Raw genomic sequence first — 72089 nt, forward strand, 5'->3', positions numbered from 1 at the left:
TTCCTGACCTGGGTTGGCTCCTGATTCCACTAACCATGCTCACTAATGGGGGGTTAACTATGGTCAGCCATGGTCAGAGCCAAAGGATCTACCCAATCAGTATTAGTTCTGAGGATCTTATTAGTCTCTTGCTAATAGTCCCCTCTAGGGGGAGCTAGGTGGTTCAGTGGATAGAGCACTGGGTCTGGAATTAGGAAGATCTGAGATCATATACAGCTTCAGACATTTGCTAGCTGTGTAACCCTAGGCAAGTCACTTAACCCTTATTTGCCTCATTTCCTCATCTGTCTAATGGAGACACACTGGACAAAGAAATGGCAAAACAATCCAGTATCTTTGCAAAGAAAACACCATGAGCAAAGTCCATGGGGTCATGTACAGGGGACAGAACTCAACAACAACAACAATTAGTCCCTTAGCAACCAGACAAACCACCAACCCCTCTGAGTTCCAGTTCCCACTGGATCCCATGCTCCAGCTCTATACCAACAATGAGCTGAGACCCTCAGCCCAGAACTCCTGGAGCTGTACCTGAGAACCAATCCTGAAGGATGTGAATGGAGCATGTCCTGAAGAGACTTTGTTATTACACACCTACTCAAGGGAGGACTCAAACTGGCAATGTCCTAGAATTCCTGAGTCAAGATGGGGCCTTTATGTAAGGGAATTTTGAGGTGTAGAAGAACAGAGAGCTTGCAACACTTTATTAAGCATTGTGTTCTGTTCATGAAGCGCTGTTGATTTCCTTATCGCCCTGAAAGCTGGTCTTGTCTACCCCTCTCCATTTTCTTTAGCTGAACAGAATGAAAATATTTACTTTTATCCCCCCAGAACAGTGAAATATGTCTCATCTCAACAGATTTACACACTGAATAGTAAAATAGCTTCAATGGATGATGCTTCATTATAATTTGAACTTTGTAAAACTTTGCGTAACCACGTGAATGACTTGTTGCTTTTACAAAAAGATTTTAATCCAGAGTAGTGATATTTCTGGAAATGACATCCATAATTTTTTTAGACAAACATTGAAACTGAGTTTCAGTTTCATAGCAGGGGGAAAATGTTTAACAGAATCATTTTCTTAACATTAAAACAATGAACAAAAAGCAAATTTTTACAGTGTAGGAACTATTCAAAGTAACTGTCCTGGATGTACAACATTACACTTTCTGTCACTCAGGTGCCATATACCAAAAAGACCCTAGTTGACAGATAGAAATCAGTTGCTTTCTAATGCCTTTGGGGCAAAAACAAGATGTACAGATGCAAAGGATCCAATAAACACAGAAGATTTATCAAAAAAAAATTAACACAAAAGATACCACATATTCTGAGATGCAATTCCAGGTTACAATTTCAGCATAAAGTACCTGCAGGAGCAAAAAAAAAAAACCTTATGAACTAATGAGCGGTACCAAATATATAACTAGAAAGAAACTTTGTTGTTTTACCTAACTTTTTTTTCTTTTTTTGACTGAGGCAATGGGGGTTAAGTGACTTGCCCAGGGTCACACAGCTAGGAAGTGTCAAGTGTCAGAGGCCAGATTTGAACTGAGGTCCTCCCGACTCCAAGGCCAGAGCTATATCTACTGCACCACCTAGCTGTCTGTTTTACCTAATTTTGATAAGGAGGAAATATTACTCTCCACTCCATTATACTACCTTTATAGGAAAAAAATGTGTGTGTGTGTGTGTGTGTGTGTATACATATACATAAAAAATAGCTTTTCAGAAATTATGAAATTTTTGGACTATAAAGTGTCAAGAAAACAAATATTTTAGGGGACAACTTCGCCCTGCCCCCTCCCCCACACACACCTACACAAAAGCCAGAGTAATTCCTGCTCACAATTGATGAGTTATTGAGTCTTCTGAAGCCTGGCTGTCCTATAACCCAAGCTTAGGTTCGAACCTTCATGTTTGAAAGTTTCCTGGCCTGGAGTTAGGATAGAATAACTGAGGCCTACCTAGGGGAAGAAAGGGGCGGGGCTGACAGGATCCAGATCCAGGTTTTCCCACTACACCCTGTTGGAATTAGCTCCTTTATTGTTCTGTCATTCAGGCTTGTCCGACTCTTCTTGACCCCACGGACTATATCACGCCAGGCCCTCCCATCCTCCACTATTTCTCCCAAATCTGTCCAAGCCCATGTCATGACCTGGGGCCCAATCTTACCTGCCCTTTCTCCCAGGCCGCTTGCGGGCCTTTTGTTTCATTATTGCATAAGAGGCGTGTCTCTGCCAGGCGCCCCACCAACCCGGCCACACTGGCTGGGGGGAGCCGGGGAGGCGGCAGCCCCCGGGGAAGGAGGCGCCCCAGGTGCTTCTAGCTGCCTGTGCCCAGCACCTCCTTAAGGTGGGCACGGACCTGCCCCTGCCCAAGGAGGGGAGCCCGTGCCAACCTTCCCCAGGCCTAAGGGCCGCGTGTGCAGGGAACGGTGCGGTACAACCAAGTCAAGTACGAGGTATGGTGTTACCCAAAAGGGAGGGAGAGCAGCGCAGCCCGGACGGTGCTGTGGTCAACCCCGATGCGCTTGCTGGAGCCTCAGCCCCTCCCCCCCACACCCTTCTCTCGCCAGCCCCGCGGCCTGAACCTGCCCCAGGGGACCACTTGGCCGAGCCCAGCAGCCCCAGGCACAGTTACAGGTATTCAAATAGCCACATCAACAGCCTCAGTCTCCCCAACTGACCCATTCTCTGCCGATTATGCACCAACAGATTCCTCCGCAGCCCGAGTAGCAGCTCCAGGCGCCCCCTAAGTCTCTTGTGCAGCCCCTAGGCACCCCTTCCCCCAACCCCAGCAGCAATCTCAGTCCCAGGCTTCCCGAGAACAGCGGCCCTATCCCCAGTATGTGTTTATTCAAAACATTAAAGGGTTAATTGGAAAGGATTTGAAAGGGCCTCCATTTCTCTTTGTAAACCACTGCATTTTCAGTAAAATACATGAACTCAGAAGACACCAAAGCCTACCATGTCGCAAAAGGGTGAGGCCTTAGAACACGGAATGTCAGGGCTTGTAGAGACCTGAGAACACGCAGAGAATGTCTGGGCTAGGAGTTGCCATGGAGAAGAGAATGTCAGAGCCGGGAGGGCACTTCACTGGAGGGCTATCAGAGGTAGAAGAGCCCTCACAACAGGGCAAGTCAGAGTGACCTCGACTATCTCAAAAAAGGATGTAAAATACTGGCTGCTGTTCTCCTCCTGAGAAAGCTGTCTGTTAGCTGCTAAGATCACTCCTCATTTTAGAGGAGAAGAAGGTGAGGGTCATAAAGCCCCAGAGAACCGCCCAGGGTCACAACCCTAGTCTGTTTCTGAGGGTGGATGTAAATGCAGCTTTTTCTGACCCTAGGCCCAGGGCTTGAAGTCCTGAGCCTCTGATGGTATCTGTCCTGAGTGCTGGGGAGGAGGGGACAGAGGGGACAGTGTCCTCAAAAATTAAAAATAAATGTTCAGAGAATTCTTTTAGTTTCACAAATTTATTTTTTTCTGTTAATTACCCCAGTGTATAGGCAAGGATACAATAATTTTTAAAACAACAATTCAATATAATTAGGGTATGATAAGCAGACTTTATTTCAGAAAAAAAAAATTGCTAACATGGAGTTGATGATGTTAATTAAATCTCAGGAAATCCAAGAGAAAAAGTGAAAGGCCTGGAACATCTATCCATCTTCTAGGAGCAAAATTTGGAATTATGAACAACATTTCCATATAGTGACTTGAAATCAGGTAAGTCCAGTACTATTATTTCTTTTCTAGGCAGGGGATTCAGAGTATTTATTTTATTACAAAATGCTTCATTTGACAAGATTGGAAAAGGCATATCTCTATGCTTTAAATCACAATATTGCTAAGAACCATAAGCAGTGAATTGCCAAAAAAAAAAAAAATGGACTCCAAAGTCCCCAAATCGTAGCCAGTCACAAGAGGGTGGGACCTTAGACCAAGCTGGAAAACAGATTTTATCTAGGATTTTAAGTGCCCAGGAGAAGAGACTGTCAGAGTCCACAAGTATTGAAACAGAGGGATGTCACAACTGTGGAAGATTGGAGTTCATAGTGGCCTTTTAGCCCAGTGAATTTTAAGGATGGAACAAGCCTTATGACATACCTAATAGGTAGCAGTTGTAAAGTGCTTTAAGGTTGGCAAAGCATTTTGCATTGTGAGCTCATTTGATCCTCACTACAACCAGCTGAGCCAGTTGCTGTTATCATTCTTCTTTTTAGAGCAGAGGACAGTGAGGTCCAGAAAGCTAAAAAAAAGAGTGGTCCAGGGTCACAAACCTAGTTAGATGTCTAAGATAAAACTGGAATGCAGCTCTTTCTACCTCTAGGCCCAGGGCTCTAAGTCCAGAGACACAATAGGTCCCAGTGGGAAGATTTGTGAGGGGTCCTAGAAAACCACGATACACTCAGGGGATGCACATTATTTCATGTTTTCTTTATTGGGTCAATTGCAGGAATATATAGGCAAGGATACGATAATTTAAAAAACAATAACCAAACATTTATAATAAGCAGTATTTATTTCAACAAAATATTATATTGACACTGTGATGATCTGAATTAAAACTTGTGTTCAGAAACACAGAAAAAGACCTCTGGATGCATCTGGGATCCATAAATTCACAAAAACATTCCTTAGAGACAGTGAGTCTCTATTGCAGGAGTGTGTAAACCTACTTTCTTTAATGTAACCAATCACGATCCCTTGACCCCATGATATTGCCTGTTCATTAACTAATGATATGATTTCTGTTCTCTTCTTTGTTCTATGCTTATGAAAATGAGTTGCATCTTCATTTTGGCATAAACTGAGGCAAGCCATTGACATTTATTGACAGCTATACACATCACTGTTAATGAATGTTATCTTGCTCAGAGACAACATGCCTTGGTATACCTTTTTGTTCAGTTTTGCTCACAATATAGTTATCCTGGCAGTTTTATCAAATAGGAATTTCATTCCTAAGTAATTTATGTTTTCAGGTTTATTAAATATGGGATATGAAAATCCATTGTTGCTCTGGTCTGTTCCATTGGTCTACTGCTCTGTTTGTTAACTAATGCCAAATAGGTAATGACTGCTGCTTTATAAAAGAATTTGAGTTCCAAACATGTAATTGTCCCTTTGTAACTTTTTTCATTATTTCCTTTGGTATTGCAGCTCCTGACACTTAGTAAGCAATTTTGAAATCCCTCTCCCTCTCTCTCTGTCTCTCTCTCTCTCTCTCTCTCTCTGTCTCTCTGTCTCTCTCTCTGTCTCTCTCTCTATCTCTCTCTCTGTCTCTCTCTGTCTCTCTGCCTTTCTGTCTCTGTCTCTCTCTTCCATGGACTCTTTGACCAGTAAAACGGGCCTCTTTGATGTCCTTGGACAAGACACTCCTCCCAACTCCAGGCATTTTCACTTTGCTGTCCCTTATGCCTGCAACCCTCTCCCTCCCCATCTCCACGTCTCTCTTTCCTGGCTTCCCTCAATTCCCAGTTAAAACCCCATCTTCTATAAGGAACCATTCCTGATCTCCCTAAATGTTAGTGTTTTTTACTCTCTTAATTATCACCAAGTTTCCTAGTTATATCTTGTTCCTGCATAGTTTCTTGGTATGTTGTCTCTGAAATTAGACCGTAAAGTATTTGAGAACAGGGACAATCTTTCACTTTTCTTTGTGCATGGCACATAGTTGGTGCTTTATTGAATTCTTCTTGATTGTTGACTATCTATGTATCTAATACTCCTCATTGTCTCTCTGTCCCCTTATGTAATTAGTTTTGAAACAAAAAGCTCTCTTTCGGATCCATCATCAATGAGTAGACTCAGTGCCACGATGCAGATTTTCATGAAGACTTTGATGGGGAAGACCATCACTCTTGAGGTTGAACCATCCGATACTATTGAAAATGTCAAGACCAAGATACAAAATAAGGAAGGCATTCCCTCTGATCAACAAAGATGGATTTTTGCAGGCAAGCAGCTGGAAGATGGACATACTTTGTCTGACTACAATATTCAGAAAGAGTCTACCCTTCATCTTGCTCTGAGGCTTCATGGTGGTGCCAAGAAGAGAATGAAGAAATGTTATACCACTCCCAAAAAGAACAAGCATGAGAGAAAGCAGGTTAAGCTTGCTGTTCTGAAGCACTATAAGCTTGACGAGAATGGCAAGATTAGCCTCCTTCAATGAGAGTGCCCTTCTGATGAATGTGGTGCTAGAGTCTTTATGGCTAGCCATTTTGACAAACATTATTGTGGCAAGTGTTGTTTAATCCACTTCTTCAACAAGCCAGAAGACAAGTAAATACACCTGTGTTAATAAAAAAAAGTCAACTATTAAAAAAATGTCTTCTCTTCACTCTAGCCTTCCTGTACACCATGCTTCAACTCTTTTTTTTTGTTTGTTTGTTTCTTTTAAGGCAGTTGGGGTTAAGTGACTTGCCCAGGGTCACACAGCTAGTAAGTGTCAAGTATTTGGTCTGAGGCCAGATTTGAACTCAGGTCCTCCTGACTTCAGGGCCTGTGCTATATCCACTGCACCACCTAGCTGTCCCTCATGCTTCAACTCTTCATCCTGAAGTTTCACTCCAGGCCTGGAATGTCTCCCTGGGAGGTACCCTTCCTCTCTGCAGTCTCTCCCTTTGATTGAATGGGTCCTCTCAGAGCCTACAATGAAGAAGGGGCTCAGGCCAGCCATGGATAATTCCTCTCCAGTTTCCTCTCCTGTGACAACCTGGCCCTACATTGCAACTCAGCCCAACCTCTATAGCTTTTCATCTTCCTTTTTTTTTTTTCTTCTGTCTTCTCCCATTAGAAGGTAAGCATCTGGAGGACAGGGGCTGTCTTTTTTTCTTTTTGTATTTATATTCCCCATGCTCAGCACAGTGTTTAGCACATAGGAAGTGTTTGTTGACTGACTGACTCATGCAAATTCATCTTTTGTCATCTGGACAATTACAATAGACTCCAAACTGGTCTCCCTGCCTAATGTGTCTCCCCTCTGCAATCCCTCCTCCACTCAGTTTTACAAAGCATGCTAGATTCCATGTCTGCTCATGTCACTCCCATGTCTAATAAACTACTCCAGTGCTCCCCCCACCCTGGTCTCTAACACCTCTGGGATCAAACACTCCTTTCTTTGAACTGAATGAAATTCATAACCTGGCTAAAATCTACCTTTCTAGCTTTATCATGTAGAATTCCCTTTCATGCATTCTGTGGTCCAAACAAATTTGTCTTCTTGTTCTTCATCCATTACTCTTTATTTCTCACTTCCATGCCTTTGCAAAGGCTATTTCCTATGTGCGGAATGAATTACCTCCTCAGCTCTGAAGTTTAGAACCCCTCCTTTCCTTCAAAGCTCTGATAACATGCCACTTCTTCCTATATGTTAGGTCTTTCCAGATCCCTCCCTGCTTATTAGAAACCCTTCGCCATTACTTTGCTTTTTATTAATGTTTTATATATACAAATATAGATAGATAAGGTAATGTAGTATAATATCATGTGTGTGTGTTTTGAAAATTAGAATGCAAGTTCAAATTCTATCAGGGCAGAGGTCTTTAATTTTTGTCATTGTATCCCCAGCACCTACAACAAACCCTGGAACATAGTAGATGTTTTTTTAAAAATGCTTATTGAACAGTAAATTGTCTTCTAAGATAATGGTGTGGTAATTCACTGTCATCTGGTGTCCAAGATGGATGTTGCAAGTCATTGATAATTTCAAGACAAATTCACCATTTTGTGGTTAATCCAACTATTACAGTTTAAGTCTGACATCCCACATCCAAATCCTTCCATTCCAAAGCCTATCTGTATTAGATCTTCACACATGTAAGGGGCAGCTAGGTGGCGCAGTGGATAGAGCACTGGCCCTGAAGTCAGGAGTACCTGAGTTCAAATCCAGCCTCAGACCAAACATTCGACATGTACTAGCTGTGTGACCCTGGGCAAGTCACTTAACCCCAATAGCCTAAAAAAAAAAAAGTTCAGATCTTGGTACATGTGATAACTCACTTTCTGTTAAGGGAGATAGAACAGACTGAAAAGAAGTCCTCCATTTATAAAGTGAAACAAGTAGTGAAATCCTGCAGCATAAATAGGAATTCAGACTAAATCATTAGAATTAAAATTATCTCTTACACTCTTAATCCTAACACAGATTAAGACTTGATAGTAGTGGAGACATAACCAAGCAGGCCTCACCCTGCAATATGATCCCTGGGCACAGAATTTTTTTTTCTGTAAAATGATTGGTGTCAACCTTGGCTCTTTCTGCCAATACGATTAAAGTTCCTTCAGGGCAGGGGCTTTTTCATTTTATCTGAAGGTGAGATTTCTGCATTTTATTCTGATGGTACTGTTACCCCATGTTGGTAAGAATGTCTGGATGGAATATCCAGGGAATAGTTAGAAAATATCCCTAAAATCATTATTTGGCACTGTTTAAATAAATGAGTGCACTTATTACCTGACAATCTAATATCTGATCAAGTAAGTCGATCTTTTAAAAACATTTCTGAATAGGAGGTATTCTATGTATCACCAATTTAAAAGAAATCAAACCAAATTATAAATATTTGCTGAATAACTTGAAACTATTTGAATTGGGTTCAGTCTTGGGATGGAGAAGGGTGGCATGGAATATAGGAGCTGCTACATGTTTATCCTGGGTTATATACATGCATTTTTCTCATTCTATTACTAATTCTGATTTGGAAAAGGGATTAGCTAACATCAATTTCCAGAAAGATCTTGCTTTAATGATGAACGTTCTTGAAAGTTTTTTATCACTTTTAACTGCATTGTAGTCAAGGTCAACTAACATTCAGAAAACACAAAAAACTAATCAAATGCATCAGAAGGGGCTTTTGAAAATTTAAAAATTGGTACTGAAGAGCATGAATCTGAAATTGGAGGTTTGATTAAGTCAGATAAGTTTAAAGATCATTTCTTTTAAAAATAAATTTAATGTTCTTCCTAAGAATATATTACCAGAAAATATTTTCAGAAGAAATAGTGAAATCATTCTTAATTATTCTGATTTATTAGAACCATGTATTTGGCCTTAGGAAGAATTAACCTCACCCCAGGTAGATGGTGAAAAAAATTGTATCAAATTTGGGAAACTGACAGCCAGTGGCATCTTGGCCAGTGTTTTAGTTATTCTGTTCATAGAGCATGGCAGTGGTTTGAAGAGTAAGTTCTTCTGGGAAGCAGTTGTTCACGTCTTAGACCCAGGTTTTATAGACAGTTTGTCCTTGTGTTCTTTGATCATGTTACTTGTCACATTGATGTGTCCTCCTGTCCTCAGACATTTTGGGACAGAGTCAGAAGGAGATAATACATTTGCCCCAGATGCCGGCAGACAGAATTTGATCCAAGAACATCAGAGCAGTCGGGCTACTGTGTTACTCTAGGCCCCCTCTGATGCATGTGTGAGTATTCTAGACTGTAAGTTGTTTCAGTGACAATATACCTGCAGACCTTTTCCATCATCTTTTCTGGTGCAGAAGTGATGATTTTTATAACCACTTAGTGCTTGTGGAAATCCTTGCCAAAAAAAAAATCTGATTTCAGCAAAAAAGCAAAGGTGGGCTAAAGGAAATCATACATTCAGCAGAGTGTTATTATGTACACAGGAAGCCAAAGAATTCTGTTCAGTCCAACAAGTATCTCTGGAATGTTTAGTAAATGAAACTGTACACTTTGGGGAAATGGTTTCTTTTAAAACATCAAGGAGAGACCAATCCCTTTCCCTTCAGTCTTAGAAGGTCTAAAAAGGTGAGTGTAACCTCTTCAGATGAGAGTATAGGGGGCAGAAGGATGGAGTGGGTACATCTGAGTCACAAAGACCTGAGTTCGAATCTGACCACACTTGCTAGCTGTGTGATCTCAGAGAAGTTTCTTTCACCTTTCTTGGCTTCAGTCTTTTCTTCTGTTAATTGAGGGACTCAGTAGCCTCGGTGGTCACCTTCAGCTAGGATCTTCAGTATGACACTGCACACAACTCACTTCATCCCCTCGACTTTAGTCCCCTCCTCTGGATGATAAGAGGTTGGAATAGATGGCCTCTATGGGTCCTTATAGCTCTAAATCAAAGACTGGGATCCTGTGGATCCATTTAGGGGCTGAAAGCAATGGCCAAATGGAAAGGGAATTGAGGCAGCAGGTGGAGACCACACGTTTGAGAAGATTGGCAGGGACTGAAAGGAGAGAAGGACAGCTTCAGAATGGAGGGCCACAGAGGGAAGCAGATGGACAACATGGTCCAGTGGCAGGAACACATGCCCACATCTCCCTCATTCATGAAGATGCTTCCTCCTCACCCCCATCATCCCATTTCTCTCCTCCCCTTTGTGGCTAATCTCCTTGGGAAGGCTACCTAAAATAGGGGCCTCCATTTCTTTTCTTCTCACTGTCTTCTTAACTCTGTATAATCTGGCTTTTGATCTCATCATTAATAGAAAATGCTTTTTCCGAAGTTACTAATGATCTGTTAATGGCCAAATCTTATGGCCTTTTCTGTCTTCCTCCTCTTTTTTTTTTAAGGCTCTGTACACATTATTTAGTAAAGTGGTCTACAATTTAATTTAACTGAAAATGTGCTTAGTATTTTAAATCTTCATAATTAAAGATATCGAATTCCTATCATTTATGTATAATAAGACAGGAGGAGTCTCTTAAAATACCGTGTTGAACTAATTTTGCACTAATAAGTGTATTTTAAAGATGTTTTGAGCTGAAATATTCACATTATGAACATTCATTCAAGTTTATTTTATTAAAATCAAAGCACCATAGTTTGCCAAAAACAAAACATTCCATATATAACAGTAATAAAGAATACTGTATCAGGTGTCCTTCACAATAAAGTAAGTGATTCTTCCATGAAGAAAGAAATCTATAATCTGATTGGCTAGCAGTACTCAGGAACAAGATCCACCAGTATGTGAATTACGGCCCATTAATTTTGCAATCAGTTTGTAAAAAGACATTAAATATGAATTTATACAATGTTTTAAAATGTTTAAAAAATATTGATATGGTTATTTTAAAGGGGTTAATTTTTAAGCAGGAATTGGGTGGTTGAATTCATGGTGATGCTTGCAATTCAAACAGCCACTCAGATCACTCTCTTTCTCTCATTTATAATGAATGCAGGACACATATAAAAAATGAATAAACCTTCAATTTCAACCTATAAACCTTTTGATCATATGCAGCAACTTATTTTTCTGAATTCATAATATTAATTTGTGGAATAAGCCCTAGAAAAAGGAAGACTCTTCCCCTACTTCCCTGTCCTACTAGCTTTTTCATGGGATTTTGACTTGAAAGTTCAAGCTTGTCTGGTAAAATAAGACTTTGAAATTCAATATCAGAGTAACTAATACTCACCCTTTTGACTGTGGGGACAAGCTCATACTCTGTTTTGAAAGTATTCATAGGTTATACTCTATTGGTTCTGTTGTACAACCTCCACACAGTCTTTAGGTTAGAAGAGAGTCCTCCTCCTCTTGACTTCTCTTCAGCCTCTGGCACTTCCAGTAACTCCCCTCTACTGACATAGCTCTCTCCTGGGTCCCCTCCTACCTGTCTGTCCACTCCTTCTCAAAATCCTTTGCAGGATTTTCATCCATGTCAGCCCCAGCAACCATGAGTGTCCCAGAGGGCTCTGTAGTAGACCCTCTTTTCTTCTCCCTCTATATTATTTATTTCACTTGGTGATCTCATCTGCTCCCATGGATTCACTGATCACCTCTACACTGATGATTCTCAAATCTACTTATGCGGGCCTAATCTCTCTGCTGACCTCCAGTGTCATATTTCCAGCTGCCTATTGGACATCTCAAATTGGATGCCCTGTAGACAGCTAGATGACACAGCTCATAAGAGTCAGAAAGACTTAAGTTCATATCTGGCCTCAGATACTTGCTAGCTATGTGCTCTTGGGTAAGTCATCTAACCTCTGTCTGCATCGGTTCCTAACTCTGCAATGGCAATAATAATAGAACCTATCTCACAGAATTGTTATGAAGATTAAATGAGGAGCTATTTGTAAGATACACAATACTTGGCACACAATAGGCACTTAATAAATGCCCTTCGCCTTCAGACATTTTAAACTTAGCATGCACAGAACTGAACTCATGATCTTTCCCCCTAAACCATCTCCTCTTCCTACTTCCCTTATTACTGTAGAGAGTACCTCCATCTTCCCATGTCACAGTCTGGGACCCAAGGTGTCATCTTCTTCTCTTTTGATGCCCTACCCCCACCCCCCAGATCCAAGCTCTTGCCAAGGCCTATTGAATATACCTTAGAGACATCTCTCACATGTGTCCTCTTCTCTCCTCTGACAGTGCCACCAAGCTGATGCATGCCCTCATAATTTGTAGCCTGGACTATTGCAATAGCTTGCTGGTTGGTTTCCCTTCCTCTAGTGTCTGACAACTCCAGCCCATCTTCCATTCAGCTGCCAAAGTAATCCTCCTATTGTGCAGGTCTGACCAACTCCTCCTTCCTCCCTCAAACACTCAATAAACTCCTGTAGCTCCCTATGACTTCTAATAACAAATATAAAATCCTTTGTTTGACATCCAAGCACCTTACTAATCTGCCCGCCCACCTCTTTTCCAATCTTCTTACACTTTACAGACTCTGCCTGCCCCCCTTTCCCCACCTCTCCTGGAGCTCTTTGATCCAGTAACTCTGGACTCCTTGGTGTTACCAAAAGAAGATACTCTATCTTTTGCCACTGACCATTTTCACTGACTTTCCCCATGCCTGAAATTCTCTCCTGCATCCCTGACTCCTGGCTTCCCTACCTTCCTTCCAGACCCACCTGAAATCCTACCTACTATAGGAAGAGTTTCTCGTTTCCCCTTAATTCTACTGCCTTCTTACAGTTGATTGTTTTATCTTTTATAGTTCTTTGTCTGGACATAGTTATTTGCATGTTGTCTCCCCCATTAGATTGTGATCTCTTGGAGGGTAAGGATTGTCTTTTGCCTTTCACTGTATTCTCAGAGCCTAATACGGCACCTAGGACTTCATAAATGATTATTGACTGACTGGAGGTAGAGGAGCAAGATTTGCATCCCAGCTCCATTACTATAATGACTGCAGTAGGAGCCTCACTTACTTTTTGATTTTTTATAATCCACTCTTAATTGTATTTACTAGCTCTTAAATTAACTGTTAATTTCTCAGTCCCTTGTTGTCCTAATATTTAACAACCAGCTCTCTGAAAACACACACATATATGTGCATATATATAATACATAAATATATACATAAGTTTCCTAATCCACAAATAATAAAATACACAAAACTCTTTGTTGTAAATTCCATATTTCCAAATTATTCTCACAAAATTCTGTCTTTGATTTTCACAGAACTCTTCTATCTACAGATCTGTAGTTGCAATTCCCCTATGATTTGACAATGGAATCACATTTCAGTCCCTTAACTCAAGTCTCAATAAATTTATTGTCATTAAATCTGACAGAAATTATATTCCTTAAACAGAAACCTCTTTTACCGTCAGCTCAACAAAGCGACTCTCTTTTTACCCTTTTGCAAGGATTGAAAAAGATTGGAATATTGCATAATTTTACATCATTACCTACAAATATAAGAAAATCGTTTCAATCAATTTCATGTTTGGACATTTAATTTGAATGGTAATTTTTCCTACCATCTGTCTGGGATGAAGTTAATTCTTCATAATGCCAAATAAAGGTTCTAATAAATCAGAATAATTAAATGTGCTTTCAGTGTTGTTTCTGACCAATAAAAGCCATGTGTTTTGTTATATTTCTTAGTAATATATTCTCAGGAAGAACATTACATTTTTATTTTAATTAATTGGACTGTCTTTACATTTATCTGCTTTAACCAAATCATCAACATGAGACTCATGCTTTCCAGTACTTGTCCTTAACTCTTCCAAAGCACTTATAATGCATTTGATTAATGTTTGTGCTTTCTGATTGTTAGTTGATCTAAGATGCAGTTTAAAGTAACAAAAATTTTTCAAGAATGTCAATCATTAAAACAAGATCTTTCAAGAAATTAATGTTAGATAATCACTTTGTCAAACCAGAATTAGGAGAATGGATAAAAGGCATATAGAATCCAAGATAAGCATGATATACAGCAGTAGCAGCTTCTAACTGGCATGATGCCTTTCTCTCTTCGTCCCTGGATTCAACCAATTCAGAAAAGTTCAATTTCAAGTTCTTTAGCAACTGTTTCTAACTCAGTTGGACTTTTATTAGATTGGTGATAAAGAGAATATCTTTTATTCAGTAATATTTTAAAATTATTAACATCTTTTATTTGTTATATCAAATTGTCAACTAATAACTGCTATCAATAATTTTAAAATTGCCAGGACATGATTTTAGGAATATTTTCTGACAATATTGTAGGTATTCCAGACATTTTTCCAAGTGTGAGGGAATAGCACCATCAGAACAAAATGCAAAAAAAAAGAAATTCACCTTCACATATTCATTATTAAAGCCACAATCACTTAAAGTCAATAACAATGCATTGAAAAATTACTCTTCTATGGTTAAAATCAATTCTGGTAAAGCAACAGATAATGTTACAGATGCAAGAACTGACTGAACTAGATGCTGTCTATGCTTAACATTAGATTGTGAGCTCCTCAAGGGCAGGGACTTCCTTTTGCCTTTTTTTTTGCATACCCAGTGCTTAGCATGAGCCTGGCACATAGTAGACAATTAATACATGCTGATTAACTGACTGACTTCAAACCAGCTATCAGAAATTCCTGAAAAATTAACTATCAGCTTTTGGAAGCCTGTGACAGTCTGTGACAGGCTTTAAAGGACCACTGTCTCAGTCATACTTTGAAATTTATTACATAAATTATCTTCCAGGTTGAGGTTGGCCATTTTCTTGTATTTATTTCCTCCCAAGTTTTGCTCTTTTGAATGGACAATGTTACTACTTCACCCAGGGACCAGGTACTCTGTAGGGTGAAGCCTGCTCAGTGCTGTCTCCACTGCTGTGAAGTCTTTGCCTGTATCATATCTCCTGTATTAGGATTAAGAGTGTAAGAGGCAATTTTAACGGTGATGATTTAGTTTGAATTCTTATTTACACTTCAAAATTCATTACTTGCTTTGCTTCATAAATGGAGGCTTTTCTTTAGGTCTGTTCTGCCTCCCTTAACAAGTAAGTTATTGCATGTCCTAAAATACAGTGCAAATAGGGTTGAAAAGGCCAGAAAGAAATAAAAGGATTTGGACACACAGAGGTCAACTAAAACTAATCACTGGATTGGACCACAAGAAGGCCTAGAAATTTTCAGTGACCTGCAATATCCATATTGGACACTAGATGGCAATGAAAGACAGTGTCATTTTCCTCAAAGATAATTTACTGTTGAATAAGCATTTTTTAACTACTTACAAGGCACAGCAAGTTGCCCTAGGTGCTGGGGATACAAAGACAAAAATATAACAGTCCTGTCTGATGGAAATTGAACTTCCATATATATACAAAACATCGACAAAGGCAGTGGGGTTTCTAATAAGCAGGGAAAGAGCTGGAAAGGCCTCAAGTATAAGAAGAGGTGGTATGGTAACTGAGCTATGAAGGAAAGGAGGGATTCTAAGCTGTAGAGCTGAGGAGGTAATTCATTCCAGGCATAGGGAACAGCCTTTGCAAAGGCATGGAAGTGGGAAATAAAGTGTCATGTGTGAAGAACAAGGAGAAGATAAATTTGCTTGGACCATAGACTCCCTGAAGGGGAATCATACATGATGAAGCTAGAAAGGTAGATTATAGATGGGTTACAAATGGCATTCAATGACAAAGAGAAGAGTTCCTATTTGATACCAAAATTTCGAGAGGGAGGAGCAGATGGACTGGAATTTGTTGGACATGGGATTGACATGAGCAGACATGGGATCTAGCATGGTTTGTAGAGCTGAATGGAGGATGGACTGCAGAGGGTGGACATCTTAGACAGGGAGACCAGCTGGGAGACTATTGCAATTACCCAGGTGGAAAGATGAGGTTGTATGAGTCAGTCAGTCAACAAAGTACTTATTAAGTGCTTCCTATTGTGCCAGAAGTTGTTTTGAGCATGGGGAATATAAATACAAGTAGAAAGAAAAAAAACAGTGCCTTCTAAAGTTAAAAGACAGCACATAAAAGGAAGTTGAAAAGCTATAGAGGTGGGGAAGATAGGCAGAGATAGTTTGTCATGGAAGAGGAAATCTGGAAAGGAATGGTCCATGGCTAGTCTGGGTTCCTCCTTCAGTGTAGGTTCTGGAAGAACTCATTCAAGTGGAGGGGGAGGGTACTTTCAAGGTAGGAATTCAGGATGAAGAGCTGAATGAAGCATGGTAGAAGAAGCCCAGAGTGAAGAGAAGACTGGGCAACCAATTACATAACATATACGGGCTGAGAGAGAGTCAGGAACATTAGACAGACAAAAAGACAGTCAAGAGTCACCAAGCATTCATTAAGCACCAACTATGTGCACAAGTGCTTGGGGTACAAAGAAAGGTAAAAGACAGTCCCAGCTCTCAAGTACCTTATAGCCTAATTTCATAGACAACGTATTAATAACTATGCACAATTTAGAAGACAACTATTGATAATTCAGGGAGTAAAAGACAGTAACATGTATGTGGATCAGGAATGGTTCCTTATAGATGATGGGATTTTAACTGGGACTTGAAGGAAGCCAGGAAAGCTGTGAGGTGGAGATGAGGAGGGAGAGAGTTCCAGGCATAAGGCACAGCAAATGAAAATGCCTGGAGTTACAACAGTATGGCACAAGCTAGGTATGGACAAACATCTCACAATGTATATCAAGATAAGATCAAAATGGGTACATGACTTACACATAAAGGGGGATACCATAAGCAAATTAGGAGAGTATGATATAGTGTATCTGTCAGATCTATGGATAAGGGAAGAATTTAGGACCAAAGAGAATATAGAGAGCATTACAAAATGTAAAATAGATAATTTTGATTATATAAAATTAAAAACTTTTTTTCACAAACAAAACCAATGCAACCAAGATTATAAGGAAAGCAGAAAATTGGGGAAGGGGAGGATTTGCAACAAGTCTCTCTTATAAAAGCCTCATTTCCCAACTATAAAGAGAACAAAAATCAAATTTATAAAAACACAATTCATTCCTCAATTCTTAAATGGTCCAAGGATATGAGCTAACAGTTTTCAGAAGAAGAAATCAGAGCTACATATAGTTATACAAAAAATGCTCTAAATCACTATTGATTAAAGAAATACAAATTAAAACAACTCTGAGGTACCACTTCACACCTATCAGATTGGATAATATGACAAAAAAGAAAATGATACATGCAGGGGGGGATATAGGAAAACTGAGACACCACTGCACTTTTGGTGGAGTGGTAAACTGATCCAGTCATTCTGGAGAGCCATTTGGAACTATGCCCAAAGGGCTATAAAACTGTGCATACCCTTTGATCCAGCAATACCACTGCTAGGGCTATATACCAAAGGTATATAAAAGAGGGAAAAGGATCTACTTGTACAAAAGTATTTTAAAAAAAGTATTTATAGCAGCTGTCTTGGTGGTAGCTAAGAATTGGAAATTGAGAGAATACCCATCAATTGGGAAACGGCTAAATAAGTTGTGGTGTATGATTGGGTTGGAGTATTATTGTGCTATGAGAAATGACAAGCAGGATTATTTCAGAAAAAACCTGGAAAGACTTACATGAGCTGATACAAAGTGAAGTGAACAGAACCAGAAGTACATTGTACACAGTAACAGCAATTTTGTTTGATGAAGAATTGTGAATAGCTTAGCTATTCTCTACAATGCAATGATCTAAGACAATAGCAAAGGACTAATGATGGAGCATACTATCCTCCTCCAGAGAAAGAACTGATATTGTTTGAATACAGACTGAAGCATGCTATTTTCACTTTCTTCCTTTCATTCCTTTTCTTTTATTCAAATCTTCTTGTACAAAATGACTAATATGGAAATGTTTTACACGAATGCACATGTGTAACCTATATCTGATTGCTTATTGTCTCAGGGAGGGGGAAGGGAAGGGAGAGAGGGATATAATTTGGAACTCAAAACTTTAAAAAATAAATAAAGGAATAGATTAAGTAAAAAAGAAAGAAAGAAAATGCCTGGATCTGGGAGATGGACTGTCTCGTCCAAGGACATCAAGAAGGCCAGTTTAACTGGGTTAAAGAGTTTGTGGGGGTAGAGAGAAGGGAGAGAGAGAGAAAGAGAGAGAGAGAGAGAGAGAGAGAGAGAGAGAGAGAGAGAGAGAGAGAGAGAGAGAGAGAGAGAGAAAGAAAGAGAGAAACAATTCCTGCCTTCAATGACCTTACATTCTAGTGGGGGAGAAGAGATCACAAAAATGGAAACTGGAAGAAGTGAGGAAGTTGAGGTTTAGAGGTGATTCCCATTAGGAATAATGAAAAGGTATATAAAATATATAGGGATCACTCTGTCAAAGACCACCACATAACTGCAAATATTCAATTACAAAATTGCCCTTAAAGGAATCAAAAATGACTGTAATAACTAGAAGGTTATTCAGTGCTCATGGCTAGGCCATGCCAATACAATAAAAAAGATGATATTCCTGGAGTTAATTAATGAATTGAAAGCTATAGCAATGATATAATCAGTGGAATACTTTACAGAACTCTTTAAAAAATAACAAAACAAATTTAGAGTAACAAAAGATCTAGAATATCAAAAGAAATGATGAAAAAATTAGGAATGAGGGAAGACTTGCATGTTTGGAATTAATATTTTATCATAAAGCAGCAGTCATCAAATATTTGGCATTATTTTAAAAAATAGAGCAGTGGATCAATGGAATAGATCCGATAAGGGTGAACAAGCAAAAATGGATTTTCATATCCCATGTTTGATAAACTTGAAAACATATATTACTTAGGAATTAAATTCCTATTTGATTGAAAAAAACCTGCTAGAATAACTAGAAAGCAGTGTGGTAGAAATTCAGCTTAGAATAACAGATTACGCCACATCCCATAATAAATTCTAAATAAATATATGGAGATGTGAGTCTCCAGTTGGAGGAAAGATTTTTATCCCATTTCTTGTAGACAAGAACAACACTAGAGAGCTTCTCCCTCTATGGGATATAGTCAAATTTATGTTTGTGTCAAAAATAGTCTATAAAATATGCTTCCCTGAATCAATCACTTTCCATACATGGTTCCCAATGCCATCTGGTTTGGGAGTTACGTTATTGCAATGCCTCATGTGAGCCCACATCTTAATATGAGTGAATGGGTACAAAAATGGATTCTCTACACCAGCTGGAGTGTTGTAGCTTAACACGAGTTGATATAAAAATTGTGGGAAAAGTGGTGTTAGGTACAAACACTTATTTAAAATACTCAAATAAAATTGATGTTGGGACCTGAAATAATGATGAAGTCTCAGTTATTTTTTGAAAATCATGAGGGCCATTGGTCCTATACACCTTCTGCAACCAGGCTACTTTTTCCTTTGATTTAATGCTTTATTCTTAAATTTATTCAAAGAACAATGATGTTGAGAATCTTCCTATGTATTCTTTTAAAAAATAAATTTGATATTCTTCTTTGAAAATCCAGTTTGATTTGAGAGATCTTAAATTTTATAACCTGTTCTCTTTAGAAATCAGATAACTGTGGATTGCTAAGATTGTATGCTCTGTTATTTAAACATTTCTTATTATTGGCTTCCCTGCTTGATGGTGCTTCTGCAGTCTCAGTTACAAATGCCTGAGGGAGCATCCAAACTAATGGGTTCAGTGTTCATTTGATTAGGTCCTCCTCCTTCCTGAGGGACCTGTACTGTGCTGAATGCCTTTGTCTACTGCAGAGGTTCCCAAACTTATTTGGCCTATAGCCCCCTTTTTAAAAAAATTACTCAGAATCTTATTCTCATAGTATTTGGCTTAAGGAGGGAATAACATACACATTCAATTGGGTATGGAAATCTGTCTTACCCTACAGGAAAATAGGGGGAGAAGGGGACAAGAGATCAGGGGGATGATAGAGAGGAGGGCAGATTGGGAAAGGGGGTAATCAGAAGCAAATACTTCTCAGGAGGGACAGGGTCAAAAGAAAGAATAGAATAAATGGGAAGGCAGGATAAGATTAAGGGAAATAGAGTTAGTTTTTCACAACATGTAACTGCACATGTACAACTTATATTGAGTTGCTTGCCTTTTTAATGAGGGTGGGTGGGGAGGGAGGAAGAGAGAAAATCTGAAACCTGAAGTTTTAAAAACATGTTTAAAAAAAATGTTTTCACATGCTACTGGGAAATAAGAAATACAGGAAATGGGGTACAGAAGTCTATCCTGCCCTACAGGAAAATAGAAGGGGAAGGGAATAAGAGAAGGAGGGGGGAAGAGATAGAAGAGAGGACAGACTAGGGGAAGGGATATTCAGAATGCATGCCATCTGGGGGTGGGGGTGGGGTGAGATGGGGTGAAAATTTGGAGCTCAAAAACTTGTGGAAGTGAATGTTGAAAACTAAAAATAAATTTATATTTAAAAAAATAACTAAATAAAATAAGAAATAAAAATAAAAAAAATTAAAAATTACTCAGTGCCCCCCTACCCTGGAAATCGTTAACCCTTTAACAGTTTTTTTCTTTGTAATTTGCATCATTTCAAAAATATATAAAGTATTTTTAAATGTCACATCTTAAATTTAATAATTTATTGTAAATTTGTGGATTTTTTTCTGCATTGAAATTTTAATTATGCAATATTGCGTCATGTAACCATATAGTATCATATTGTAAACAAGTCATTACATGCACATATTCCTGCTGATGCATGCTAGACTTCGAAACAATGCATGCCATGCTCGCCTGCCAATACTTGCTTGCTGAGACCTGTTGGGGGACTTGACCACTGATTAGTTATAACTTGTATTTTTTTGTGTTTATTTGGAAAATAATGTAATCACTATGACTTTAAATCTGTTACACAACAGATGAAACATATACAAACAGTGTTTCAAAATGTTCTTATGTTTTCTTTCCTTATGGGTCCACCACCCCCTTATTTTTATTCGATGTCCCCAATTCCACCTGAGGCTACTACTGCTTCCCTGGTTTATCCTAGAACCCCGCAGAGGGGCGGTATCGCCCACTTTGGGAACCTCTGGTCTACTGGTTTATTCCAATTTTCTCTTGGCCTGAACCACCGCTGAGAAGGAGCTCAGTGATATCACTTTCTGCCTTTTCAGAGGGCAGTAATAAACCAAGGGCTCTTGGCTGCTGGGACCATCCTTCACTGTGTGGTGGTCCTCTCTAAGAGGGAGAGAGGATAATAAAGCACATGCTTCACATAGTGGAGATGCAACAAAGTCACTATATGGAACCCTCTCAGCTCACAAGATAGGCAGTGGCACATGGCTTAGAACCCTGAAAAGGATTCAGAAAGACCTGAATTCAAATTCAGCCACAGACAATAATTAGTTATGCGACTCTGAGCTGTTTTGAGGTTAAAGTGGGATTCTATTTGTCAAGTATTTCGACAATCTTGTTGTTGAGTTGTTTCAGTCATGTTAAAAACACTGTGACCCCATTTGGGGTTTTCCTAGCAAAGTTACTGGAGTGGTTTGCCATTGCTTTCTCCAGCTCATTTGACAGATGAGGAAACTGTAGCAAACAGGGTTAAGTGAATTGCCCAGCATCACACAGCTAGCAAGTGCCTTAGGCCAAATTTGAACTCAAGTCTTCCTGACTCCAGGCCTGGCCCTCTAACCACTGGGCCACTTAGCTGCCAAAAATCTTAGGGTGCTTTATAAATAACGTTGTCTATTATCTAGAATCTGATGGTCCTTCTATCTCTGACATTCTGGGGTCTTAACACTCCTGATTCTCCCATTCCCTGCAGGAAGGGCTCTTCTATGTCTCTTATCTCTTCTTATCAGTGCCTTCCCAGCTCTAACATTCTCTTCTCTATGGCAACTCCCTGCCCAGCCATTCTACATTTGAAGGTCTTATCATTCTATGTTCTAAGGTCCCACTGTCTTTTTACTGACTAGGATTTTGTTTCTTTTGGTCCTTTTTAAATTCACTGTTTATGTGTCTTAGCAACAAGGTGATTTAAAAGCAAAAGTTGCTCCCTTTCAAATCCTATCAAAATCCACTTATTTCCAAAAATAGTTATATCAATACTGCACTTACCTGATCACTTTGCTGTATGGAAATATTTTATTCATCTCATTTTTTAAAGAATCTTTTCATGCAATATCTTTTCATCTTTTCTCCAGGGTTTATGGTTAAAGACCTTCACCAAGGTGTTGCCTTCAATATTGGTGAAATAAAAGTTGTGTCCCAAGTAGTAAATATGTTTTATATTTGTTTTTCTTAAACCATCACGTCTGTCTTTAAATTAACTCATTGAACACAGAAAATGATTTTTCTTTCCGTCTATATTTTTGAGCCTGTGCTAGATGACCACTCTTAGTTCCAAAATCCGCAATTTCAAAAAACAAAGCCTACATCCTTGGAAAGGGATTAAGAAGGACATGAATTCAAACAGCCTCAGATACTAAAAAGGGCTGTGATACTGGACTGTGCACTCAACCTCTCTTTGTCTCACTTTCTTCATATGTAAAATGGCGATTCCAAAAGAAATGAGTTCACATGATTCTTTTAAGGCTAATAAGAGATAATAGTTGCCAAGGATTTTAACAGTCTTGACAGACATTATAAATGTGAGCTATTTTCTATATTCTGAGAGTCCTTCCATCTTTGACAATGCGGCATCTTAAGGACCCTCCCATTTCTCCCCTTCTATGCAGTAAGAGCTCTCCTTTGTCTGAAATCCCTGCTTCTCAGTGCCCTCCCTGCCCTCTCATTCTCTTCTCCATGGCAACTCACAGTTCAGCCATTTTCTGTTTTAGTCTCCAGCAGTCCAGACATTCAATATTCTAAAGCTACTCCCACTCCCATCTTTTAAAAGGCCAGGCTTCGGTTTATTTGTTGTTGTTGTTGTTGTTGAAATTCACTGCATGTATGCATCAACAATACAGTGATTAAAAACGAAAAGGTTAGTCCACATAAAATCATTTCAAGTTTGCAATAATTTCTGAAATATGAAAAGATTCCATTTATTGCCAAGGTGATCATATGGAATTAGTTTTATTTGGCTTCATCCCCTTTCATTTTTCTCCTGGGTTTCACAGTTAAGAGCTTGAATATTTTCAGAATTTGTTTTTTAGTATCATGTCTCTCTTTAAGCCACTGAATACAGAAAAACAGCAAATTGACATGCAATTGCTTTTCATCTATTGTGGAGGTGGGGGAGTGGTGACAGCCTTTGTGAGCTCCCAATGTAAGCAGCTGGGTAGTGAATGGCTTTAGAGGTCTGGAAAGGGATTGAGAAAGATCTGAATTAAAAACCAGACTCAGACAGTAAAGAGGTTTGTGACCCTCACTTATTCACTGGACTTTGACTCATTTTCCTCCTGTATCAAAACAGGATGATAAGAACCCCTAGCTGGCAAAGGCGCTTTAAAGTTCAAATCAGATTATATTTGCCAAGGTTTGGACAATGTAAGGCATGATATAAATGGAGTTATTACATGTGTATGTGTATATGTGTGTGTGTGTGTACGTGTGTGTGTGTGTGTGTGTGTGTGTGTGTGTGTGTGTATGTATTCTCAGGGTCCTTCCACCTCTGACATGCTGGGCTTTAACAATAATACTCCTAGGTCTTCCCTTACCTATAGGAAGGGCTCACCTGTGTCTCTTAGCTCTTCTCAGTGCCCTTCCACATCTAACACCCTCTTCTCTATGGCATCTCTCAGCCCAACCATTACATATAGGAAGGTCTCTAAGAGTTTTATCATTCCAAGTTCAAAGGTCTCACTCACCTTATTCTAACAGCCTAGGCTTTGGTTTCTTTGAGTCATTTTCTTTAAATTTGCTATATATTTGTGTTAGTGATCCAATGATTAAAAACTGAAAAGTTGGTCCGTTTGAAACTGCAGTCTGCAATCATTTTTTGAATATGAATTCATTCCATTTAATGCACCGAATGGACTTATTTGGTCACCAGCTTGTATGGAATTATTTTTATTTTAGCTCATTTTTAAAGAAACATTCCAGGCACTCTCATCTTTTCTCCTGGGCTTCATGGTTAAGGACTCAAGTATGAATTTAGATCATCATAACAGTGCTGATTTCTATACTGCTGCAATTAAAGTCATGTTTCATATTGTAAGCATATTTCCTGTTTATTCTTTTCACATTATCTTGTCGCTTGTATTTTAAACTACTGAACACAGAAAACACAAATTATAAAGCAAAAACAATTTCCCGTCTAGTTTATTTTGTGAGTGTGGGTTAGATGGCCCCTCTCAGCTCACAAGACAGGCAGCTAGGTGGCACAGGGCCTAGGACCCTGGGAAGGGATTCAGAAAGACTTCAGTTCAAATCCAGACTCAGATCGTTATACCGAAAATTAGCGAGTTAACCACCTAGGCTAATTTAAATTGTGGACTTTATTAGCGCGCGGCTGCCAGGGATATTCACATCCAAATCAAGCAGCCCCCATCAGGGGTCGAGCTAGGGTTTATATAGAAAAAAGCATGGGAAAGAAATGCGAGGAACATTGATGAGGTAATCCAAAGATGCAGGTGTCTTTGGGGCTATGGATGGGAAAGTACAGGGAGTATACAGGACAGGGAGGGGGATGGATCTTTGAAGTCTGGCAAGAGGAAGAGTTCTTGGGCTGGTCAAGGACACCCCTCTCCCTCTGTCTTGATGAGAGAATGCTCTGCAACAAGGGAAAGCTTTCTCACAACACAGGAGCTTACTGAGGAATTGGGAGGCTTCCAGAGACATGATCTGGGGGCTGCAGCCTGAGCAGCCCAGCTCTGTGTAGCTGTACCAGGGAGACAGATAAGGGTCATGCTGAGGCCCATGCATGAATAACTGCTAGGCACAGTGTCCTTGGGCTGGGGAGTGGTTGTTAGAGACAATGTTTCTGAGACTAGGGAGAAATTGGGGCACAAGTACAAGCACAAGCACCCAAGCACCCCATCATTACAGGTCAGGGATCACACAAACCACACCAGGTGTCCTGGTCTCTGGTGTAAACATAATTATCTAAAGCAATTATATTGCAAGCTTTCTTATCCATTTGCATTGGAGATATGGGCTATGCTGAGCTATGCGAGAGTACATTTCACTATTGTTTAGATTTAGGAGGAAAGAGGTCTGGGGCAAGATTAAGCACCAACTTTTGCTTTCCATGGCTTAAAGGGCCCTACTACCTAAATGGCAAAATAATGTTCTGTATTACAAGATACTAATTAAATCAGTGACCCTGGGCTCTCATTCACTAAAACCCTCTTTGCCTCAGTTTTCTCTTAAGTAAAATGGGGATGATGGGAGCACCTAGCTAATGAGGTAGTTTTAAGGGTCAAATGAGATAATATTTCTCCAGGATTTTCACAGTCTGAAGGTGCCTTGAGCTTTTATATTCTGAGGGTCCTTCTATCTCTGACAATCTAGGGGATCAGGACATCCTAGTGAAGAGGTCTAGGGGTTTTGGGGTGCTGGGACCCCAAGATCGCGGTACTGGGCCCTGCTGAATGAATTCAACTCAAATCTTCTTCAGCCAGAGGAAAATTTATTAGTGATAAATCACATTGACCAGGTGACGCCCGTAAAGACAAGCTGGCATGAGAGGTTCTCAGCCTTGTGGGCCTGGGATTCTCAGCATCTGAATGAGGGCCAAGGTGGATCTTAAATACTAAAGTAACTTTGGGTGGCCAGAGAAGGGGGTTGGGAAATGGGTCTAGGTAAGAATTCTAATTGGGGAGGTCAGAGAGATTGAATAGACAATGGGAATAGATAATGGAGGGAACAGGAAGGCAGAAGTTTGAAAGGCATCTACACAAAATCAAGGTGGGGCTAGGACTCTCAAAAGGAGATAAAGGAAGTCGATAAGGAACAGTTTGAGACCAGAGAAGGCCTTTCTGGGGCCTATAGACAAAAGGGAGCCTAAGGCTTTCAAAGGGAGATGAGGGTCTGGGGCCTGTGAGTCAGATTCCCTTTGGGACAAAGGGTGAAGATCTTGGTTTGGGACCCGCCCCCATCACTAGTTCTTCCCTTCTCTATAATAAGGGCTCTCCTATGTCTTCCTGCTTCCTGCTTCCCAATGCCTTTCCAGATCCACAATTCTCTATTGCAGCTCCCACCACCTACAATCTAGCTTTGGAGATTCTAAAAGTCTGGTCATTCTGTGCTCTAAGGCACTACCCCTGACTAATAATCTCAGCCTTGGTGTCTTTTTGTCCTTCTGTTTAAATTCTCTGCATATCTGCTAGCAATACAGTGGTTGAAAAGCAAAAAAAAAGTTGATCCCTTGAAACCTTGAGAAAGTTACTATAATATTTTGAAAAATAAATAAACTATTTATTGCCAAAATGGGGATATTAATACTGGATTTATTTGATCAAGTCCCTGTAGGAAATTGTTTTGTTCATCCTCATTTTTAAGAACCATTGCAGATACTTTCTATTCATTTTTTCCTTTAAGCTTCATCGTCAAGGACTGGAGTTTTAGTTCAGAATATCAAAACAGTGTTTGTTGATTTCAATATTTGTAAACGAAAGCTATTTATCAAATCATGAGTATATTCTGTAATTTGTTTTTTTAATGATCATGCCTGTAATTAGCTTAATCCAATGAATACAGAAAAAATACATTTTAAAAAACAATGCTTCTCATTGATTTTGTGTGTGCCTGTGTAAGTGTGTGTATGTGTGTGTGCATGTGGGTGCTCGCACGTTGCTGAAATAAAATCTGATCACCAAACCATAATTATGCTTATTTTTGTTTTGAAAATTATACTATCCTGGATCATACATTGTGGTAATTAATAGAAAAAAAAATAAATTTGTGAAAAAGACAGAATGCCCTGAGTGTTTTCTGATTTTTTTAGAATCTCTGCCAGCACTGAGGACAGAGATATCAGTGGCTCAGGACTTCAAGCCCTAGGGTCAGAAACGGCTGCATTTACATCCACCCTCAGACACAGACTAGGTTTGTGACCCTAGGCCATCCCTGGAGCTTTATGACTGTCACTGTCCTCTCCTCTAAAATAAGGGGTGATATTGGCAGCTAGCTGACTGCTTTCTGATGAGGACAACAGGAGCTAGTATTGGAAAGAGCTTTTCCATCCTTTTCTGGGATGTTCGAGGTCATTCTGAAAGGGTCTTCTGCCTCTGATAGCCCTCCAGTGAGGTGCCTTCCCAGCTCTGACTTTCTCTTCTCCATGGCAACTCCTAGCCCAGACACTCTCTGTGTGGTCTCAGGTCTTTACAAGCCCTACATTCCATGTTCTAAGGCCTCACCCTCTTGTGACATGCTAGGCTTTGGTGTCTTTTGAGTAGATGTATTTTAATGATAATTACCTGCTTCTGCATTTTAACAATGCAGAGGTTTACAAAGACAAATAAATGGAGGCCCTTTCAAATCCTCTCCAATTAACCCTTTAGTGTTATGAATAAAACACTGTGGCTGGGACTGCTGCTAGGACTGCTGGAGCAGCTGTGGCTGCTTATTCAATAGAAGAGGTCACAGAGTCTGGGTCTGTTGAGAGGGGGACAGAGGCTGAGGCTGCTGATGAGGTTATTGGGGTGCCTCGAGCTACTGTTGGGGCTGCAGCTGGGGCTGATCCTGAGGCTACTGCAGGAGCTGCTGGGCTTGGCCCTCGGGCCATTTGGGCAGGTTCAGGTCCCGGGGCTAAGGGAAGGAGGGACTCTCAGGGAGGTGCCTCCAGGTTGGTCACAGCACCTATCCAGGCTGCATTGCTCTCCCTCCCTCTTGGGTAATATACCAAGGACTTGACTTGTTTTTAACCCACTGTCATAGGGACACATGGGCCCTTGGGCGTCTTGGGTCCATGGAAAGTAAGCACGGGCTCCCCTCCTTGGACACGGGGCAGGTCCATGACCAGCTTCCATAGCTGCTCAGCACAGGCTGTTGGTCAGAGAGCAGCACCAGGGACACCTCCTTCACTGGTCTCTGGCTGGGGCACTCAGACAGCCCTGGGCTGGCTGGATGGCAGGCAGGGTTCTTTGGATGGGAGGCTGGGCTGGCTGTACAATACTCCTGCCTCTCCTGTCTCTACAGCACACATGCAACCCCAGACTGGCCGTATGTCAGAACAGTCACTGCCTGACATCGGGCTCCTATCTTCTCTGGTCTCTGACTGGAGTATTATGGGATGCCAAGGCAGTAGGGAAAGTCAGTGACCAGTAGTCTAGACTCAGGATGAAAGGGAAAGTTAACTCTCAGCTCCCAACAAGCTACTGCTTCCTTGGCTCTCCCCAGAAATGTGGCTGTGTTTGCAGGGGCACCTGGTAGAGACAAACCTCTTATGCAACAATTAAACAAAGGAGCCCTCCTAACAGCAAAGGGTCTGAAACTAGCCTGAGAGAAAGGGCAGGAAAGATTTGGTTCTCAAGTCATGGCTAATTCATGAACAGAGTGTAATGGAAAAGCCTAGATGTGGATTCTAATGTCAGACCTGTGGCTTTTCTTCCCCTACCTAAGCTTCAGTGACCTTACTATCTGCAAAATGGAAAGTGTGGTTAGCAAGAATGTGAAAAAAGACACCCCAATAACCTCATCAGCAGCCTCAGCCCCCACATCCCCAACAGACCCAGACTCTGTGACCTCTTCTATAGACTAAGCAGCCACAGCTGCTCCAGCAGTCCTAGCAGCAGCCCCAGCCACAGTGTTTTATTCATAACACTAAAGGGTTAATTGCAGAGGATTTGAAAGGGACTCCATTTATTTATCTTTGTAAACTTCTGCATCATTAAAATGCAGAAGCAGGTAATTATCATTAAAATACATCTACTCAAAAGACACCACAGCCTAGCTGGTCACAAGAGAGTGAGGCCTTAGAACATGGAATGTCTGGGCTTGTAAAGACCTGAGACCACACAGAGAGGGGATGTGGAAAAAAATAGGTACACTCATGCATTGTTGGTGGAGTTGTGAACAGGTCCATCCATTCTGGAGGACAATTAGGAACTATGAGCAAAGGGATATAAAACTGCGCATGCCCTTTGACACAGCAAAAAAAAAATTCGGGTTTGTATCCCAAAGAGATTGAAGAAAAAGGGAAAAGATGTCTATGTACAAAAATATTTATAGTAGCTTTTTTGTGGAGGCAAAGCATTGGAAATTCAGGAGATGCCCATCAATGGAGAAATAGCCAAACTAGCTCTAGTACATTGTTGTGATGGAATACTATTGTGCTATAGGAAATGATGAACAGGATGCTTTCAGAAAGACCTGTGAAGACTTATATAAACTGATGAACAGGATGCTTTCAGAAAGACCTGTGAAGACTTATATAAACTGATGCAAAGCAAACATTGTACGCAGTGACAGCAATACTGTAACAATAATCAGCTTTGAAAGACTTATCTACTCTTGTGGATACCATGATCCACAACAATTTTAAAGGACTCATGATGAAAAATTCTATCCACATTCAGAGAGAAAATTCATGAACTCTGAGTGAAGATAGAAGGATTTTTAAACTTAATTTTTCTTGTTTTTTTTTTTTTTGCAACATGCCTCAGAGGAAAATCTATTTTGCAACACCTCATTTGTATAATTGTTATCATATTGTTTGCCTTCTCAGTGACTAGCGGAGAGGCCTGAGGGGGGGAGAGAATTTGGAAGTGAAAACAAAAAATATAAATGTTAAAAATCAAATTTTTTTATTCCTAGTTTTTCTAATTTGGTTATGTTGTGATCTTTTATACTTAGATCATGTATCCATGTGGAGTTTATTATGGTCTTTAGTGTGAGGCATTGGTCCAAACATAATTTCTGACAGACTAGTGCCAATTTTCCTAGAAGGTTCTGTCAAATACTGAGTCCTTTCCCCAGTAACTAGGGGCTTTAGGTTTATCAGTCACGTTGTTACTGTGGTTTCTTTTTGCTGCATATTATATATCTGATCTGTTTCACTGAGCAACCTCTCAAATGCTTAACCTGTAACAGATCATTTTTATGATTACTACTTTGTAGTAAAGTACTAACAGACTCCCTTCCTTTCCACACTCTTTTCATTATTAGCTTTCAGATTTTTGACCATCATATAAAATTGGTTATTATTTTTCTCGCTCTATACAATACATTTTTGTATTTTATTGGGATAGCACTGAATAAGTAAATTAATTTAGGTAGTATTGCCCTTTTTATTATATTGGATCTATCTACCTATTAGCAATTAATGTTTCTCCCATTAATCAAAACTCTATTTCTGCAATAAGGGTTTTATACTTGGATCCCTAGAGTTCCTGGTTGCATCTTGGAAGCTACATTTCCAAATATTTTATACTTCCTAGAATTATTTTGAATGCAATTCCTCTTTCTAGCTCCTCCTATTGAGTTTTGTTGGTGACATATAAGGATGCTGATGACTTAGGTGAATTTATTTTATATCTTACAACTCTGCTAAATTTGTTTCAATTAATTTTTTTGTTTTACTCTTTATGGTTTTCTAAGTAAATCATCATATCATCTACAAAAAGTGGCTCTTTTCTTTCCTATTTGTCTATATTCATTTTCTTTATTTTTCTTTTCTTATTGCAAGAGCTAGCTTTTCTAGCACCATGTTAAATAGTAATAATGATAATGGGCATCCTTAGTTTACACATAATTTGTTTTGGAAAAGTTTCTAACTGTTTTTACTATGTATATATTTTACTCTTAGATTTAGATATTGTCAACTTTATTAAATAAAAGTCAATTGATTACTCTGTTTTCTAGAGTAACAAAAATGAGTGTTGAATTTTGTCAAGAGCTTTTTTGTCATCTATTGACATAATCAGATGGATTTAATTATTTATATGATTAATATGATTTATTATTTTCATAGTTTTCCTGATATTGAACTAGCTCTATGTTCCTAGCTTAAACCCAACCTTGTCATGTTAATCATTTATATATGTTGTAGTAACTTACTAATATTTTATTTAAACATTTTGTGTCCATGTTTATCAGGAATATTGTCCTACTATTTTCTTTCTTAAGATTGTTTTCTCCTGGCTTAAGGATAAATATTTTAATGACACATATCTGTATCACTGAAAGATGGGAAGGATGCCCATTTTTAATATTATGGCAAATAGCATGTACAACATCAAAATACTTGGAACGCCCTTGTTACTTCTGCATATTTACTTCCTTAGCTTTCATTAAGCCTCCAATCAAACCTCACCTTCTACAGATCCCTGCTTATTCCACCTAACTGAGCCTTCCCCTTTCTTCTATTCTTATATATCATGTATTTACCTACTTAATTACAGGTCATCTCCAGTATTAGATCTTAAGCTCCTTGAAAGCAATGATTGTTTTTGTACTTTCGCTTTACTTTGACAGAGATAAAGAAAAAGAGATAGACAGACGGACAGACACACACACACACACACACACACACACACACACACAAAGAGAATTATTCAAAGGGGTGCCAGTAAAAATAATTGAAACAGTGACTATGTGCATTACTTAATTTATCCCTCAGTTATGAACTTGAATAGAGAAGATATCATTAAAGTATAACTCTTCTTCCTAGGTTCCCTGTCCTTACAGTATTGCCATGGAGATGGGAGGCTCAAGGAGATGTAAACTCAGAATGTTTTCTTTGATATAGTCAATTGTTTATCTTTGTTCTTTCACCCACTCATTATTTGGGATTTCAGTGTTGAGTCTTCATTTCAGTCTCTGTCTTTTGTTTGTGGTCCCTGGCCCAATGACCGTTTTTATTGCATTATGCAAATTCTGTAAAGGATATATTTACCATTTCTGTCTTTTTATATTGCTTTCCAATATTTCTGTTCCCAAATACATGATCAATTTTATTTATTTATTTCTTCTTAGTTTTCAGCATTCACTTCCACAAAATTTTGAGTTCCAAATTTTCTCCCCATCTCTCCCCTCCCCCCACCCCAAGATGGCCTGCATTTTGACTACCCCCCTCCCCCAATCTGCCCTCACTTCTGTCACCTCCCCTTCTCTCATCCCCTTCCCTTTCTATTTTCCTGTAGGGTAAGATAGATTTCTATACCCAGTTGCCTTTGTATCTTATTTACCAGTTACATGTAAAAACAACTTTTAACATTCATTTTTAAAACTTTGCATTCTAAATTCTCTCCCTTCCTTCCTCCCCACCCCATGGTCAATTTTTTTAGAAGGACAATGAGATGTTTTGATATATGTGTGATCTTTTTTGTCACATTTAGATAATATCATAAGTTCTTTAGCTCTAAATTCTTATCAGTTTGTTGTTCTGTATTGTCCATTTTGTTTATTTTCTGTTAAACTTATCCATAACTGAGAAGGATATTGCTCTCCTGTCCCAGTTGTGTTACCATGTATGTGATCTTGTAGCTCAATTAATGTTTGCTTTGTAAATTCAAATACTAAGTTATCTGAAGCATATAACTTTATTACTAATATTATTTTGTCTATGGCTCATTTCATGATAATATAATATTCTTATTTATCCTTTTTAAATTTTGAATCTGTTTTAGCTTTGTCAGACAGCAGGATTGAAACTTCTCCTTTTTTGGATTCACTTGATGCATAGTAAATTTTTTTCCATCTCGTCAGTTTTATTTTGTGCATGTTTTTGGTTTTTTAAATGTGTTTCTCCTAAGCCACCGGTTGTAGGGTCTTGTTTTATTATCCAATATGTCCCCCTTTTTTTCTGTTTTGTTTTATTGGATTGTTTAATGCATTCACATTTAAAACTATGAATGTTAAGATCATATTTTTTCCAGTTTCTTCCAATTGTTTTTTTTTTCCAAGCTGAGATTTTTTTTTCTCTCTTCTGCTATAAACACAGTCCTATATCTCTCCAGTTACTTTAGCTTAATATTTTGTAAAGTGACTCTGTTCCTACTGGCAATCTTCCCCTTACCCCAGTCTCCTATTTGTTACCCTTTTCCCTTTTTTAATTATAAATTCAATTTTCTTTCCTGCTTTTATCTAATTATTTAATTCTTCCCCTCTTTTTCGCTCTTAGTCAAGTTGATTTTCTGCTCCTCTATTCCCTTTCAAATAGTCCTGTTCATTATTTTTTTTAATTCATCATTTTGCACCCTTTTCCAGAGAGGATTTCTCTCACTCTCTTATCCATTCTCTTTCTCTATCCTAATCCTCCATTCTCTGGTTCATGAACACTATAATTATCTAGTCTCTCTCTATTCCTCGTGGAATGAAAATTTTTGAGGTATCCAATCTGGGCTCTCCCATGTAGGCATTTTCTGCCACTGCCTTGTAGAGCTTGCCTAGGGCATTCTACTTTTCCAATTTGCCTCACTTTCAGAATAATATAAATTCCTGCAGATAACAGAGAAGACAATGTCCTATTCAAAGGAAAATTCTTTGTTTGGCCTTTTACCTTAAATAATGAGGCAAAAGCCAGGAAAAGAGAGAATCAAGTGGAGTTTATTAAAAGTACATCTTGGTAGCAACATGTTGACTAGCTGATCACTAAGACACCAGCCAGGGATTCAAGATGGAGCCAACTTTTATTGATAACTTTCATAACAAAAGAAAGACATTTCAGATAGGTCCACATTAGCAAAAGGGGATGGGACATTGCATCTCAGCTCCTCTCTAATTGCCAGTACATTCAGAGTAACAGGTAGTAGATGACCTGATATGTGAGTGATAGAAGGTAGAAATACAAAAGCTGCAGATTGGATGATGCCTCCCCCAACAGTGATTCACAAGCAGGACTGGGAACAATGGTTCACCAAGTCAGCATAACTCCTTATAATTCCCCCATTTGGTGCTAACCATATAGAGGGTGCAGCAGCACAACTGGTTTCATCTCACTCTTTTATCTTCAACTGCATCATCCTACTACTCATGCCACAACAGTTTGAGCAAGCATTTTTGGTTATAAGCTAGGGGACTTAAACTTACAACAGGAAATAAATGTACTGGGGCCATGAGCATCACAAATCACAATCTCATGTTTCCATCAATGTCATCAAGTCTAATAAACTTAGGTACACAATCATAATCTCATGTATCCTCCAAAAAGACAAACCTTGTTAAATAAGCTCTATATGTAAACTGAGGCAAGTTAAACCATTTAGAGGGCTCACCATGTATTAATTTTAGAGGAAGATTTACATATTAGCAAGGTCATGAAGAAAATTCAGTAAATGAAAATATCATGAAACAAAAAGCCAAAGTAATACATTAATGATCATCAATATTAAATAACATCAATTCTCCTTCTACCCCACTCCCAATGTTCCATTAATTAGCACATTTCTTCTTGAGTCCCAGATGTCCCATGTAGTTGTCTGTTCCTTGGCAGTGTCTTTCCTTGGACCTTCAAGAATAGGCTTCATTTCCAGGGCAGCTCTGAAGCGGCATCATTCCAGTGGATTTGCTTCTCTGGTTCCAAGGCACTTGCAGAGATTCCTAGGTAATTCTACTCAAATCTGTCAGTAACCATGCTCAATACAATTTAGTATTACCTATTAAATGTGTTTTTTCCAATAACTAATTCACGTGATGAAAAAACTGCTAATGTCTTATGATTCTGGTCTTATTGACAATAGAGCTATGAGAACATAAAATTGGGAACATATAATTCACCTGAAACTTTAGAAACTTTCAGCTATTACAGACCACTTGTTGTTTCTATCTTTCTTCTTCATAATTATCAATGCAATTTTATATGTAAAGTCCTAAACCCAAGTTTTAGAACTTATTATTATAATACTTTTAAGGTCTGTATATATAATCATCTGATCTTGTTGCTTTCTAAAAATTGTCCATGACTAGTAATTCCCTTGTAGGAGTAAGAGATACTTTGAGCATCTTATCCTATACATGAATATGAAGCTATCAGCATTCATTTTAAGTACATGATTTTTATCCCCAGGCTCAACATTTACACAAATGAATTTGCTGAAAAGATACTTATTTAGTATCTTGATGGCAAAGGTCCACTTTTCAGCCTACCCTGATAAGTGAGATTTGCTAAGAGAGGAAGAAGGAGGGCCATAGGTTTAACAGCATAATCTTCACACATTGTTTCTTTTTTCAGCCCAAAAATTGGTTTATAACCTTTCATTCCTTTCATCGTGTAACCATCACATGGTATAATTCTGTCTGTCATGCCACTTAAAAGGTAAATAGAGCAGCAATGTATTCACCAATGGCATATTGATACACATTTATCTCTCCTGCATTGAGAGCTGCGAGCCTAGAATTCTCAGTGCCTGCACATTGTCAGTATTCAATTTTAATGTATATTAACAAGTATTCTGTGCATCCTAATCTTGCACCAAAGACAGTTTAGTAATAAATGATTTTTAACTAATAATGGCACAATTTTTTGAAGCTTCGCATAATGGTCACGCCTCACATTTTTGCCAAAAAAAAAAAATTGGCATGAAATCTGCAACATTTATGTGGTGAGATACAGTAATCCACCAGGCTTAAGCCTAAGGGCAGAGAATGACTCTAGAAAGGCATACCAAGATATCCTTCACTCTGTTTGATTTCAGGTAAGTCATAGTTAATTTTTAAGAAAAACCAATTGTGCAATGAAGTTCACCTCTTTCACAGGGCTAACCAGTCAGGCTCAGGATTAACCAGATGTGAAACATACCTATTCAAAAAGTAATAATACCATGGGAAAACTGAGTCAAGAGACTCCTCACTTTAGCCATGCCAAGGTCATTCCCTCAGCCTTTCTCAGGTCCAGATATCTACCCGTAGCAGTTCCCAGGCTTTATTCCCTTTGGGCAGCACATTGCATCCCCCTTGAATGATGAACTATTGGCCTCATGACAATGCAGACAATCATATCTGATATTTAAATTTAGGATAATATCAGATTATAGTCCCATGAGATTTTATCTCAAACAGCAAGTTTCATTAATCAAAGCTTAGGGCTAGATACAGTTGTTATTATTTCTTTCAACATCCCTTCCTTCATTTTCTTTTTTCCTGCTCCTTGAGTTTAAACTCATCTTGGTATAAAAATCAATGCTTAGAAATTAAGAAAATAATTACATTCTGGAAATTCATAAAGACAGCGACAGTTTACTCAAAAACCCAGAAGCACTGGTAAATTGCTGTCAACCTCAAGACTAACAGATATCCATTTCTTAAGTTATTCTATATTTGCCCCTTAAGGCAAAAATAAATCTTTAAGATTGGATTTGTTGAGGTTAAGTTGGGTAAAGATGTAACTTCAATGTGCACTATTCCATTTATAATTCCATAATCTTCACAAGTGATAGGCAACTAATCTTAGATGAAAACCATTCTTTCTTATAAGCAAGCTTGGAAGTTCTCCCCCAGAGGTAGAGCCAAGATGGTGGAGTGAAAGCAGTGACTTGCTTCAGCTCTCCCCCAGACCCCTTCAAATACCCATTAAAAAATGGCTCTAAACAAATTCTAAAGCAGCAGAACCCACAAAAAGACAGAGTGAAGCAAATTTCCAGCCCAAGACAACCTGGATGAATAACCAGAAAGGGAAATTGCGCTGGGCGGGTACAAGAGTGCAGTGTGGCATGGGCGCTCAGGCCACAGCAAACCTGGAGCAGGCCTCAGAGGACTGAATCTCAGGCAACTGTGGCAGCTTCCAGACCTCTGAACACACAAACACCAAAGACAACTTAGAAGGTCGGTAAGGAAAAGTCTGTTTCTGCAGTGAGAGAGGAGCTAGGTCAGAGCCAGCTCCAGAGCTCAGAGCATGGGCGCTGCGGTGGTGGCTGCATCCTGAGCTTCCGGCCCACAAATTGACAGGGAATCAAGTGGCTGATCAGAGGGGGATTTCAGGGATCTATTTGTCAGTGCTGAGGCAGGAATCTCTTGCTTTGCCAGGGCTTGGATCTGGGTCACAGCTCTGGGCGGCAGTCCTGGAGTGAGGAGGCGTGCTGGTGTGGTGGAGCTTGTAGTGCTGGCGGAGAGGAAAACTTCTTCACAGTTCCAGGACAGAAAGGAATGCTTGTGGTCACTAATAGACCAGAGCACAGGCCAGGAAAGGAGTAAACACCTCGCCCCTTATCATACCACCTTGCAAGAACTGAAAATTTACAAGTCCCTAGAAGTATCTCTGAAAACAGCTGATAAAACCAAGCTTGGGACAGTACATTCTCCACATTGGAAGCAGTTTCATACCTTAACAAAGAGTTTAAAACTCAAGTAATTGGCTGGGATCATGAGCAAGCAGCACAAAAAGAGTCAGACTATATTATCTTACTTTGGTGACAAAGAAGATCAAAATATACAACCAGAAGAAGACAACAAAGTCAAAGCTCCTACATCCAAAGCCTCCAAGAAAAATATGAATCAGTCCCAGGCCTTGGAAGAGCTCAAAAGGGATTTTGAGAAGCAAGTAAGGGAAGCAGAGGAAAAACTGGGAAGAGAAATGAGAGTGATGCAAGAAAATCATGACAAACAAGTCAACAGCTTGCTAAAGGAGACCCAAAAAAATACTGAAGAAAATAACACCTTAAAAAATAGCCTAACCCAAATGGCAAAAGAGGTCCAAAAAGTCAATGAGGAGAAGAATGCCCTAAAAAGAAAATTGGCCAAATGGAAAAGGAAGTCCAAAAGATTACTGAAGAAAATACTTCCTTAAAAATTAGAATAGAGCAATTGGAAGCTAGTGACTTTATGAGAAATCAAGACACTGTAAAACAAATCCAAAAGAATGAAAAATTAGAAAACAATGTGAAATATCTCATTGGAAAAACAACTGACCTGGAAAATAGATCCAGGAGAGAGAATTTAAAAATTATTGGACTATCTGAAAGCCATGATCAAAAAAAGAGCCTAGACATCATCTTTCAAGAAATTATCAAGGAAAACTGCCCTGAATATTAGAACCAGAGGGCAAAATAGAAATTGAAAGAATCCACAGATCTCCTCCTGAAAGAGATCCCCAAAGGAAAACTCCTAGGAATATTGTAGCCAAATTCCAGAGTTCCCAGGTCAAGGAGAAAATATTACAAGCTGCCAGAAAGAAACAATTCAAGTATGTGGAAACACAATCAGGATAACACAAGATTTAGCAGCTTCTACATTAAAGGACCCAGGGCATGGAATATAATATTCCGGAGGGCAAAGGAGATAGGATTACAACCAAGAATCACCTACCCAGCAAAACTGAGTATAATCCTTCAGGGGAAAAAATGGTCATTCAGTGAAATAGAGGACTTTCAAGCATTCTTGATGAAAAAACCAGAGCTGAATAGAAAATTTGACTTTCAAATACAGACTCAAGTGGAACATGAAGAGGTAAACAGGAAAGAGAAATCATAAGAGACTTATTAAGGTTGAACTGTTTACATTCCTGCATGGAAAGGTGGTATTTGTAACTCATGAGACCTTTGTCAGTATTAGGGTAGTTGGAGGAAAATCATTATATGTATGTATAGATAGATAGATAGATAGATAGATAGATAGATAGATAGATAGAGGGCACAGGGTGAGTTGAAGATTAAGGGGTCATATCTGGAGAATAAAATTAAGGGATGAGAGAGGATTATACTAGGAGAAGAAGAAAGGGAGAGGTAGAATGGGTAAATTATCTCACAAAAAAAACAGAAAAGAAAAGGCTCTTACAGTGGAGGGGAAACGGGGAAGGTGAGAGGGAATGAGTGAATCTTATTCTCATAGGATTTGGCTTAAGGAGGGAATAACATACACATTCAATTGGGTATGGAAATCTGTCTTACCCTACAGGAAAATAGGGGGAAGGGGACAAGAGAGCAGGGGATGATAGAGAGAGGGCAGATTGGGAAAGGGGTAATCAGAAGCAAATACTTCTGAGGAGGGACAGGGTCAAAAGAAAGAATAGAATAAATGGGGGGCAGGATAGGATTAAGGGAAACAGAGTTAGTTTTTCACAGCATGTCTACTATGGAAGTGTTTTGCATAACTGCACATGTATAACCCATACTGAGTTGCTTGCCTTTTCAATGAGGGTGGGTGGGGAGGGAGGAAGGGAGAAAATTTGGAACCCAAAGTTTTAAAAATACATGTTTTTAAAAGAAAGTTTTCACATGCAACTGGGAAATAAGAAATACAGGAATTGGGGTATAGAAGTCTATCTTGCCCTACAGGAAAATAGAAGGGGAAGGGGATAAGAGAAGGTGGGGGGATAGATAGAAGAGAGGGCAGACTAGGGGAAGGGGTATTCAGAATGCATGCCATTGGGGTTGGGGGAGGGGCGAGATGGGGTGAAAATTTGGAACTCAAAATCTTGTGGAAGTAAATGTTGGAAACTAAAAATAAATTTATATCAAAATAAAGGGGAAAAAAAGAAAGAAAAGCTGTCCCCCATTTTTGCAAGGAGTGGAAGAAGGGATCACATTTACTTAGAAAACCAATTCATCATTTAGGAATTTCACAGCACAAGCAAGTTCTTTTACAGGGCTGATATGATTTTATGACCTTGACCAAGCAGATGATATCAAGAACTATTAGGAGATTACAAATAAGATTTTATGAAGTCTTTTCCTTGTACCTTTTCCCATACAGTAAGTAATTATCAATTTTCCCTTTCAAAATATACCCAATTAAATACTTAATAGGTTTTTACATTATGAAAATAACTGCTAATGACTTAATAATTTCAAAGTAATCAGGTCAATGGTCTCATACAATGGTTTCCCAGTATCCACAATACAAGAAAATTTAGTAACATAGTAACAACATAAAAATATTATGGATTTTTAAAACATAACAGACTTTGGAAGTACATTTAACTGGAAGCCAACTAACATCAATTTATCTGAATGCCTCTCTGAATTATTTTACGTAGAAATCCCTTTATTTTATCACTTTTGGTATTTTACATTGATCATATCTAAAACCTGGTGTAAAGTTATCAAATATGGAGCAATGCAGCTAATTAAAGAAATAATAATATTAATAATAGTTAACATTCAAATAGTGCTTGCCCTATGCCAGGTATTGTGTTAAGTACTTCACAATCATGTGATCCTCATAAGAACCCTGGGAGGTGAGTGCTATTATTATCTCCTTACAGATTAGTAAACTGAGGTGAGCAGATATGAGGGTAACTTGCGTAAGGTCACCCAGTTAACAAAACTTCGGATCCATGCATTTTCCTAATTTGTCTTAATGCCAAATAGTATAATAAATCCTGATGCATGATAAATGTCATACTAGGAGACACATTTTACTTAAGATCAGAATAAATTCAATTACACCTGGTTTTATTTTCCAAATGGTAATGAAACTGAATTCATAATTTTAATTTAGTAGCATTATATTTTATGCAAGGGCTTTTTATTCTAATCATTTCATATTTGGGATCCTCTATTTCCAATCAATTCACTGGCAAAGATGGTAAAAGTGGCAGTTTGTTATTAGGTTTTAATCTATCCCAAACATCACACTTAAGAGCACATTTTAATTTAGTTCAAAATGGGTTCTTCCATCTCAGAAAGAACCTCTTACTTATCAATTTACTCTTAGCCCTCTATTACTTTTTTTCTATATACTTCCAAATGAAAAAAACAACCAATTATTAGGATAGTTTCCAACAAGATAAACACATGAGGTTTCACACAATCTTCTCAGTTAAACAAAGTCAACATTTTTCAACCCTTTCCAATTTATTAATCAAAACCTAGTAGAAATGTTTTTTTAAAAACTCTTTATTTTAACTTTGATATTCATTATGTCAGTCATCCCCGGAAATCTCAATATTACTTAATTTTGATAGAAAGCTTTCATTTACAGTTTTAATTTTTTTCAGTCTGTAACCATTTTTCTACAATACCAAATTTTAAGTGTTGTTTTGCATCAAAATCTATTTTACTCATAAAGGGTCAAATATCACAGTTACCCAAAGAGAAAAAAAAAAACACATCTCACTTTAAATAAGACTGTATTACATTCTGTTTAGCACTAATACAATAAATTCCAACTTGGAGTTATTGTTATAAATGGAATTCTACAGAATCCTCAAATTTCACAGGGGTCATTCATTTCCAGAACTTCAAATTATAGACACCATTACTTTCAGTAAGCCAAAGATTGAGTTTGCAGTTTTGCTTTTTCAACTCTGTCTCTTTGAGTAGATTCTAAGTTCTTCTGAAATATGGAAGTTGAAAAAATGACCTTTGCTACATAGTAATGAAATTGTTAATGTGTATTTCCCACATAAGTATTAAAATGTGTGCTTCTATTGGTCCATCAAGGACAGAATTTTGGTATATTACCCACAAATGATTCCATGATGCTGGTGGGAAATGAAAAGTTGGAAATACTGAGCCCTCTTTAAAGGGAGAAAATGGAAGGAATGCTTGATCTACTGTGCAGGCCTCCAATCAAAGAAGAAAAATAACAGAGTAAGATGGAGATGGGGGGGAGATTGAGTATGAAAGCTCAAAGATTCAACAAAATGCAAGATGGTGAGATTTCTGGTGGCTAATATAACCCAGAGGAAAAATTATGGAGATTCCTGGAGAGGGAACCAAACAGTAGAGGTTATCAGAAATAAGCAGATAAGAATTCTGAGCCCTCCCTAGAGGGACACTTTGGCAGGAGCTGTTTTTCTTGACCTTTCAGCCCTCTAGTTCTGATTAACACCAAGGAAAGAAAGAGGCAACCAGGGCACTTAGGAATTGTTTCAGACTAAATTTCCATGATGATGAGATTTCTGGTGATGCGGATATCTGCAAAGAAGAATAACATTCCTAAATGTGGAACCCAAGCAGAGAAAGTGGTGGTACAGAAAGAGAGGGGAATTTAAAAATAGTAAAAGAAAACTCTAGAAAATAAGAAGAACTATAGACTGATTTCCCCAATGAATCCTGATGCAAAAATTGTAAATAAAATGCTAGCAAGAAGAGTACAACAATATATCAAGCAAAGATAATCAGTAAGAGAGGTGATATTTACCCCAGGAATTTATATGAGAGATTAAATACCAGGTGGGAATCCTGTCATGGTGAGTTCAATATGGGGAAAACTATAAATCAAATTGACAATATCAACAACAAAAACAAAAACAAAAATCACATGATTATTTCAATAGATGCAGAGAAAGCTTTGGACAACATTTATTCCTATTAAAAATGGTAGAAAGCATAGGAAGAAATGGATCTTCTCTTAAACCAATAAGATAATATCTCATGCCTGTCTATGTAAAAAGCTGCTAGAGTAAGCATTATCTGTAATGAAGATAAACTAGAAGCATTCCTAGTAAGACCAAGGCTGACAGGATGTCCTTTATCACCATTATTGCTCAATAGTGGTATAGCAATAAGACAAGACAAAGAAATTGAAGGAATTAAGCATCAGGCATTGAGGAAACAAAACATCACTTTTTGAAGGGTCTATGGCTGTTTACTTACACAAAGTCAAATACTAAACTAGTGAAAATAATTAACAACTTCAGCAAAGTTTCAGGATACGAAATAAACCCACAGAAATCATAAGCATTTCTCCATATTACCATAAAAACAAAGCAAGAAGAGAAAGAAAATGGCCATTCAAAATAACTACAGATGGTAAAAAAGATATTGGAGTATACCTGCCAAGAGACACACAGGAACTATATGAATACAAGTACAAAACCCTATTTACAGAAATACAGATCTAAGCAGTAAGGGGAATATTAATTGTCCCCAGTTTGGCCACAGCACTATAACAGAGATGACAAAACTACCTAAATTAAATTATTTATTCTTTGTCAATTGAACTACCAAAGAATTTCCTTACAGAGCTAGAAAAAATAACAACCAACTTCACCTGGAGGAGTAAAAACTCAAGAAGAGGCAGCTAGGTGGCTCAGTGGATAGAGCTCTGGCCTTGGAGTCAAGAGGTCTAAAGTTGTCCAAAGCTTTCTCTGCATCTATTGAAATAATCATGTGATTTTTTTTGTTTGTTTTTGTTGTTGACATGGTCGATTTGGTTTATAGTTTTCCCCATATTAAACCCACCATGACAGAATTCCCACCTGGTATTTAATCTGTCATATAAATTCCTGGGGTAAATATCACCTCTCTTACCAGATTATCTTTGTGTGATATATTGCTGTACTCTTCTTCCTAGTGTTTTATTTACAATTTTTGCATCAGGATTCATTGGGGAAATCAGTCTATAGCTTTTCTTATTTTCTAGATAAGTTCAAATCTGACCTCAGACACTTGACATTACTAGTGGTGTGACCTTGGGCAAGTCACTTAACCTCCATTGCCTAAGCAAGAAGAAGAAGAAGAAGAAGAAGAAGAAGATTAAGAGAGTCAATAAAAAAATATGAATGATAGAGTCGAGCAGGAATAGACCTCAGACTATATTACAAAGCTATATTCATTAGAACAATTTGGTACTGGATTCAAAAGATAAGTGGCTGGAGTTCCACTTCTGGGAGCCACGATGGCAGAGTAAAAGAGTAGTCACTCTCACCCTCCCCTATCAACCTCTGAAAACCCAGAAAATATCACCCCAGGGGAAAAAAAAAACCTGGAACAGCAGAACTAGAAGAAAGATGGGGAACAGGAGTGCAGCAGCCCAGCAAAAGGGTCTCCCAGTGCCTCAGGAAAAATAAGGGAAGCAGCACTACGAAGGGCCCCAGGCGGATAAGCACCCTGCAGCATTCATCTGAAAGGAGCTTAAGAAAGCAACCTAGAGTCTTCCTAAAGTCCCAGCCTTGCTGATTTCAACCCAACACCAGGTAAGCTGTTGGAACACCACAGCCTCCAACTGTCAACCAGGTAGAGATCCTGAAGCCCCGGTGGTAGAGCAGGCAAACACCAAAACCTGGACCTCCAAGTGCCTCAGTGAGGGTGGGGGAACCAGTGGAAACCAGCCTCGGCACTCTACCAGAAAGGAATCTCCCAGTGCATTAGCAGAAACGAGGGAGGCAGTATTGCAAGGGGACCCAGGCAGATAAACACCCTCCAGCACCCATCTAAAAGGAGCTGAAGAAAGCTAAAAGAAAGGAAAAGCAGGCAACCTAGAATTGCCTTAAAGTTCTAGCCTTACTGATTCCAGCCCAACAAGAGGTAAGCTGCCAAAACCCTACAGCTGCCAATTGTCAACATTGGAGGGCCCAGCACACAAAGCCAGTGACCAAGACCTAGGCTTCCAATACAAGAAGTTTGGGTCAGTGCCCTCTGTGCCTCAGCAGGAGAAATCAATCTCTTTAAAGGCCAGGGAATAAAGAAACTATGAGTAAAAAGAAACGTACCATAGATTCATATTATGAGAAGAGTGAAGATCAAGACAGAAATTCTGAAGAGGACAACATTGTCAACAAACCCACATCTGCAACATCAAAAGGGAATGTGACCTGGTCTGAAGCCCAAAAAGACCTTCTTAGAAGAGCTCAAGAAGGATTTTAAAAGTCTAATGAGAGAGGTAGAAGAGTCCTTAAAAAATACAATTGTACAATTGGAAAAACAGCACACTGAAGAGAACAAGTCCCTAAAAAATACAATTGGCCAACTGGGAAAAAAAAAGTACACTGAAGAAAACAAATCCCTTAAAAATACAATTGGCCAATTGAAGAAGGAAGTACAAAAACTAACAGAAGAAAACAATCTGTTAAAAACTAGAATTGGACAAATGGAAACTAATGACTCTATGAGAGAGCAAGAATCAGTCAAACAGAAACAAAAAAAAAATGAAAGAATAAGTAAAAACATAAAATACCTCATCAGTAAAACAACCAACCTGGAAAATCGATCCAGGAGAGAAAATTTAAAAATCTTTGGACTACCTGAAAATCGTGATGAAAAAAAGAGCCTGGACAGTATCTTTCAAGAAATCATAAAGGAAAACTGCCCAGAAGTCCTAGAACCAGAAGGTAAAATAACCATAGAAAGTATCCACAGATCACCTCCTGAAAGAGATCCCCAAATGAAAACCCCAAGGAATATAGAAGCTAAATTCCTAAATTATCAGGTCAAGGAGAAATACTGCAAGCAGCCAGAAGGAAACAATTTAAATATCATGGAACCATAGTCAGGATTACGCAGGACCTTGCAGCTTCTACATTAAAAGATCTTGGGTGTGGAATACTATATTCTGTAAGGCAAAGGACCTTGGATTGCAGCCAAGGATCAACTACCCTGCAAAAATGAGCATGATTTTTCAACGGAGGAGATGGATATTCAATGAAATAGGGGACTTCCAAACATTCCTCATAAAAAGACCAGAGCTCAAGAAAAAAATTGATCTTCAAGTACAAGACTCAAGAAAGGCAAAAAGGTAAATGGGACAGAAAGATACAAAATGTTGTTAATTCGGGCAGACTGTTTACATCCCTACAAGGGAAGATGACACTTGCAGCTCTTGAGAACTGTATTGTTATTACAACACATTAAATGAGTATACATAAAAGGGGTGGATGTTAGTTGACTTTGATGTAAAGATAAAAAAACTCTAATCAAGTGTGTTAAATGGATCCAAGTAAGTGGATTAGTCTGATCTTAGAAAATGTACTGAGAAAGGAGGAGGCAGACAAGGGTAAATTACATTACAGGAAAAGACAGAAAATCTTATTACAGCAGAGGGAAAGAAGGGAGGGGGGTGAGCATTGCTTGAACCTTACCCTCATCAGATTTGGCTCAAGAAGGGAATAACATAATCAGTTAGGTATAGAAATCTAACTTGCCCTACAGGCATTAGAAGGGAAAAGGGGGAAGAAAAGGGAGGGGGGATAGAAGGGAGGGAAGAAGCAGTAAGTGCAAAGGGGAAGAAAAGGGAAAGGAATAATAGAAGGGAGAAGAGACTGAAGGAGGTGGTGGTCCAAAGCAAAACACTGGGGGGGGGAAGGAGAAAGGAGAAAGAAAGCATAAACAGGGGGAAAAAAGGATGGAGAAAAAGACACAGATAGTAATCATAACTGTGAAAGTTGAATCGCTATCTTTTTTTTTCTCTTCTGTTGAGTTTTGTTTCTTCTTTCTGATGGTTCCTTCTATTGATCCTAATTTTTACTTACAACTTCACTAATGTGAAAATGTGTTTAATAGGAATGTAAATGTATAGCCTATATCAGATTGTGGGCCATCTTGAGGAGGGTGGGGAGGAAGAAGGGGGAGAAAAATTTTAAACTCAAAAGCATATGGAAGCGATTGTTGATAAATCAAAATAAATTAATTTAAAAAATAAATTTTTTTAAAAAAGGAAAAAAAGGCAAGTGGCTGATCAATGGAACAAATGAGGTACACAAATTATACAGAATACACAGAAGCAAATGAGTACAGTAACCTAGTATTTGATCAACCCCCAAATCCTAACTGTTGGGGCAAGAACTTAACATTTGGTTAAAACTGCTGGGAAAACTGGCAAGCAAGTAGCCTGGAAGAAACTAGGCATAGAGCAAACTCACACTGTACACAAAGATGAGCCAACCTATTTGTTTCTTCTATGACAACTTGTCTCTCTTTTGTGGAGAGTAGATTTAACATTAAATCAGTTACATCTTCCCAAGTAGGTTTGTAATCATTAAATATGTTTTGAAAGTGATCTATCATTGCTCCAGAGTCCTCATCAAATCTAGAATTGTTACTTCTTTTTTTTTTCAGTTAAAGAAAAGGTTTATGACATCCGTCATATTGGGCAGACTTTTAAGGAGTCTGAAAGTCTGTGAGGTATTGGCTAGATTCTAAGAATCTGGGCAATGGCTAGATTTTAAGAATCTAAGCACCTCAATGGTAACAAGATGGACTTTATATACTGAAAGACTGTGAGAGGGATCTAGGAGTGGCCAAGTAGTTTGGGGTGACTGGAGGAGGGGTCTAAAAAGATCTGGATGGGAGTGGCCAGTAAGCTGGGGTTAATAGAACAGCTGGGACCTGGACCTCATAGCAAAGGGAGAATGGAACCTAGCTAGGATTAAGGGTGGAAAATGGCCAGCAGCCAGAATTGAGAGATTGGGCACAGCCACAATGAAAAGCCAGTTGAAGGGATTCTAGCCTCAGGCGAATGCCAAAGATGTGGCCATGTGGAAAAGTCAAGGCTTTTCTCCACTCTGCTTGCTTAATTAGCTTATTGAATATTAACTGACACACCCCAAGGGCAGAGAAGCCACCATTTTTGATCACGGGACGCATGACCTAACATGACAAGAAAGGACATGGACATTGGCTGTGCAGGAAGGGTGTAACTCAGATGAAGTAGACAAATCTTAGCCCTGATGGGTGGAGTATGGATCTTACTAAGGGTTTAAACATCGATTCTACCACTGAACCAGTGCCCATGTGCTACTAAAGTGTGTTGTGCCCGCTTCTCTGGAGAGAAGTGTAATAAAGGCATTCCTTCACTTACTGTGCTAGATTTTTGTTTCAGATTTTTCTAACAATTAACTGTAATAAAGGCTTTTCATTCAAGCACTCACCACAGTAGATTTTTGTTTCAGATTTTTCTTTTCCTTTTTTTTTTTTTGCTAGGCAATAGGATTAAATGACTTGCCCAGGGTTACACAGCTAGTAAGTGTTATGCATCTCACGCCAGATTTCAACTCAAGTCCTCCTGAATTCATGGCTGGTGCTCTATCCACTGCGTCACCTAACTGCCTCTGTTTCAGATTTTTCTAACAATATAACTGATACAAAACGTTCACCAATTTGAAACTTGAAAGAAGCCCGTTACTTCAATTTTGTTAAATTCATTTCCAAATTACTTTACACAGAGAATCAACATCTCATCATTAATAGTTAAAACTACAACTTTAAAAGAGTGTGATTACCCAAGTTCAGAGGGTAGCTTCTTTACCTTGAGCAGGATGTGCTGAACCTGGGTGTGCTTCCAGGCAAAGGTTGCCCTAGGGCCCAAGGTCATTGCCAGGTGGCCCCCACTGTAGCTGCTGCCCCTCCCCCCTTCCTTTCCCAGGTGGAGGAAGTCAAAATCAAAGGTGAGGGGTATATACACACACACACACACACACACACACACACACACACAAAACTTTAAAAGCTTTTAGAACCCAAATTAAAGCAGGCAAGAGGATTGTAGATGAATCATGCTACCCACCTCCTGTCAGAGGTGATGGACTGAAAATACAGAATGACATCTGCCTATTTGGACATGGTCAAGATGGGAATTGGTTTTTCTAGAATATATATATTTATTGTGAGGGTTTTGTCATTGTCATTGTGGTTGTTGTGGGGAAAGGGGTGCCACTGGAAGGAAATGATAATAAATGATTTTTAAAAATATGCTTTAAAAAACTTCAAAATAAAAGAATCACTCTTTACAATCCAATTAAATTGGTTAATGTCCTATATAGGAACCATCTTTTTGTGCATTTTTAAGTATTTAAGATGGGGAGTTATACATACCTGCTGGCCTCACAAAGCTATATTAGCTCTGCATGAAGTTCAGTGAGCCTAAAAGAAGAGAGTTTTGCCCTTGTGAAAGGCTTCACAACTCTGATCAATGCAATGACCAATTAAGATCCTAGAAGACTGATGATGAAGCAGCACATCTTGACAGGTGAGGGAATAATAGATGTAGAATAAGACATTTTCTGACACAGATAAAAGAGGGATTTGTTTTGTTTGACTATGCATATTTATTACAAAGGCTATCTTTTTCTTTTTCTTTTTTTAATGAGGTGGGGTATGGGAGTTAGAGAAGATAAAGCTGGGGGAAATGGAAAAACAAAAACAATAAGAAAAAAATGCTCAATGAGGCATAAGAAAGAAAGAAAGAAAGAAAGAAAGAAAGAAAAAAAGAAAGAAAGGAAGAAAGGAAGAAAGGAAGAAAGAAAGAAAGGAAGGAAGAAAGAAAGAAAGAAAGAAAGAAAGAAAGAAAGAAAGAAAGAAAGAAAGAAAGAAAGAAAGAAAGAAAGAAAGAAAGAAAGAAAGAAAAAACTGTACAGATAAGAACAGGAGGAAGGCCAAAAAGAAGCACTGGCGGCTTTAAAAAATAAGATTGAATTTATTATATATTAAAAAATACAACCACCAAGCTATAAATGACAGATCAACAGGTACACGGATAATCCCCTTTTTCTGTTGTATGATGTACATGGAAATGTTTGTTTGATCCGGCGTTTGTTGAGTCCAAAATGATAATAAATGCGCCGTGCTCCAGAGAGGGACTAGGAGGTGGGGGCTGGGCGGGCATTTTGGAGAGGCGGAGGGGCTAGGGCCGCGAAGGTGTCGGGGGCTGGGGGAGGAGAATCACCCGACGCGTTCCCAGGGGGCCTCCATCCTTCGGGACACACAGACAGAGGCCTGGGCACGTCCAGCTGCAGATCCGTACATGGGTGAAGTACAAAAGGCTCTGAAGGGAAGTCTGGGGAGTGGGGGGGCACACAAATCCCTTAGGGGTTCTGGAGAGAGAGTAAAAGGGACATCCCGTGGAACCTTACCTCCTGCACACAGAGTACTCCCACCGGGGATCAAGGGGTGGGGCAGGGGAGAAAGGGATGGAGTTTGAGGGGCTGGCAACCGCTTTTCACAGAATGCCGAACCCCTTAGCCAGACCTAGCAGTGGTGACACTAAAAGATGGCAGGTCTTGGAACACTGCATATAGAAGAACAAAATAACTGGGCTTCTGGCTGAAAATATCATACCCAGCAAAGCTAAGCATAATTCTGAATGAAAAAAAAGGGGGGGGGCATTTGATCAATTGTCAGACATTCAAGTCTTTGTTTAAAAAAACAAAAAACAAAAAACCCTGAACTCAATAGAAGATTTAACATACAAGTACCAAGAGAAAATATAAGGTACATACCAATGACCAATTACAAGGGACTAAATAAGGATAGAATGTTTACCTTTTATGTATGAAAAATTTGAAACTTATGTCTCAGATAGTTACTAGTAATTAGGTAACTTACAAGGAAGACTGGGGTAGACCTGAGTATGATATGACTTCAGAAAGTCAAACCATTTAAATATGGCTAAAAGAGTAATTATCTTTTACAAATAAGGGTCAAGAGGAAGGACCAGTACAGAGGAATTAAATGGGGGGAAGGGAGCTGTTAGTTCTGGAAACCTACTCTCATCGGGAATGGGTTTAACAGGGAGAAATATACATTTAGAATAGCATAAAACTCTTCTAAATTTAGAAAGAAATAAAACTGAGGGGATGGGGGTGGAGATAATGAAGGAGGGATCTTTAGAGGGCAGAGTGTGAGAATAGATTAAAAGGGGGATATCGAAGGGGGTTTAGATTTAGGGGAATGGTAGGATAAGGGAGGGATTGCTGGAGTAGGGGTAGGTTAAGTAATAGGACGGTAAGGTAGCACATAGAAGTAAAGCAGAGAATTTAAGAGAGAGGAAAAATAAAGAAAAAAAATAATAAAAGAAAGAAAATCGCAGAAAGGAGGAGACTTGTGATGTCACTTTTGTAGGCGGGGCTTGATTCAGCTGATGGAAAGCAGGTTGTGACTCGGAGAGATGTGCCCCCCCCCACAAAATTCAGCAGAACAAATCAGTCAGGCAGTCAATCAATATTTAGTGAGCTCCTACTATGTATCAGGCACTGGGTCAGACCTGGAAATCAGAAAGGACATAGGGCTAATTAAAAAAAAAATAAAAAAGAGATCATCTCATGGAATAAACTGATAAAATGACACAACATACTGAAACTTTCAGGATTCAGGCAAAACAATACTTATGTACAATTTATCTTCTCAAATACATTCATAAATAAGAGAAAATGGAAAGACCAAAGGAAAAAAAATAATCTGTGAAAGACACACACAAAAAAACCCTCAACTGCACACAGAAAAATTCTGAAAATAAAAGAAATTACTAAAATTTAGGCAAAAAAACCCCCAGCTACTTGATTGCTTTTTAAAGGACAACCCAATCACTAGTTTTTTTTTTAATGAAAAAAAAAGAATGAAGATCAGTCAGTCAATTAACATGTAACAAGTGCCTACTATGTGCCAGGTACTTTGCTAAGCACTGGGGATAGAAAAAGAGGCAAAAGACAGTCCCTACCCTCAAGGAGCTCACAATCTAAAGGGGGAGATAATAAGCAAACAAATATATACAAACGAGATACCTACAGGATAAATAGGAAATAATTAACAGAGGGAAAGCATTAAAATTCAGAAGGGCTGGGAAAAGCTTCCTGTAAAAGATGGGATTTTAGTTGGAACTTCAAGGAAGCCAAGAAGCACAGATGAGGGAGGAGAGCATATTCTAGGCAGTGAGGAGAGTCAGAGAAACTGCCCAAAGCCAGAAATGGAGTGTCCTGGTGGTGGAACAGCCAGGAGGCCAGTGTCAGTGTATTGAAGAGTATATGGAAGGGAGTAAGGTGTAAGAAGACTGGAAAGGTAGGAGGGGGCTAAGTTAGGAAGGGCTTTGAACGCCAAACAGAGGATTTTGTGTTTGATCCTACAGGCAATGGGAAGCCATTGGAGTTAATGAGTTAATGAGTATTTGTGTGTGTGTATTTATGTGTGTGTGTGGGGGGGGGTATAGTCAGACCTGTGCTTTAGGACAATTACTTTGGTGGCTGTGTGTAAGATGGATTGGAGTGGGGAGACCTGAGGCAGATAAAATAAAGGAAAGTATTAGCAGAAACCCTTTTGGCCCAATTTTATGCCAACAAACCTGATACATGGATGAATACTTACAAAAAAAACCCAGATTAATAGAACAAAAAGAAATTGAACAAGCCATAAATGAACTTGCAAAGGTTGGGGGAGGGAGAGAAGGAACCCAAGGACCAAATGAACTTACAAGTGAATTCCAGCAAATCTTTAAAGAAAAAAGCTAATTTCAGTTTTACATAAATTGCCTCCTAAAACAGGGAAATTCCTGTGAGGAAAAAAAAAATAATTTTAAATACCAAAAACCAATACTCAAAAAAATCAAAGAAAGAATATGATAAACTATTCTCTCTGATGAATATCAGTACAAAAATAGAATAAAATATTGGTAAAGATGCTACCAGAACATATGACAAAGATTTTACTGTGGCTAGATTGAATTTATGCTAGGAATGCTGGTCTAGTTCAATATTAAGAAAAATTACAAATACAATGAGCCACATTAATAACAAAAAAGGAAAATACATAATTATATAGATATATCTATCTTGATTTTAGATAAATCCTGGTTTTAGTAGTATTTTATTTTTTCCAATTACATGTAAAGACAACTTTTCACAGTCCTTTTTTATAAAATTATGAGTTTCAAACTTTCTCCCTCCTTCCTTCCCCTTTCCCTTCACTAGGGCAGTAAGCAATTTGATATAGGTTATATGTGCACAATCATATAAATCGTATTTCCATATAAGTCATTTGGGAAAAAAGAAACAAAGGGGGGGAAAAGCACGACAAAAAATAAAGTGAAAATATTACGCTCTAATTTGCATTCAAACTTCATCAGTTTTTCTCTGGAGGTGTATAAAATTTTTCATCATGAGTTTTTTGGAATTGTCATGGATCACTGTATTGCTGAGAAGAGTTAAGTCAGTCATAGCTGATTATTGCAAAATGTTGCTGTTACTGAATACAATGTTCTTCTGGCTCTGCTAACTTCAGTTTGTATCAATTTATGTAAGTCTTTCCAGTTTTTTCTGAAAGCATCCTACTCATCATTTGTTAGAGCAAAATAGTATCGAATTGCATTCTTATACCATAACTTGTTTAGCCATTCCCTAACTGAGGGGTATCCTTTCAATTTCTAATTCTTTGCCACCACAAAAAGAGCTGCTATACCTTTCTTTTGTATGTATAGGTCTTTTGCCCTTTTTTAATTTCTTTGGGATAAAGAACTAGTAATGGTATTACTGAATCAAAGAGTATGCACAGTTTGATTGTCCTTTGAGCATAGTTTCAAATTGTTCTCCAGAATGATTGGATCTGTTCACCATTCCACCAACAGTGCATTAGTGTCCAAATTTTCCTACATCCCATTCAACCTTTGTCATTTTTTTTTGTCATATTAGCCAATCTGACAGGGGTGAGGTGGTACCTCAGAGTTGTTTTAATTTGCATTTCTCTAAACAATAGTGATTGAGAGCATTTTTTCTTCTGGCTAGAGATAGCTTCAATTTCTTCATCTGAAAACTACCTGTGTTTATGAAGTACCTATGTGTGCACCAATGTATCTCCTGTTATTTTGTAGCACCAAGTAATTAATGTCCACGTCCACCTGGCTGTCCAGAGCAAAGGAAGCCCACTTTTGCTCTTGGCCTAGAGATCATAACACAAGTCTTGTAAAGAATTGACATGAAGGTGAGTAGCTCAGGATCGAGTGTATCCTTGGAGACAGACCAGTCACCATGGCAACTAGTTACTGGCTCAGCCTCTAATGAAGTTATATTGAAAGGGTTAGTCAACAAACGTAAGCCCACTACCCTGATCTGGACCAAGGATGGGGAAGCTGCAGCCTCGAGGCCACATGTGCCCCTCTAGGACCTCAAGTGCAGCCCTTTGGCTGAATCCAAACTTCACAGAACAAATCTCCTTAAAAACAGGATTTCTTCAGTCAAAAGGCCGAACCCAAGGACCTAGAAGGACACTTTTGGCCTTGAGGCCTGAGGTTCCTCACCCCTGCTTTAGGGCCAGACAGGACTCAATAACTTATCATCAGTTATGAGCAGAAATTACACTGGCCTTTGTGTAGGTATGTGTGCTGAGGGGAGGAGGCAAGGTGAAGTTGTCCCCTAAAATCTTTGTTTTCTTGACACTTCATAATCCAAAAATTTCCTAATTTCTGAAAAGATATTTTTACATATATATGTACACACACACACACACACACACACACACACACACACACATTTTTCAAATAAAGGTATTATACTGGAGTAGAGAGTTATATTTTCCCCTTATCAAAATTAGGTAAAATGATAAAGTTTCTTTCTAGTTATATGTTGATGGTACTGCTCAATATTTCACAATGTTTTATTTTTAAATACTGAATATGCATTATGCTGAAATTGTAACAACATCTCAGTATATGTGGTATCTTCGGTGCTAATCTATTTTTGATAAATGTTTTATGTTTATTGGATCTCTGCATCTGCACATCTTGTTTTTGCCCCAAAGGCATTAGAAAGCAGCTGAATTCTATCTGTAAACTATGTTCTTTTTGGTATAAGGTATCTGAGTAATAGAAAGTATAATGTTAGCAGCTCTTTTTGTGGTGGCAAAGAATTGGAAATTGAGAGGATGCCCATCAATTGGGGAATGGCTGAGCAAGTTGTGGTATATGAATGTAATGGAATATTATTGTGCTATAAGAAATGATGAACAGGCTGACTTCAGAAAAACCTGGGAAGACTTATATGGTCTGATGCTGAGTGAAGTGAGCAGAACCCAGAGGACTTTGTATACAATAGCAGCCACGTTATGCAATGACTAAGAATGTTACACTGAACCCTTCTCAGCATTAGGAGGATCTAAGATATCTCCAGAGGCCTTGGGATGGAAAATGCTGTCCACATCCAAAGAAAGAACTATGGAAGTCGAATCACTCTCACTTAATTTTACCTTAAGTTGAAGTTTGTTTCATCTTTCTGATGGTTCCTCCTATTGGTTTTAATTTTTACTTACAACTTCACTAATGTGAAAATATGTTTAATGGGTATGTAAATGTAAAGCCTATGTCAGATTGTGCGCCATCTTGGGGGGGAGGAGAAAAAGGGAGAAAAAATTTTCAACTCAAAAGCATATGGAAAAAAAAATTAAAATAAAATAAAATTAAATTAAAAAAAAGAAAAAAAAAGAAAATGGGTTTTTAAGAAAAAAAAAAGAAAGTATAATGTTGTATGCCCGGGCCAGTTACTTTGAATGTCTTCTACACTGTAAGAAATGATTCTATTAAAAATTTTTTTTCTGTATAACTGAAACTCAATTTCAATGTTTGTCTACAACAGTCTGTAGAATTTTTTTTCAAACATCAGTATTCTGGATTAAAATCTTTTTTGTAAAAGCAATAAGTCATTCACAGTTACTCAAAATTTTGCAAAGTTTGAATTGTAATGTGCATTATCCATTGAAGTTATCTTATTAATCAGTGTTTACATCTGTTGAGATGGGATCCAGTGGGAACTGAAACTCTGGAGGGGTGGTGGTTTGTCTGGTTATTAGGGGACCAATTGTTGTTGTTGTTGAGTTGTGTCTGATGCTATGGGACCTTGAAAAAGATATTGGAGTGGTTTACCATTTCCTTCTCCAGCGTATGCCCATTGTAAGTGACTTGCTTACATTCATATAGCTAGCAAGTGTTCAAGGTTGCATTTGAACTCAGTTCTTCCTAACAACAGGCCTAGTGCTCTATCCACTGTACAACCTAGCTGCCCCTAGAGCGGACTAATAGTAAGAGAGGCATAAAAGCCCCAGAACTAAGACTTGAGCCAGAACAAGATTCAGAACATGACTTGTGGGGAATCTGTCCTTTCCTCTTGATTCAGACTTCCACTAGTGTGTTTCTCCCATGAACATCAGTTGATATCATTTAGCTCACCTGACCTTCTTAATGTTCAGAAATGTGTAGTTAATGCAGTGGTAGAATTAGCACAAAATTAGCTCCAGCCTCCAGAGTCACCCTGTAGTACACACAGAGTCCAGGAGAAAATGGGCTCCAGAGTAGAGCATATAGGTGGCAAAAGGTTAACTCCCACTTCTTGAAATCCTTTTGCTGAAGTCCTGGAGACATTCTCCTTAACTAGGGTGTAGCTTTTCTGTTTGGCTCCTTCTAAAGCTTCACCTCTACTTGACCTCATGTTATGGAATCTGCCCTCTCCTCCTGATGCAGACATTCACACTGCCTGCTGGGACACTGCTAGGATATTCATGAAAAGTCCCAAATCCTCTGGTCCTATAGAGTTCACAAGGTCCTACTTTGCTTGAGAGGAGGAGGGAGAGAAGATGACACTGAGAGGATGCACCTCCTTACCCCCTCCCCAAGTGATTCCTGCTGAAGGACTTGGCTGGAGGCTTCTACTAATGAACTGCCAGAAACTGAAATGCCCTGATCCCAAACTAGCTCTGGGTTTCTCACACCTGCCAGGGACTTGACCACATTCCTTATCCAGTCTGCATGGACTTCCTGTCACACCTAGTCAAAATGCCAGAGATGATGCCCAGGTCGTTCACATCTAGTTCACACTTCAGTATTTCTCCTACGATTTCCATAGATGGAAGTAAGACTGTGGTAACATTGTGCTGTAGAGGGTGGGGAGATTGATTGATTGACTTCACCCACACCCAGTGTTACACATAGAGGATGCTTTACTAGTCTTAAAGTGCTAGCTGATATCAACTGGTATCCCAGAGCTGTAAGGATCAGGAACCACTTGGCTCAGACAGCCTTAGAAGGGAGGTAGAGCACTTATCCTCAGCCCATTTTACATTTCAGAAGGTGGAGAGATGAAACGACTTCTGAGGTGTGCTGGTAGATGTTTATAAACTGGCTCTCTGGGGGGAAAAACATATCAAACATGCTTAATTTTAATCTTCTTTATTAACATTTCTACACCACTTTCTTAAGTCTAGCCAGTCAACAAAACAATGAAGGTAGTCTAGAATTTTAGCATTTCTTCTGAGTACTTAGGTAAGGATCTCAGGGAAAAGACCCTAAACTTTATCTGATACCTTCCCAGGGAAGATGACAATGTCGTGGCCTGGTTGTCTGCCTGGAGAGGAAGGGAAGTGTGACTTGGCATGGGGCTGGCTAAATACAGTGGGCTAGGTAATGTTGTGCTTACTCACTAAGGAAGTTGGGTAGGGAGAAGGATTCCAACAGGTTAAGGGGGAAGTCTCCAAAGGTATTTTCTCTGGAGGTTAGGGGGTTCAGTGCTAAGATGGGTGAAGGGAAGTATTTACTAGTTCTATGACTTAACCCTACCCCCATGGCCATCCCTAAACCCATTCCCTTTCCTAGGCAGGTCATTTCTCTTCTCTGGGTCTCTTTTCCTCCATCTGGGCAATGGGTATCATAATACTTGCACTTTCCACTTTGGAATTATGGTGAGAGCTTTTACAGGGGTCTTGTGAAGATCAAAAGGGGTATGTGAAAGGTTCTTTGTAATCCTTAAAGCACGTGTGATCTGCAGAATATTCTGCAACATTTGGAGATTTTCTTGGGAAATTCTACATTTCAAGCATATATTTGGCTTAGGGACAGACTTATGGGCACCTGGCTAGAAGGTGATCATTGAGTCCTTGAATGAAATGATGGATGCCATGTTTGTTCCTTCTCCTGACTGAATTCTTTTAGCCACATCTGGTTTTCATCTCTTTTTTTACATACTATTCTGCATTTAGCCTCTCTCTGTCTCTCTGTTTCTCTGTCTCTGTTTCTCTGTCTCTGTCTCTGTCTCTGTCTCTCTCTCCCTCTCGATATATATGTATATATATGTATATACATACATGCATGCATACATACATACTTACACATACACACACAGACCCCCACAGACACACACACACATACACACACATATATGTATATACATATGGGTATATCAGATTTGGGGCTTGTTTGTTATCTCCCATTATGCTATAATACCTAGAGATTTAGGTCTGTGACCAGTTGGCTGCTCAGAGCAAAGAGGGAAAGAAGCCCCCTCCTCCTCTTGGCTGAGGGACCATCATAATGCCAGCCTAATAATGAGCTAGCTTCAGGGCCAGCAATTCAGGATAAGATTTCCTTGGTAACAGACGAGTCACCATGACAACCAGAGATAGGGCCCCACTGATACAGCTTTCAACAACACAATTCTTCCTCAGAAAGGCCTCATATCCTGAAGGGTGGGACTGCAAACTAGAGCCCGTAATTGGGATCCTACCCTTTTCCAAAGACAACAAAAAACCTGGAGGACAAGAAAAAAGAATGAGGATATGATAAAAATCCTCATGAATTACGAGAAAAGTACATTAATCCTTAAATCCTTACATAAATGCATAAATCCTTAAAGCACTCCTTTAGCACTCCTCCCCCACCAGCCTCCACATTCCCAGGAGGGAGGGATGTACCATCTGACCCACTGGGGCCTATGTTGACTTTTCCCCTTCTGCAGAGACTTTGTCACATCTCCCTTCAATTTAGTAGCAGACACAGCTTCTGCACAGTCACTTCAGAAGGAAGAGAGTAGGAGGTAGGTATTGAAAACATGCCATTTTCTATCTGGTTACAGAGCCCCAGGATTGCAGAGACTCTGCTCAGGTTATATTGTAGAACTTTTGCACTCTGAGCCTTCAGTGAACATAAAATATGGTTAATATTAATTCAACCAAGACTTAGAAGGAAGATGGTGCTAAGGAAGGACCTGTGGAGGAGGCCATGCTTGTTGCCTCCCCATCCCAGTGTTTAGGACAATGCGTAGTATATAGTAGGTATCTGACAAATGTTTATTGATTGGTTGGTTGAAATCCAAACCTAAAGGTCTTTGTTATCCCACTGCCACTCACTCTGTGTCACAGTAAATGAGTGGAATTTGCAGGTAGAGAGGAGGGCAAGCATGTCCTGGGATGGGGCTGGCTAGATAGAGTTGTCTAAGTGAATTTGTGCTCACTCACCAAGGAGGAGAGCTGGAGGATTCTAAAACTGCAAGGATTAAGTCCCTGACAGGAAGGTTTCTGGAGGTCAGGAGAGCAAGGTCTGAGACAAGTGTGTAATGAGGCAACTGCTAGCTATGTGACCTAACCTTGGCTCCATGGTTATCCTAAAACCAATATTCTTTTCCAGGCAGGACATTCCCCTTTTCTGGGCCTCTATTCCTTCCTCTGGGCAATGAACATCTCAATACTTACACTCTCTATCTTAGACTTAGGATGAGAACCTACCTAGGAGGCTTGTGAGGATTGAATGTGGCATATGAAAGGGGAATTGTAGTCCTAAAAGCATTTGTGATTCGTAGAAAATTCCTTACATTAAGAGATTCTCTTGGAAAATTCAAGATTTCAGGCAAAATTTCAGAACTATGGGCAGCCTCATGTTCGCCTGGTTTTGATTTTATTGAATTTACTGACAAAAAGTAGTGTATTTTTATGATTCTGTGGATTCCAATATACCCCAAGTGACCAGGCAGCTTGTAATCAAGGAGAAGTAGATGTTCCTTTTGCCTTAGACAGGCCATTCTGACCCAGAAAGACCTGGGCCTTCCAGAAGGGAAACATGCTCATAATGAAGAAATGAAGTGGGGATAGGGGTGGGAGCTTTGGGAACACTACCTCCCCATTCCTTTAAGATGATGACACTAGGTTTCCATTGTGGTTCTGATAGCCAGCAGCATTTCTGGGTCCAAAGTGATGGGACTAGTTTGTGCTGATGCCAGATATCAGGAGAAATAGAAGTAAACTGGCTAGGAGGTTGTGGGGCTACACTCACCAGGGTTTCTGTTCTTCTGCCTCAGGGCCAGATGCCCCAGCAGTGGGGCTGACAATATCCTCTTTGACAACCATCTGTTCTCAGTTCTGCTGGAAAAAAAATGGTTTAAGCCTTCTTCAATAGCTGCCTTGATGGCCCAACGAGCTTTTATTTTGTAAACCTTAAAATATTTTATAAATTCTTCTTCTTCTTCTTCTTCTTCTTCTTCTTCTTCTTCTTCTTCTTCTTCTTCTTCTTCTTCTTCTTCTTTCTTCTTCTTCTTCTTTTTCTTCTTCTTCTTCTTCTTTTTCTTCTTTTTCTTCTTCTTCTTCTTCTTCTTCTTCTTCTTTTTCTTCTTCTTCTTCTTCTTTTTCTTCTTCTTCTTCTTCTTTTTCTTCTTCTTCTTCTTCTTCTTCTTCTTCTTCTTCTTCTTCTTCTTCTTCTTCTTCTTCTTCTTCTTCTTCTACCCTTAAGTATAATTGAAATAAGTCCTTCAGGCAAATGCAAAGAGAGCTTGGACAAGACCAGCCATCCTTGAGGTTCCCCTACTCTCTGGAAATGGGCATTCTTCCCATAGCACATATAGAGGGCACTCAAATCTTTGTTCACTGAGGCTAGCTACATATGGAGACCTATCCTTCTACTTCCTTACCAAAAAAAAAAAAAAAGGGAAATGGATGCCTGCCATTTTGAAATGGATATCCTATAGGCATCTCAAACTCTACATGTTCACAACAGAAGTTATTATCTTTCCTCTCAAACACAGGCCTCTTCTGAACTTCTCTGTTATTGTCAGGGACAGTGAAACCCTTCAAGCCAGCTATGGCTGAAACCTCAATGTCATCCTCTATTAGGTGACCTTACAATTTATATTTCTTGGAACCAAGACTGCACCTCATTTTCTAGTCACCATTCACTTTCCCTCTCTTTCCAATTCCAGATCTGTTGTTTGTGATAATTTGTAACTTACATTTTCTTCTATTTTTAAGTCTTTTCACTTTGTTTTAATACTTGTCCCATGAATTGACTGACTGCTTTCTCTGTCTCTTTCACTTGAACATGTCCTTGGGAAAATCACTTCCCCTCTCAGGGTCCCAGTTTGCTCATACTTAAAGACAGGAAAATGGCATTTGCACTAACGACTTTACAGAATTATTTCGAGGCCAGTACTTTAGAAATGTGAAGGGGCTATGACAAAAGGAATTATTATAGTTATGGATGTGGTTGACCCAGACCTATAGTTTCTACTAAGGCACTTTGACTTATGCTCTGAAATTTGGAGTCTTAAGGAGCTTCTTGAGGCACTAGGGGTATAAGCAGGAATAGCTATGACTTCTTGAATTACAAAGATTAGAAAAAGAAAAGCAGAGGTCCATTCCAGAGTAGAAAACATTAAGGCAGGTCTTAAACCTTAAACCTTAAGGAAGGTCTGCTTTGGGTTTTCTGTGTTCCTGAGGTTAGTGAGCTTTCCTTCAGGTACAAGGTACAGGAGTGTTGATTGACTGGTTAGTAGGATCTCAGAATGGTTGCCATGTGCAAAGCATTACCACATCCCATGGAAGGGCAGTCTATGTTTGGTGATATGTCTGTAAAGTTCTCCATTTACAGTGCTCTCCTGGTGCCTGGTGGGGAAGGGGCAGAAGAGGCAGAAGGTTCTCTGGGCCTCAGATGGGCACACCTTCTGGCAGGATCTAGCAAGCCCAAAAGGTTTCTGGGGAAGTCCCAGTGATGAACTGGGTGACTGAAGTCTGAGCACTAGTCTAGCTAGTCTCCTAGATAATCACTGCAACCTTCACAATCATGATCCCCCTTCAAGGTCTGCAGGAGAATGATTTTTATGGTCAGAATAACTCTTGAACACCACTGACTAATCTGTGGAAGGTTCTGATCTGAAGAAGTGGAGGCAAATACACCTCCCCACATAAAATACAGATCCTAGGCATATTGGCACAGTTCAAGATTACAAAATGCCCTCCTAGGACCATTGACTTCTTTCCTCATAATAAGAATTTTCATCTGGTGATACAAGACCTTTCAAAGCTTTTAAAGAAGAGGCTGCTTGGGGGTTTCAGAAAGAGCTCTAGATGAAGAACCAGGAGATCCGGGGTCTAGTGCACCCTCTGACCCCACTAGTTGCGTGACCTTTGACTGGTCTCTTCCCCTGTCTAGGTCTTACTGTCCTCATTGGTCATATGAGGAGGCTGATGGAGGTGTTTGATCTCCAAGGATCTTTCCAGCTCTGACATTCCAGGAATCTGATTAACCCATGCCAGTAAATGTTTATCAGCTAACTTTCCAAAAAATGTATTCATGACATTTTAAGATTAATCTAAACTATTAACTTTTTTTCCCCATCACTTTACGTCTAGACAATCAACCAATCAACAAAATAATAAATTAAGCCTTGATTGACAATTTCTGTGGTGTAGATGCTCACACTGAAAATTTCACAATTGGCTCTCTCCAGCTGGCATGAGCTGGGCTCCACTGACTCCCTGCACCAATCTTAATGATACTTGGCAAGATTTCCAAAAGAAAAGAATCTCAGTTAAAAGATTCAAGTAATTTCGCAGTGGTTATAACACATGGCCCTAAAGTCAACCTGAGTTCAAATTTGGCCTCAGACCAAACACTTGACACTTATTAGCTGTGTGACCTTGGGCAAGTCACTTAACCCCAAATGCCTTTAAAAAAAAGATTTAAGTAATTTATTCCCCTTTAGAAATGTTTACATTTTATTTTGTTTTATTTGGAATTTTACATCCAGAAAAAAGAGAATATTTCCATATACAAAATAGGACAGAAAAAGGAAACATTTGTATAGTTTTGCCACATATAAAAATTCTTTCAATGTAACATTCCAGAGGAAGTATCTTGTTTGGTTTAATTCTTAATAAAAATAACTATTTCGGCAAAATCACTTACAGAAAGAAAATAATGGGATTGTACTCAAGGATCTCCAAGATTTCTTCCAGCTCTGACATCCTAAAATTGTAAAACCTGGCAACCCCTCCCTTCTCTACGCATTGCAGGTGGGGAAGGTTTCCTTCAGATTTCTAGTGAAGGATTCCAGGCACCCTGACAAGGGGACTAGAGGATTTTGTTTGGGATCTTGAGAGGCTGGAGAGGAGGGTAACCTGGACTGAGAGCAGTAGTGAGCTTAGCAAAGGGGAGTTGGGCTCTTGGGGTCTGAACCAGCATAAGCATCTAGTGGTATAATGGGAAGAGCAATATGGAAGTCAAAGGACCTGGCCCTTGCCTCATGGGCTGGGATACATAGGTGAGCTTGGGCAAATAAGGCTCGTTCCTAGGCCTCCCTTTTCTCCTCTATACAATGAAAGGGGGTTGTCCCAGATAAGGCCTGCACAGCATACTGTCTGCGGGCCCCTTGCATGCCTGCCAAAGGATTTCAAGAGACCTAACACTGTGCACTCTCCTTTTTGTCACATGACCCTTGGCAACCAACCATTGTTGTCTCTACCTTTACTTGTAAAGTGAGTGGCTAAAAACCTATCTGCAGCCCGAAGAAGTTTAGCCTATTTTAATTTTGGCCTCTGCCTACCAAGTTGTACAGATCTATCCTAGATGATCTCTGAGACCCCTTCCAGCTGTGGAGCCTATTGTCTCCACTCCCAACCCGAACTTTTCAAGTCAATTCAGTAAGCATTCACTGAGTCCCTACTGGGTGCTGACAGGGCCCTTGGTGCTTCCTGCTGGGAATAATGTAAAGATGAAGACAGCATAGTCTTGGAGTGGGGGAAGGTGGGTGAGTTAGTGGGACATGACAGAGATGCCAAAAAAGGATAGAAAAAAATCAGTATAAAACAAAAATAAACAAGAAAAGACCGAAAGTTCAGAAGAGGATGTGGAAACAAATTGGATAATTTGCTCATAACTTGTTTAATAAATACTCTAAACCTACATGTAACAGAAATTTCTTTTATCACATATGAGCCTCTTTTTTTTTCTTCTTTGTATGCTTGAGTTTGTATATGATTGCTAAGCTCATAATGTTATACCGAGAAATGAGCGAGTTGACCACCCAAGCTAATTTTAAATTGTGGACTTTATTAACGCGCGGCTGCCAGGGATATTCACACCCAAATCAAGCAGCACCCATCAGGGGTCGAGCTAGGGTTTATATAGGGAGTATACAGGACAGGGAGGGGGATGGATCTTTGAAGTCTGGCAAGAGGAAGAGGTTTTTTTTGGGGGGGGCTGGTCAAGGACACCCTTCTCCCTCTGTGTAGATATGATAATGCTCTGCAAACTTTTTCACAATGGAGGCTTCCAGAGATATGATCTGAGGGCTGTGGCCTGAGCAGCCAGATAAGGGTCTTGCTAAGGAATTTGGAGGTTTCCAGAGATATGATCTGAGGGCTGGAGCCTGAGCAGCCAGATAAGGGTCTTGCTAAGAAATTTGGAGTTTTCCATGGCCTAAAGGGTTCTACTACCTAAATGGTAAAATAATGTTCTGCATTACAATAATCCAAACATTAAAGGCTGAATTGTTGCTAATTCCCTGCCTTTAATGACCTTGGTCTACTGGGGGTTGTGAGTGGATTGCCGAAGTAGAGTGGAGTGGGAGTGGAGTAAGGACCAGGATGATCCAAGGTAAAACTGCAATGATTATGCAAATAAAATTGTTCTAAGCTTAAAAGCCTATAGAAAAAGCAACTGTTACTAGCCTGTGGGAGTAGCATATGGGAGATCCAGAGTGTCAAGGGAAATTTGAGGAGGGAGAAGACATTTACAAGGCTTGAGAGAAGCCTTCCTGGAGGATGTCTCAGCTGCTCTGGGGCTCTAGGAAAGGAAAGGACTTCAGTCAATGCCGATGGGGAGTAAAGGATGCCAAGCATGGGGACCTGTGTGAGTAAAGGCATGGTGGTGGGAAAGGGCAAGTGGAGTAGAAGTAGTTCATCCAGGGCTAATAGACAAAGGGCCAGGAAGCTGCTGCTCAGCAATGAGAAGCTATTTTGTAAGTTCGCATGAGAGGCAAGCAAGAGGGGCAGCAGAAAGAGACAGACAGAGCAATGGCTTGAGAATCAGAGGGCTTAAGTTAAAATTCTGATTCTCTATAACTTTGGGAAGTGAAATCTCCTGAAACCTTGGTGTTTTCATGTGTAAATTGGAAGAGGTTGGACTGGATGACCTCCAAGGTCCCCTTGCTGTTATGACATTTTATATTCTAATGTCCCTTCCAGCTCTAACTTACATTTTATGAATATTTGCTCCCCATACCACCCACCCAAAGAAAGGCAGTTGAGGGGGGGACAAGTGCCTGTCTTTGGCCTCTTTATCCTGCCACTGACCTGCTGCATTTGATATTTGATAATGATCTCTCTTGTCTGCAGGAATCTTTGTTCTTTTAAGGCCTGAAGCATTTTTCCCTAATTGTTTTCACCAAGCCGCAAGCCAAGATTTGGTGTAGGACTAGGTGCCTACTTCTCTTCCTTTGGGCTGTGTGCTATGTTCATGCCCACTAATGAGGGCTGGGAGGGTGAAGGTGCATGGGGCAGGAATCCAAAAGAAACAAGCAGCTCTTTCCCTTGGTGTGCCCTCCTTAGCTCACTGCTGCTGTGTCTGCAAGGCTACTTAAGCTGCCGACTACTGAGAGAACTATTTTTGACCGGGAGTATGGGAGCAGTTGTAAAAGTAAATTTAGGCATAGAACCCAATCTCTGCCTAAATGTGAGGAATTTCCTAACCCAAGCCTAAAGAGATTGTGGTTGAACTCATAGCTTCTTGTCTAAGATAAACTCCCTAAGCAAGAGAGGAGGTAAGCCTATGGATCTTAGGGGCCATTACATCATCCCTAGGCTTCTGAAGAGCTGAATATTGTATCAGGGTTTTACACTTAGAAAAGACATCATAGAGTATCAGGGCTGGGAATGTGCTTAGATCATAGAATATCCCAGAAGTTAGAGAGACAGAGATGGAAAGGAACTTGGAATACTGGATGTCAGAGTTGGGAGGGTCATAGGTCATAGAATGGCAGAGCTGGGAGGATCCTTAGGACATAGAAGGCCAGGCCTGGGAAGGACCTTCAACCGTTGACTGGCAGCACTTGAAGGGCCCACAGCATGTGAATGCACAGAGATCTAAGTGTCCTCAGACACTCAGTGCCAGAGCTGGGAAGGAGCTTGGCCAAGCTTGCAGAGCTTGTGACGGGGATAGCAGCTTCTCTTTGTGGAGTGCATGAGCCTCCTGGGAGTGGAACTCAGACCAAGGATTAAGGTATACATTGCCTATGATCTGTGATTCTTTATACCCAATTAATGCCACCTTCTTCCCCATAGCATCTTGAGGGTGTTTGGTGCAAATGTAGTCTGTCTAATCCTGGATTGAGGCCCTCCCAGGGATTATTGGTAATAAATTAATAAATAAAGTAAAAATTAGCTCCCTGCCATAAAACTGACTATTGCAAGTAACAGACTAAAGATTTAAACCAAGCAATGGACGCAGAAAGGAAAAGCTACCCAAGCATATCACCCCTAGAGCCACCATTGGGCAAAATGCACGCCTCTTCAACTAGTGTGGAGTGAGACATGGGTCTCACATCCTTTGTCACCAACCTTTTCAGTATAACCTCACTAGAGGCTGAGCCAGATCACTAGTTGCCATGGTGACTGGTCTGTCTCCAAGGATACTCTCAATCCTGAGCTGCTGACCGGCATGCCAATTTTTTACAAGGCCTGTGTTATGATCTCTAGGCCAAGAGCAGAGGTGGGCGTCTTTCCCACTTTGCTCTGGACAGCTGGGTAGGTACAGACATTAATTACTTGGTGCTACAAAATAACAGGGGACATATGTGTACACACATAGACACTTCATAAACACATCTACATATACAGAGAGAAACAGGTAAAGCAGGGGCTAGAGGCAAAGATAGATGAATATAGAAGCTAACTTCAGAAGCCTATGTCTAAGAAGATAGGTAAACCAGCTGTGGCTACAAGACATGAGGAAGGAGAATTAATAAACATGCCAATCATAATTCCAGTAAAAAATCCAGAGTCATCTCCTAGCCAGATGCCAGTAAGTCTGTCCCCAGCCTAAATCCATGACTGAACTCTTAGCTTTCCCAAGATAGTCTCTGAACTGTTAAAGGCATGCTATGCAAATCACAGGTGCTTTAATGATTACAAAGCACTTTTCACCTATCTCATTTAATCCTAACAGGACCTTTGGGAAGTAGAGAATTCAAGTATTATTTTCCATTTTCCAGATGAAAGCAAGTCACAAAGACAGTTTAAATGCTTACTGTGCGGTAGATACAGTGCTAAGCTCTGAGAATACAAATAGAAGCCAAAAGAAAAACAGTCCCTGCCCTCCAAGAGCTTACATTCTAATGGGGAAACAGCACCAGAAGAAGCCTTAAAGGAGGGCAGGAGGAGGGGAGGTGCATGGGGCAGGAATCCAAAAGAAATGAGCAGCACTTTCCTCTGGGGCTCCCTCCTTAGCTCACTGCTACTCTGCCTGCAAGGCTGCTTAAGGAAGACCTTGACAGGGGAAGGGACCTGTCAAAGGTCACACAGCTAGTGGGGGGGCAGAGAGTGCACTAGACCCCAAATCTCCTGGTTCTTCATCTAGTGCTCTTCCTAGAACCCCAAACAGCTTCTTCTTTAAAAGCTTTGAAAGGTCTTGTATCACTAGATGAAAATTCTTATTATAAGGAAAGAAGTCAATGGCCCTAGGAGAGAATTTTGTAATCCTGAACTGCACCAATACATTCAAGATCTGTATTTTCTCTGGGGAGGTGTATCCCATCCTCTCTGGCGGGCCCCACTTTCCCAGGGACTTCTGTCTCTAGACTGATGGTACTCATCCCTCCCTCTCAACCCACAATAAACCTTTGTACGATCTACCCCACACAATTGTAGGGAAAAAGAATTTTGTAAATCTGAATGTCTGGAGGTATCAAAGTTATTATTAGTTTTATTATTCTCCTTAGGCCTTTGTCTTCACATGATCATTCTCTGGCTCATGGATGGAAAGGCAGCTTGTGATTTCCACTCTTCCACCATAGAACTTGGGCTGCCTTCTGTTAAGTGAGGCTGCACTGTCATCTGGTGGCCAGAAAGCTGTTCATTTTTAGGATGAAGTGTGCTAACCAGCAGAGAATGTTTTCTACTCCACTCCACTCCAATTCAATCCAATCAATAAGCATTTACTAAAGGCCTAGTATGTTCTCTACAAATACAAAGAATGCAACAACCTCTACTCACATGGGCCAAGAAATATTTCTTAAGTACTTCACAGAGTTAATAGTCTGACTACCAGCTCTGATAGGCCATCTCGGAGATGAAAATCATTGATCTGAAGCAGGGACTGGGATGGCAAGTGGGGATGGCTCAGGGCAGCCCATCCCCAGAGGTGTAAGAACACAAGAGAGAGCCCATAGCCTTCTCTGGCACTTCATCTGTCTCTGGTCTCTCCCCACTCCAATTCATCCTCCATTCAGCCGCCAAAGTGATTATTCCTAAAGCACAGGTCTGACGATACCACCCCTGTCTCCCCCTTCCCCCCCCACAGAGAGTGAAGTGGCTCCCCATTGCCTCCAGGATCAAACACAAAATTCTCTGTTTGGCATTCAAAGCTCGTCCTAAACTTGCCCCTTCCCACCTTCCCAGTCTTCTTAGACCTTATTCCCTTCCATAGGTTCTTCAATCCACTGACACTGGCCTCCTGGCTGTTCCACCACCAGGACACTCCATCTCTGGCTTTGGGCAGCTTCTCTGACTCTCTTCCCTGCCTGGAATATGCTTTCTCCCCTCATCTCTGCTTCTTGGCTTCTCTGGGTTTCCTTCAAGTCCCAACTAAAATCCCGTCTTTTACAGGAAGCTTTTCCCAAACCTCCTGAATTCTAATGTCTTCCCTCTGTTCGTTATTTCCTATTTATCCTGTAGGTAGCTCCTTTGTGCACATATGTTTGCTTGTGAACTCCTTGAGATCAGGGACTGTCTTTTGCCTCTTTTTCTGTCCCCAGTGCTTAGCATAGTACCTGGCACATAGTAGGCACTTGTTAAATGTCAATTGACTGACTAATCTTCATCCTTTTTTTACATGAAAAAAAAAATCCTGGCAATTTGGTTGTCCTTTAAAGAGCAATCAATTAGCTGGGTTTTCTTGCCCAAATTTTATTCATTTCTTCATTCCATAGGCTAGATCAATCCCCGCCTCCCAAAGTGACGTCACAAGTCTCCTCCTTTCTGCGGTTTTCACCTGGGCTGGGTTGTTGCGCATTCTGCGACAAGGAGCTGCCAGGGAAGCAGCTCCATCTCCGTCAGGCTCTCGCCCCTAGACCCCGGGCGTGCCTGATCCCCGGTGGGAGTCCCCTGTGAGGGGGAGGTAAGTAAGGGCCCGTGGGGCGTCCCTTTTACTCATTCCCCAGAACCCTGGCGGAGAGGTAGTTGTGCGCACCCCCCACCCAACCTATACACCCAGACCTCCGTTTTGGCCTTCACCCGTGGGTGGATATGCCGCTGGATGTGCCCAGGTCTCTGTCTGTCGGGAGGGAGGGATGGAGGTCCCCCCGGAACGCATTCGGTGATTTCCCTATCCCACCCCCTTTCGGCGGCCCCCTCCCCACTTTTACTCTGCCTCCCCGCCTCCGCCCTTTGTCCCCTTCCCCTTCCCCCCCCCGTCACCCCCTACGCGTAGCGCAGCCCAGAAGGGGGGACTACTGGGTGATTCGGGGGAAAAGCGGAGCTAGACTATGAAATATCTCTTATTTTTGTATCATTTCATCTTCCTTCCTTCCTTCCTTCCTTCCTTCCTTCCTTCCTTCCTTCCTTCCTTCCTTCCTTCCTTCCTTCCTTCTTTCCTTCCTTCTTTCCTTCCTTCATTATTGTTCCGGACTCAACAAACGCCCTACCAAATAAACATTTCCATGTACATCATAAAATAGAAAAAAGATTGTCCATGCACCTGTTGATCTCTATAATTTAGAGCTTAGTTTTTTGAAATATTTTATAAATTCGATCTGTATTTTTCAAAGCTTCCGATGTTTCTTTTTGTCCTTCATTTTATTCTCCTTTGTTCAGTTTTTTTAAGGTGCCTTAACGACTGTCTTTTGTTTTGTTTTTCCCTTTTCCTCCGTTTTTGTTTTCTCTACCTCCCACACCCCGCCTCATTAAAAAAAGAAAGAAAAAGAAAAAGATGCCTTTGTAACAAATATGTATAGTCAAGCAAAACAAATCTCCATTTTGCATGCATCTGAAAACGTGTCGTATTCTGCATCTATTACTCCGTCACCAGTCCAGATGTGGTTCCCGTGCTTTATCATCTGTCTTAGGATTTTAATTGGTCGTTGCATTGATCAGAGTTCTTAAGCCTTTCACAAGGACAAAACCCTCCTCTTTTAGGCTCACTGAACTGCATGCAGAGCTAATATAGCTTTGTGAGGCCAGCAGGTATGGACGAGTCCCCATCTTAAATATTTAAAAATACACAAAAGGATGGTTTCTGTATAGGATATCTAACCAATTTAATTGGACTGGGAAGAGTAATTCTCTTATTTTAAAGTTTTTAAAATTTATTTTTACAAGGATTTATCATCACTTCTCCCTGTGGCACTCCCTGCCCCACTACAGCAACAACGAAAATGACAACACCCTCACAATAAATATATATTCTAGCAAAACCAATCCCCATCTTGACCAAGTTCAAATAGGCAGGTGTCATTCTGGATTTCAGTCCATCACCTCTCTGGCAGTAGATGGATAGCATGATTCATCCACAGTCCTTTGGACTGCATTAATTAGGGTTCTAAAAGCTTTGTAAGGGTTTTTTTCCTTTATGTCCTGCTCACTTCAATCCGTATCAGATCTTAAGAGTTCTCAGTTTTCCCTGAAATTGTCCATTTCTTATGGTACAATAAAATATTATGTTGCCAGTATATTCATAGACCACACTTTATTTAGTTATTTCACTGTGGGTGGAAACCCCCTTAGTTTCCAGTTTTTGGTTCCTTCAAAAAGTGCTTCTATAAATATTTTTGTATGTGTGGGTCCTTTTTCTTTGCTCCCCATGTGGTCCCAGTGGTGGTACAGTTGGGCCACAATTTAGTAACTTTTGGGGCACAATTGTAACTTGCTTCTCAGTATGTCTGGATCAATTTGTATCTCTGCTAGCAATGATTTCTGTGTCTATTTTCCTGCAGCCTCAGCAACATTTGTCATTTTGTTCATTAATAGTCAATAAACATTTATTAAGCACCTACTATGTGCCATGCACGGTGCTAAGCAGTGGGGACGCAAATATCAAAAAGAAAGACAGTCACTGTGTCAAAAGTTTACAATGTAATGCTGGAAGATAACACACAAAAGAAAGCTGCTCTGTGTGTGTCTGTGTCTGTGTCTCTGTGTGTGTGTGTGTGTCTGTGTGTGTGTGTGTGTGTGTGTGTGTGTGTGTCTGTGTGTGTGTGTGTGTGTGTGTGTGTGTGTGTGTGTGTGTCTGTGTGTGTGTGGTTGATTTCATTTTTCATTTTTGCCAGACAGCCTGACTGGGGCGGGGGGAGGTGGAACCTCAAAACTGCTTTAAATTGCATTTCTCTAATTGTTAGTAACGAGCATTTTATCAATATGATTTTTGATTGCTGGGATTTCTTCCTTTGAAGCCTACCTCCTCTTAATAGGCTTTGACCATTCTCTTAATCTGATAAATTAGAATTTATTCTATATACATATATACATGTAAGTATGTATAGACACATATATACATATATATATATATATTATATAAAGCCTTTAGTAGAGAAATTTGCTGCAAATCCCCCCATTAACCTGTTTTCTTTCTAATTTTAATTGTATTAGGTTTGTGCAAAAGCTTTTTCAATTTTATACAATCAAAATTGTTCATTTTATTTTCTGTGATATCCCTATAACTGGTTTACTCAGGACCTCATCCCTTATCTGTTGATGTGAAAGGTGATTTTTTTTCCCCTTGCTCCTCTAATTTCTCCATAACTTATAAATGTGTGCTGTGGGCCATAATGGATGACACCTCAGTCTCTTTTTTCAAAATGCTAAACGATGTGAACGATGCTGCCACATAGACAGGGCTGTATTTTAATGGGTTAAAATGCATAAATTTACTGATAGCCAAAAGAAGGTACTGCCCATTAAGTTCCAGTATTAAAAATCTCAAGATTTCTGTAATGAGAGGAGGACACTTACCTCAACCTCAGAATCCCTAGGGGGTTCCACACTGTTAATTCATCCCATGATGCTATACTCATTATAGCATCAGATTTGTACCTAGTGGACAGGGTGAATCTAGCACCCTGGTAGAAATTAGATGAAGTGAATACCTCTATTGTAGCCTGTGTCTTTTTTTGTTTAAGAATAAGGTAGTCCCCAAGAATACCCCGAGTCCCTTGGATAGAACAGTTGAAAATAATGGTAAAGGATAATTGTACCTTCCTCAAAGAGCCAGCCTGCCTGAGAGATTATTGGTAATATATAGAAATGCTGAATATTTGTTTGGATTCATTTTATATTATGTTACACTACTGAAGTTGTCTATGGTTTTGATTAGTTTTTTAGTTGATTTCTCAAATAAACCATCAATATCATCCACATAAAGTGATAGTTTGGCTTTTTCTTTGCCAATGATTATCTCTTCAAAATATTTTTATTGTCTTATTTCTGTGCCTTGAATTTGTAATAAAATACTCAATAGCAGTGGTAATAATGGATATCCTTGTTTCACCTCTGAT

General features: G+C 39.6%; 2 pseudogenes across 2 annotated transcripts in view; both read left to right on the forward strand.

The window, feature by feature from the left end:
- Nucleotides 1-2197: 2197 nt before the first annotated feature.
- Nucleotides 2198-6332, forward strand: LOC110202171 (ubiquitin-ribosomal protein eS31 fusion protein pseudogene; annotated as a pseudogene). Its single transcript, XR_013483616.1, has 3 exons — nt 2198-2467; nt 3630-3731; nt 5769-6332. The product of XR_013483616.1 is annotated as a ubiquitin-ribosomal protein eS31 fusion protein pseudogene (transcript).
- A 62228-nt stretch (nt 6333-68560) lies between these two features.
- Nucleotides 68561-72089, forward strand: part of LOC110202157 (E3 ubiquitin-protein ligase DTX3L pseudogene) — a 25725-nt pseudogene continuing 22196 nt past the window's right edge. Inside the window, exon 1 of the transcript XR_013483524.1 lies at nt 68561-68719. The product of XR_013483524.1 is annotated as an E3 ubiquitin-protein ligase DTX3L pseudogene (transcript). The remainder of the gene's footprint in view (nt 68720-72089) is intronic.

Source organism: Phascolarctos cinereus, unplaced genomic scaffold (genome assembly GCF_003287225.1).
Source record: "Phascolarctos cinereus isolate Bilbo 61053 unplaced genomic scaffold, phaCin_HiC Scaffold_8;HRSCAF=390, whole genome shotgun sequence".
NCBI lineage: Eukaryota > Metazoa > Chordata > Mammalia > Diprotodontia > Phascolarctidae > Phascolarctos > Phascolarctos cinereus.